Source organism: Cucumis melo, chromosome 3, assembly GCF_025177605.1.
Source record: "Cucumis melo cultivar AY chromosome 3, USDA_Cmelo_AY_1.0, whole genome shotgun sequence".
In the NCBI taxonomy this organism is placed as follows: domain Eukaryota; kingdom Viridiplantae; phylum Streptophyta; class Magnoliopsida; order Cucurbitales; family Cucurbitaceae; genus Cucumis; species Cucumis melo.
In genome coordinates, this window is record NC_066859.1 from 12884169 (window position 1) to 12956257 (window position 72089).

Genomic DNA, 72089 nt, shown 5'->3' on the forward strand with positions numbered 1-72089 from the left:
TACTTAAGATTCGGTCACGTAAATCTCAATACGATTGGGAGATTGGTTAAGAGTAGACTTCTAAGTTATAAGATAACTCTTTACCTTCATGTGAATCTTGTCTTAAAAGGAATAATGACCAAAAAGATCTTTTTACCGAAAAATGTCTTAGAACCAAAATACGATCAAAGCTCGTACATTTGGACCTCTTTGGACCAATGAATGTCAAAGTTCAAAGATGGTATTAATATTTCATCAATTTTGTTGATGATTGGTCAAGTTTACCTATTGCATCACAAGTCTGATTCTCTTGAAAAGTTCAGAGAATATAAGACTGAAGTTGAGAATCAATTAGGTAAAACTATAAAGACACTTCTATCAAATCGAGGTAGAGAGTATGTAGACTTAAGATTCCAAGATTATTTGATAGAGCACAGAATCTAGTCACAACTCTCTGCACCTAATACGCCTAAGCAGAACTGTGTATCAGAAAGAAGAAATTGAACCCTGTTGGATATGGTTTGCTCTAAAATTAACTTTTCTCAACGATCCTCAAGAAAATAAGGAAATTGTATCGACAAATACCACATTCTTAGTAGAAAATCAAATTATGAATTATCAAACCACTTAGTAAATTAGTAATGAATAGGATTTTCAAGACATTACAGATAAACTTAGTTCATCCACTAAAGTAGTTGATAAATCTAAGGAATCAGGTTAGTCACATCCTTTTCAAGAGTTGAGAGTGCCTCGAAGTAATGGGAGGGTTGTTCATCAGCCTGACCATTGCATGGTTTTATCAAAAAACCAAATCGTCATATTTGATGATGGTTTAAAGGATCATTGACTTTTAAATATGCAATGAATGATGTAGATTATCTAACTAATGTTAAGAAATGTTTAGCTACACAATTTCAAATAAAAGATTGAAAAATTCACAATGTGTTCTCATATCCAAATTGTTTAAAACTAGAAAAACATAATACTAGTCAGTCCCAAGCATCTTATATAGGCAATATGTTGTCTAGATATAAAATGCAGAACTCCAAAAGGGATGGATTTTCGTTGAGTATATTCTAAAATAGTTTAAGAAATCAAAAGACTATGTGCTTATGTATAGTGCTAAGGATCTTATTCTTATTGGATACACTAATTTTGTTTCTCAAATATGCTAAAAAGTCTACATTAGAATCAGTATTCACACTATATGAAGGAGTAGTAGTGTAAAGAAGCGTAATGTAAAATTGTACTACCTTATCTGAGTAATTGTGCATCATAGTGACGTTGTAGTAACCTCGATACTTATTGAGCAAATCATGGCTACTTGGTTTACAAAGTCCATCATGGCTAAAGTGTTTGAAGGTCACCAAAGTAGTTTAGGTCTATGAAATTTGTGCACTAGGACAAGTGGGAAAATATTTGGGTGTATGCTCTAGTTTATTGTATTCATATGAGTAATTTTCTCACGGTTAAACTGAACATTGTTTTGTCACACTAGAAAATCTAGTCCAAGTGGGAGTTTGTTGGAATTTATGTTCTAAAACTCGTAGTTTATAGTTAAATTATATTTTATTCAATAAAGCCAAAATGGTCTATAGTGTATGAAAAAGCTAGGTTTGGTGCCTTATTCTGGGGACACTATGGATGCGTCTGCTTTGTAGTTAGTACAAACGATGTGATCCTGAATCATTCATGACTACATGGAAGTAGAGGCATCCTATGTAAAGAGTTTACATAAGACTAGAACCAAGAAATAGTCACTTGTAAGTTATAAGACCATTGACTGTATAAAACTGACTAATTCGACTATTGATGACCTGTGTAACTTAATCTTAATCTTGAGCTAACTATGAACTTTTGTTCACACGGAATTATCCTTAGATTTGCACAGGTAAGGATAGGTCAATGGCGCTAGCCCAACAAGCCTCCCATTTCAGAGGTAAGACTAGGTGGTTAGCTAAGTATATAGGGTGCAAGATAGAATTCGCTCCTACCTGCTTTTAGGGTTAGTAGATAGGTTGTTCTCTTAAGGACTAAATCCAAGTCTTGAACAATGAGGCCTGTCCTCTTATTGGCCCGAGAAGGATTCGGTTTCTAGGTTGGACCTTAAACCAATTGTTCAATAGTGGATGAGTGGGACTTAAGGAACAAGATGTAGTCTTGAGGGTAAAACAGTATTTTGATCCAATAGAAGTTACGAACAACTTGTGAAGGATTAACTTACTGATCGTGGTTATATCAGATGGATAGAAATATATCTATAGTAAGGAAGGGTGCAACTACAGGACTTTAGTGGAATGATCTGCTAGTTAACGAATGTTGATTAGCTTGGTCTAAAAGGGTTTAGCCAATTAATATCGAATCGTTGGAGTCCATGATCTATAGATTCATTAGGTTCCCCTGTTAGCTCCTATGGAATTAACATAGAATAATATGTTGGAATAATTCAAATTGTTCGAAGTAGTTAAAGAGAGAGAAATCAACGAATATATTTGATATATTCATCCATTAATAGTTTGAGATAGAACTTTATGTTTAAATGTGATTTAAATATTAAAAATATGAATACGGATACATATGAAGGAATGGAATTCCTAAAGCGAAAGCGTATGAACGCCGTGCAAGTGAAATTCAATTTATGAAACCAATAAATTCAAAGAAAAATAATAAACATGCTTCTCATGGAAAAGGTGAAAATAAACTAACCTTTGTAGAACCAATTCTTCTTCTAAACTTCGAGACACCACAAAATCTTCTTCGTTATTCTCCAAGTAAAGAATCACAGAGAGTTGTGGGCTTCTGTAATTTTGGTGAGGAAAGAAGCTTTTGGGAGAATTTTGTTTCTTTGGGATACAGAGAGATCGTAAGATTGTGCTGTTCTAAAAAAAAAACTTTCCCTTTTTTTTTAAAAAAAAACAAATCTCAACAATGGAGGGGGAAGTTATCAAAATCAATATAAATTTAATTAATATATATATTATATCTCATATAATATAAAATCAATATAAATTTAATTAATATATATATTATATCTCATATAATATAAAATCAATATAAATTTAATTACAAATATATTATATCTCATATAATATAAACTTTATATTATATCATGTATAATATAACCAATGATTTAGATCTCTCATATAATCTATAGTTCTAATATGAATCGAATTCAATTTTAACCTATAGTTTATTTATGAATCTCATTCATATTATTATTATTATTTGAATCATATTCAAATATTAACTTCTCTCATAAAAAACTTTACATTATAATGTATCAAATACATTATATTAATTGTATCATATACAATTTATTCCCTTTAATCAATTTGAACAATTAAATTAAACCAAAATAAATTTGATTCTCATTTATCCTTATTGAGCTAACAAGGGGACCTTATGCACCTACAGATTGAAGCTCCAATGAAATGAGATTAATTAATTAAACTCTTTAATTAAATTTAATCTCTATTCATTAACTATTAGTCATTCCACTAAAGACTAATAGTTGCACTCTTCTAACTGTAGATATTTTTGTGTCCATTCGATATAACCAATCAACAGTGCAATGACCCTTCACAAATTGCTCGTAAGTACAGCTAGGCCAAAAACTACCGTTTTGCCCCTGTAGTTACATCTAACTCCTTAAGTACCATTGATTCCTCTAATGAACAATAATTATAGTCCTACTATAACTGAACTTCTCTCAGGCCAAGAGAGGGTGTGGCGCCACATTGTTCAAGTCTTGAAATCAACCCTTAAGAGAGCAATTTCTCTACTTACTCTATCTATAAAGAAGGAGTGAATTCCTTCTTGTGTAGCTGTGTTCCCAGCTCCTCAATCAGACGAATCCCCAAAATGGTAGGCATATTGAGTCGACTACATAGGCCACTCTCACCCATATAAATCAAAGGATCGCCTTCATAGGCAGGAGTTCACAACTCACTCAGGATTCAGGTCAAGTCACCTATACTCATCCTGGTGAAATGTAGTCTCAACTAGTAACGGTGTTAATAAGAGAGACTATTCATTTCATGGTCCAGTCTTATACAAACTCTTTGTATAGAATACCCTCGCTCTAATGTCTCGACATGAATGATTAGGATCAAATCATTTGTAGCACTTTAGAACAATTGTAACAACTACAAAGCAGGTCGTATTCGTAGTGTCACCAGGATAAGGTATCCAGCCTTATCCATTTACTACAGACCATTTAGGTTATCACTTAAACATGATCCACTTGTATGTCTCCACATACATGTTTAGGTTATAGAAGATAACCTTGGATGTTAGTTTATTGGTTTTGTGAGTTAATGCAACTAAATTTCAAATAAAATAAAACACTTTATTTTATTAGATAAATAAAAAGTTTGTATAATATATACAATTACAAACTACAAGACCACGAGATTTAGGGCATCAACCCCAACAACATATTCGATAACTCGAAATTGATGGAAAAGGTCAAAGTTGAAAAAAGTCAAAATGTTAACTTTTGACTTGAAAAAGTCAAAGTTTGACTGTGATTTCAAATGTCAAATGACCATATTGCCCTTGAACTAAGCTAATGAGAAAATCCGACATTTTGTTGGATAATCATACTAAAACTTAGCGGGATAGGTGACTACATAAGATGTAAACACCTAGTCTACTAAGTTCCACTAATAGTTAGTGGAATGTTAAGTGTTGAGATTTGGCCAACTAATTACATGCAATTTTCCATGTAATTAGGTTATTTAAAGCCCCATTTTCAAATAATGAAAGACTTTTGCAAATTTAGTATTTTGTATTTTACAAAAAAGGTTATGCCAAATTCTTTTTTCTCTCTCAAGTCTCAACCTAATTTTCTCCTCTAAATTCCATCTCTCATTTCCCTTCACCTAATCAGGTCCTACAAATTCATTCTAAGTCCAAACTTTAGCGGGTCAACACTAGTAGTGGTCTTCGGTTCGAGTTTATGAGGAGATTAACTGAGGATCGAGAAAGTTTCGAAGGTATGATTATGTTAACCATAACTTCGTTTGATTAGGGTAGTTTTATAGCATGTTAGTCTCTAATTCGTTAGATGCATCTAGAGTAAGATTCGATCTTAATTGCGTTGTGAATGTATCATTTTCCATCAGAAGATTTTTAATAGAAGTATTTTTAGAAAGAAAAAAAAAACAACTAAAACTTACCAAATTTCTTAAATATTAAACCTCACTAATAAACATTAAACTCACACGCTCATAAATATCTTCAATATAACTATATAACCTAAAACGTCTGTTGCACGTAAGAACCTTGTTAATATATATTTTTGCTAAAATGAATAAATAATATGTATTGGTAAATTTAAAGAATAACAGTTGACATCTACACTGTACATGGTCCTAAGGCTTACATTTATCAAGACATTGCAACTTTATCCCCTATCAATCCATCATTTCTTTACTGTTCATATGTTGAAGTGTTATAAGTAGTTTAGGCTTGTGATAATTGATAAGAGATCTAACTTATAAGGTTCAACGTGTTTAGTTGAGCTTTACTTCATCGCTTGGCTAGTGCTTGTTGCCAACTGCTCGAGAAGGTAAGTAGCAAAGATGTGGCTAAATGCACACAGGATAGAGTTTGGAAACAAACTTCATCCTAGCAATTAAACCCTCATCATTTTTGTCCTAAAAGGAGAACAAGTATGGTAACATGACATCGAGAGATTGTCACCCATAAAAGAGAGGTAATGTGACCTTTACAAGTGATGAAATCTATATAGTTGTCGCTTAATTAGTCTTTATGTTTTGCATCCCGAGAGGTGAGTAAGTGAGGCATTTAGGAATTAAGAAGTGTTCGTCTTAATTAGAAGATGATTAACCAACCCCTATTACATCAAGCACTATTGCATAAATTAATCGCCTAACAAAGCAGAAACCTTCCTTCACACTTTCCTAATACAAGTTAGTTCACTCTCCATATTTCCACTTCTTGTTATCTTTTTTAGAATCTCTAGTGTAGATAGTAGATTTAACACATACATACTTTTACTTTATACAATATATATTGTATACCACTTCGATGAGAAGTAGACATTACAACTAAGGCTTGACAGAAATTTCTTGTGTTCGACCCTGGCTTACCCAAGAAACCTTTCGCTTCGCTTACACTTGGGCAAGTCAGAGGAAAACTTATACTACATCTTTATCATTCGAAATCAGCAATAGATATAGGAAGGCACCTTTTATCGCAAGTTTCTATTCTAATCACCTACTAAGTCACTCAATTAGAACTTAACATGACACATCCATGAACAAACATTGCATTTCATGACACAAGCAGCCACCCTTAAGCTTAGGCTTGACACATAGCCCACTAATTAATCATAATTAGGAAATTTTCTCGAATTTTCCTAACTCTCCTTGCCTGACTTCTTCTTCTGTTGTACATTAAAGAATGCCTTCTCCTTTCATCACATCGCCTAGCTTCAACACGAATCATCAAAACGCCTATCTCCAAAATGTCTTCTTCTTCAAAAGTCAAAAATTTTCTATTCCAAACTCGGGTCTCACACAAAATGAGAAAGATAGATGATAACTTGTAGAAATACAAGCTATTTAAGCATTTTATTTAGAACATGAAGGAAAATTGAGTTAAGAAAGCTTTGATTTGTAGTAAATTAATAAGAAAAGACTTACTATGCAATCAAAAGGTTACAAGAATACAAAAGGTTGTTATTATGGAGTTTTCATGTTTTTGAAACACATGATTAACAAACAAGAAGTATAACGCGACAAGTGAACTATAGTTGAGAAGTATAAAGAAAGAAGGTTTTCTAAAACTTACATGTGATGAAGGAGAAGAAGAAGGAGGGGAGATGAAAGACGCTTGAGAGTTTTTTTTTTAAAAAAACAATTAATATAATAGTAATAGTAATGATAATAGTAATATATAATAACAATAATAATATAATTATTTTATTTTATTTTATTTTATTTTATTTTATATTATATTATTATTAATATTCTTTTTTTTCTCCTTTTTCTTTTCTCTTTTACAAAAATAACTTTTATCTTCCTCATCAAAATCAAACAAATTCGATTGATTGATACGAGTTGATTTTCTGTTACGATAAATTGATGAAAGAATAGTTGGGCCAATAGTTGCTTCAGCAACTGCAATAGCTATAACAAAAATTGAGAAAATATTCCCTTTTAATTGGCGACTATCAAAAAAATCAGAAAATGTTACGAAATTCATATTAACTGCAAAACATCCAACAAAATATAATCTTAATAACTTAGGATAGTAATGTTGAGAGAATTACCTCAAGATTTTGGGGCATTACAAAAATTGAGATGGGTAGAAGGAATCGGGTAGGGGGTCTGTGGGCTGCCGATCAAATTCAAATGGTAAAAGTGATTTGTAGCAATCAAATCAGCATATTGCTAGTCGATAAAAACTAAAGCGTACTAAAGAAAATGGATCTGTTACAAGATGAGGTAGCACAACAGGATATGAAACTTAATGCTCGGTGTGAGAAAAATTAGAGAATGGTTATGCTTAGAATATTCTCATTCGACTCCTATAAATAGCCCTTCAAGAGCTCATTATTACACATGGACTAGAAAGACTTAATTAAAGGTTGAAACATGAAAACTGAGAGGTTTCTTGTCTTAATTAGAAGTTAAGTACGAAACTTATTGTCGCTTCAAGGATTTGCTAAGTCTTTTAATTCTACGTTCATGTAGTGAAAATTAATTCCTTTATTCATTCTTCATTTTCTCCACTTTGACGATTTTCTAGTTCATCTCGTCCACACTCACCCACTTTCCATGTCACTTATTACACTCCACCCAAACTTTCACATATTAGTTTCAAGTAATAGATTTTAGGTTCATCGCATATTGTGAATACATTTATGTTGTGCAGTTCATCACAAAAGATAAAATTTGGCATCCAATTTAATATATCACTAAGCTCCTTATGTCCGACCTTGACTGGCTTTGAAAACCGTTCTCAATGTTTGCACTTGCACATGGGAAAGGAAAACTTATACACATGACAAATTATTAGAGTTTTAAGACACATAAGTAAGTTATTATTGCTGCACTTTTTCAGCTCATAGTGATAGTTCACCTCCAAAGTTAAGTCGTGCACTTAGAACCTTAATAAAATATCCATGAATTCAAAGCATAAGAAAGATCCTTACCTATCCAATATCATGACACATCTCATAGAAAAATAAAAGGATTCATTACCACCCATCATTTCCATCATGCTCCATGCTTACATGCTTAATTAACAACAACAATAATCTTTACAAAGATGTTGAGATCACTTTCAAAAATTATTGTTTTACAAACAATGACAATGCAATTAAGGTTGCATTGGTGTTATACATTGAAATTGTAATGATGGGAAAGGACAACAAAACACGGTTTGATATGAAGATGTTTGGGATTGTTGATGACATTGAAGTCTTTAAGAGTTATATGACTAGTCTTCTGCATTATTTCATTTTTTATTGAATTGTGTGAAGTTCATTTTATGCGGGAAGAAAGTGTAAACCCATGAACCCAATATATGTCTAAGTTATATAAGGAACTCAAGAGGAGTTTAGGAGTTAAGGTTATCTAAAGAAAGATGATTTAAGATTGGTGCTACAAGATAAATTAAAAAAGAATTTTAATAAGATTGGATGGTTGAGATCAAGTATTAAGAAAGATATGTCGTTGTTTTTAAGATGACAAAAAAAAAAGTATCATCATAGCTAAGGAAGGGTAAGGAATATTTAGAAATTGGCTAAGTATTGGCTAGACATGTTGCATATACTATGCAGCTAAGAAAGCCAAGGAAGCCTCAAAGGTAAATAATTGGGTGGCCAAAGGTTGAGATGTGGTGTGGCCAAGAGATGTCAAGACAACCACTATAAGACAAGGCTAGGTTGCTAAGGGTATGCTAGGCAAAGAATCTAGATGTTTAGGAAATGTCAAGAACCTCTAAAGAGGTTAACATACGACCAAGAAGGAATGCCATGCGACCAAGACATGGGTTATGCAGCCAAAAGGACAATTTGACCAAATGCCAGTCAAGATGGCATGGTTTGTTGAAGGCATTGAGGGATGTTTGAGAGGTTAGGCGAGTAAAAAGGAAGTCTTAGGCGTTCCAGACAGCAAGAATTTACTAAAGGAACCCTCATGGAAAAAGGGATAGGCATCCAAGGATGACCTAAGCTTGATGAGCTAAGAAGGGAGGTGGAGTACAAGTAGACAACATATAAGACGCCTAGGTTTTTTTCAAGCATGAGGTGTAATGTAAGAAGCATGAGGTGGAAAGTGCCAGGTATGGAGGAAAGAGGCGAGAAGAAAGATGTCAATCAAGGAGCATGTAAAGATCATTATATAAGGACAACTTTGGATGAATGATGTTCACAATCCACTCGTGTCAATTAGGTAATTCCACTTGACAAATCTCCTAAATTAAATCTAGTACCAAGGGAAGGGCTACCAAGAAGAAAAGAGACCGAAAAGGGAGGTGTTGAAGTGAAGAAAGACTCAAAGGTCATTTTCAAAGGAAAACTAAGCAATAAAGAGTATTTTGGAGCTATGGAACTCAATATTTTGAATATGTGCTGAAATTTTGAAGTAAACTAGATAAGACATTTCTAAACAGGTTTATAGAAAAAAGTTTCTTGATTTGAGTTCTAGATTTTAAGTTATTGAGCTACAAAGTCAAGTTAAGTTTCTAGTCAAAAATCATGTTTCTAGACAAGCCCAAGGGTGGGCCGAGTGCCAGGATGATAGAGTGAGATGGTCGTGCAAATTTGGCAAAGGAGGTTATTTAGGCCTTAGGTCATACGAGGAGCATGTCCACCACACGACCAGACGGCATGAGGCATGTGCCTAGCCCATCTAAGGTGTCATGCTCACGCAGACAAGGAAATCATGCACAACGCACGATACAACATAGGAAGCACACGACCAATCCTGCGTGTAGACACACAATGCACGACATGCAGAAGACAAACACGGCATGCGTGAGGTGCGCAGAAGGTATGAAGTGTGTGACATGCCAAGGCATGCGAGGTTAGCATGCAGCGCGTGTGCAGCATGCTGCCCATGCCTTGCATACCAGCCAACCTATTTGTTACTTTTGGGCATTTTTTATATATTTTAGCAATTTTTGCTTGGTGTTTAGGTAATTTTTTAATATTAGCGACTAAATAAAGTATAAATACTTTATTTTCAAGAGAAGTTAAGTTTGGTGAATTTTCCTAGCAAGAAGAAAAACTTAAGTTTGTGAGTGATTTGCATTAAAATGTTTTGCTTAGATGCTTAGAATTTCCAAATAGGGTTTCAAGTTGCACAAGCAATAGTTTGTGAGTAAAACTTGTTTTAAAGTGTTTACCAAACCTGATTTCAAGTCTCCCAAGCAATAGATTGTGATTGACTTACATTGAATGATTTCTAAAGAATATTTCCAAGCGTGATTTATTATATATGATTTCAAGGTATACAAGCCACAATTTGTGAATGATTTGCATTAAAAGGTTTACTTAAATGCTTATGATTTCTAAGATGAATGTCAAACTTTGCAAGCAACTTGCATTTGAATGTTTTCATGAAGCTATGTCAGTACTAGACGAATTACCTTTGAATGTGCACATATATATGATTCCCAATTACTGATGTGAAAGCTTTAAAGAGGGGTCCAGGTCAATTACATTAGTGAAGGCCTTAATGCCTATGTGGGGAAGGTCCAGTTCAATCTTACCTATGTTATATTATGAATGTATAGTAGGATACTAGAATAAAATAGCTTAAGGTGTTTCTGAATAATTATGGCATTTATAAAGTATTTCTAAGCTTTACTATGATAAATTTACAATGATCTTGTAGATTTAAAGCTTAGCATTGAGCATAACTATTTGGAAAAAATGTTGTAGAAAACGTTACTCTAAGGGCATTTTTAGCTCATTCTTTTAAATGTTTTCTCACTTTCCAAGTAAGGGTCATGTTTCCTTAAGCTATGGTTATTGTTGTCACGTCAACCAGTCTCATAGGAAAAGGTGTAAAGCGAGGTGTAAAATAAGTATATCGTGGGTAATGAAAACTATCTGTGTAGGTAGTTTAAGTCTAGCCAAGTCAAAACCTTCGTAAGTATTATATTTTACAATTGTAAATAAGATAGGCTGCCCTTAACTTTCTTTATTTAAAAAGATGTATTATATACTTATGCTTAAGTTTTAAGGATTCAGGGTCAATATGTATTGTTAAGGCAGAAGACAGTATCGGTTAACTTCACGTCGTCTCTCGAATTCAGTGTAGGTAACCCAAAAGAGGTGTTACAGAAAGGGTCACACGATATAAAGAAAGCAAAAAATCTTAATCATGCCACATATTATTGTACAAAGGGGTTTGTGTATGAACATTTCAAGTATGTGCTTGGTTTTAAAATTCATTTCAATTATAACCAATATGTGATAATTTCTTAACGTGGGATTATACTTTCCATAATGTAGGTATGAGCTCACAAAATACTATCCACATCTAGCAAGTTCATAGACATCAAAGTGAGCAAGAATGCAATCCCACAAATCTTTAACGGGACGTGTTCTCATGCTTCATCATTTAAATCTTTGGATAGAATGTATTCTAACAAAAAAGGTCAGTAAGATTGCTTATAACGTACTATCAATCGTTTTAAATTTAACAAATGAGCGATCACTTTGTTTTACATCTTTGTTTACTTGATTGAAATTGCTTATATATAGACTATTGTTGCGTTAAGACTTGCACCCACATTAGACGAGTTGAAGTACAAGATGATCGATTAAGAGGACTTGATCCGATGCTGATGGGTCTAGATAAGAGCCACTACTAGAAAACTGTGAATTAATGGTGCAAAGTATGTGTCATGAACAATGTCCATTACACATATTTTGTGTCTTTGAAGTCCTTTTAAAGATAGGACATTTAATGACACATCCAAAAATGTTGTTACTATCGCATAAATGACATTAAATTGACGTCAATGATCACTTTGTCCTGACATTTACCATCTATCACTATTAACGAGACGTAGATATAAAGATATTGTCGCTATTGAGATCAAAATTGGCTAATTATTATAACCTTTTCATTGACGACAATCTTTTTTTTTTTTTTTGTCATTGATCGACTTTTAGTAACATTTTATTATTTTCTACATATACTCTCATAACACTATTGTTCTGTAATTACATAATTTTACATTGTTTTGCTTTAAATAAATTCAATTACGGACTGTCATGAGACACGTTTTTCTATCATTCCTCATACAAATTAAAGAACCGTGTACCAATACATCTGTAAATCGATCTATATATTGGATCATTACCTCATCAAAGCAATATTTGGTCCATGAATTTTGAAAAAAAATCATAAATATAACAAAACACCAAAATATTTACGAGTCATGTAAAAAAATCAAAAAACTCGTTGAGCAAGCTATTTTTTTAATATTTCAAGTTTGCTCTTCCTTTCCATATTTTTTTTCTCTTCTTCAACAATTTTTCTTTTATTTATTTAAACTGTTATTTAATTTAAAATTGTGTATCAAATATAAAAAATCTATTTTTTAAAAAAATCTTTTATTTAAGATCATTACCAAATATAAAAGATCTTGAAAAAAAGTCAGTGAAATATTGGATAGTCAAATCTAAAAGATCATGTATTAAGAATGGCTAAATGTAAATGTAAATGATCGTGTATAAAAAAAATTTGAAAAAATCGTTTATATTTTGATAGCCAAATCTAAACGATAATATAAAAAAAATCTTGAAAAAAACCATTTAAATTTGATTATTCAAATTTAAACGATCATGTACCAAAGAGTCTTGAAGTAAAAAGATCGTTTAGATTTGAATAGTCAAATTTAAACAATCTTGGTACAAGATCGTGTACCAAATATATTACGCGCGCTAAATACCAATTAATTGCATGTAAATGGAAGCATTTTTTATATTTTTTATTGTGGGTCTATGGACTTTTTCTATTTTCGAAATAATTCTATACAATATAAATCTTTTGCCGCTTTGTTATATTTTTTAAAAAGACCCAATCCATTACATAAATTAAAAACTTAAAGCATTACAATGAAATACATGACACATTAAAATTAACCTATCTATTACGACATGTTTCTATGGTTCATGGATTCATCGAAAACCTGCAAAATAAAAAATAAATGTCAAGTAAATGCCAATATTGAAAGATTTCTGGTAGTGTAATTTTTTACCTATACAAAGTACTGTAACATTACCAAAACTAACAAGCACACATGATTTATATAATGTTATAACAAGCACATATGAACAAATAAAACTCAATGTAAATGATAAACACATTAACAACAAAACTATTGGACAATAACGTAGACAAAATTTTAATTTAGAAATTTAAAATTCAAGTTATCAAAGAACATAGACATATTAGAAATGATGTCGTTGATAGAAATCATCAATGATGGTATGATATCGATGATAAAAATCATCACTTGATAGCATAAAAGGAAGGAAACTTAAGGGCAAAATTCACATTTTAAAAACAAATTCCATATGAATAGCAAAAAATTGTCATTTTCGCAAACATTGTTCCCTTATGCTATAGATTATATTTATTTTCTAATTTGTGCTATATGATAGCTATTTTCCTTATAAAAAACTTATTTTCATTTTCCAAATTGGACTAAAAACTCACTTCTATCAAAGATGAAAACTATGGGAAAATATGGAGATAAAATATGCATAACTTTTAAGTATCACAAACAAAATGATTACGAACAGTGCAACTTTTCAATTAAAAATTCAGTGAAAATTTCCACTTTTTAATCAACATTGGAGAGCAATCAGGGAATCGATCCCCAACGCCATCTCGTGGACATGTTTTAAGTCGATGCCACCATGAGCAACCATCACCATCTACTGCCACATAATTCTATAACACCTTACTCTTCTTTGGAAGAATTTCATTGTCATGCCAATAGAATCCAATAAAAGTTATAAAATGCCAGAAAAACAAGTTCTTTTAGTAGAACCATAGTGTTCTTTGGTACAACTTCAGGGTGAGACGTTGAACTTTCTACTTAGGATATGGGTTTTTGTTAATACTACTGAATCAACAAACAAGTTCAATAGCTCAGAATTAGAGCTCACGTGGCTGAGAACTAACAAGGCTTGTGAATCTCAATTTTCTTGTACAGGCTCATTTCGTAAGCCTATTTGTATTCTTTGCCCTAGTACATTTTGGTTTACCATATACATATAGGACTCCTAGAATTAATCAATGACAAAAAGAAATGACAAAAAGAAGTGTAAAAAAGGGGCGTACACCTCGTCTTCCCATGTCCACCACTGATGTTGCATGATTCAACAAAAAAAAAAAACAAAAATCACCAAATCTTCTGTTCTTTCTATTTTGTATCTGCAAAGTTCCCAGAAAAATATGGAGATGCCTCTTCGAATCTCAACCTGGAAGCACAGAAGTTGATTGTTCAAGAATTTATCTCAAATATTCATTTATGAGCCAAGAAAATACATAAAAAAGAGGAGATAGTGGGTGACTTTAAATTGGAGGAAAAATCTAAATTAACCACAAAACACGAATACATGTTTCAATGAACTATTCTCATAAAGAAACTCAATTTCTTAGTGAGGGTACTTAAAACTTTCACTTCGACATACAGTAGCCAAAAGACCCATCTACTTAGGCAGAGAGAATTCTAAAAATTTAAACAAAAATATGTAAATAAATAAAGCGATTGAATGAAAAGAGAGTTCATTAGTAAGAAAAGTGGTTGTTAGGATCCTTCTCCTGAGAATCAGAAAATTTCAAACATGAGTAGAGAAACAGAGACAGTACTAAGCTATTATATATTGAAATTAAATCCAGAAGGTTCACAAGGAAATCAACAACTCAAAGGATAACGCAAGGAACAGCATAAAAGGAAAAGGAAAGCAACAATGTAAAGATAAAGAACAATGCTATACATTGAAATTAAATCCAGAAGGTTCACAAGGAAATCAATAACTCAAGGATAATGCAAGCAACAGCATAAAAGGAAAAGGAAAGCAACAATGTAAAGATAAAGAACAATGCTATATATTGAAATTAAATCCAGAAGGTTCACAAGGAAATCAATAACTCAAGGATAATGCAAGCAACAGCATAAAAGGAAAAGGAAAGCAACAATGTAAAGATAAAGAACAATGCTATATATTGAAATTAAATCCAGAAGGTTCACAAGGAAATCAATAACTCAAGGATAATGCAAGCAACAGCATAAAAGGAAAAGGAAAGCAACAATGTAAAGATAAAGAACAATGCTATATATTGAAATTAAATCCAGATGGTTCACAAGGAAATCAATAACTCAAGGATAATGCAAGCAACAGCATAAAAGGAAAAGGAAAGCAACAATGTAAAGATAAAGAACAATGCCCCAACTCCTTCGAGAAGGCCGATATCTTCTCACTAAAGCTCTCAGCAGCTTTTCACTCAATTATAACCTATTTTGGTAATCCCCAAAACACTCCTTTTATACTCCTCAAAGGTGGATCCCTCCTATAGCCTCCCCACAAACTATCTTCTGCGTAACATCCATCATACCGCTCCCAGCTTTACTTTTACATTTATATGCGTAAATGATTGGAGGCCTAACACTACCGCCCGGCTCGAATTGCACCTTGTCCTTAAGGTGGAGCACGGGAAATTGCTTATTCATCAGATGAACTAATTCCCAAGTCGTTTCATAGTTCGGACGTCCTTTCCATTTAACCAACCACTCATTTGCCCCCAATTAACTATTCCACTGAACTCCCAACACCATCTTCAGAAGCACTTGCAGTTCAAGGTCTTCAGTCAATGTCGGTGGTATGCGAAGCACCAGTTGGGTCTATCCTAATTTAAGCTTCAGTTGAGATATACAGAATACATTGTGAATGGCCGCCTCCAATGGTAAATCTAATCTATACGCCACTTCTCCAATGGACTCGATCACTCTGTAAGGTCCACAAAATTCAGGGGCCAACTTTTCACTTCTTTTCGGCATTAACAATCAATGCTGGTAAGGTCTCAACTTCAAGTAAACTTCATCCCCAACATTGAACTTCAACTCTCTCGGTGCAAATCAGCATGTTTCTTCATTCAGTTTTGTGCTATCACGGAGTTTTCTTTCAAAGATTGATAACCAAGTCTCCATCAATCAACAATTGTTCCACGCTATTATTGGTAGATTTTTTGTTTCCATATGACAACAATGGAGGTAGTGGTCTACCAAAAATAATCTGGAATGGCATAGTCTTTGATGACGCATGAAATGTCGTGTTGTACCAAAGTTTCACCCACGGTATGCATTTAGTCAATTTGGTCAGTTGTTCTTTGCAATAACAGTGGACATACGTTTCTAGACAATGGTTGACCCTCTTAGTTTGGTCTTTGGTCTATGGATGGAATGCAGTGCTCCTCTTAAGGACAGTCCCCATGACTGATAATAGTTCCTTCCAAAAATTACTCAAGAACATTTTGCCACGATCTGTGATTAGGGATTTAGGAACTCCAAATTTGCTCACTACTCTCTCAATGAAGATTTTTGCTACTTGCTTAGCTGTAAACGGGCGTCAGAGAATGATAAAATGTGCAAACTTGCTATGCCTATCCACAAGGACCATGACAGAGTCGAAACCCCCTGCCTTCAGTAGACCCTCAATAAAATCCATGGTCCAGTCCTCAAGGATTAGCTCTGGCAATGGCAATGGCTGTAGGAGGCTGGCAGGTGTCGTCGAATCAATCTTACTCCTCTAACAAATCTCATACCACTCTCCATACTTCTCTTCTTGACATCATTTTTCATTCCTATCCAATGCATTCCCCATTCCTTCTTTTATAGGTATGGAGAAAACCCAAATGACCTCCCAACACCGAATCATGAAATATGTGCAACAGGGACGATATTAAAGATGATGTCTATAAGAGCATTAATCCTCCCTTGTAATTTATCCACCGATAATTAGGTTTTCCCTCTTGATACCTCATCTTTCTCAACTTCGTTTAGGACAATCTCAACATCCACTATTTCTGGGGTTGATAACATGGCCAATTCCACATAATGAGACACCTTTGATAGCGCATCTGAAACTTTATTTTGAAGTCCCAATGGGTATAACATCTTGAAATCATGACCTACCAATTTCGTCAACCACCTAAGGAATTGCAATTGCACTTCCCTTTGGTCAATGTGGAATTTTGGAGCTTTTTGGTCAGAAATGACCGTAAATTTCCTTTCTAATAAGTAATGTCACCATTTCTGCATTGTCCTTACCACTGCCATTACTTCTCTCTTGTATATAGATTTTGCTTGCGCTCTAGATGATAATTTCTTACTATAGTACGCAATGGGCTTAGCATTTGTTAGGCCCCCAGCTACAAATCAATATCATAGGAAAGGTAAAGGCAAGAAAGAGAGAAATGGGTAAAGGTGGGGACCACTACAAGGGAGGTTATAAATAGAAAGTTTGAGAGAAGGAAGGGTAGATAGTGACTCAGTAGAATCTTCTTGAGAGTGAGAGGTTGAGAGGAAAGACAATCGATTGTGATTGTGCTTTGAGCGAATGTACTTAGGGTTATCAAACCATTTTTGTTAATAAGATCAGTATCGTCTATTCGCGATACCTTTCATCTTGGTATTAGAGCCAAAAACTTGGAAAGATATCAAAGATGGCACAGAAGCACTTGGAAGAGAAGATGGAGGCAAACGATGCAGAGATTGCGACAATTAGAGTAGAGAATTAGAAGATGCCGAAAATGGAAGAAGCAATGAAGTCGTTAGTGAAGAGTGGAGCAATTGAATATTCAAGGGGAAATTCAACAAAGGAATTCAGAGGAAATGAAGCAGTTACTCTCAAGTGTCCCAACGGAGATCACACACTCAAAATCTACTCAAACCGAAACCACAGGAGGGGAAGAACCGAGTGGAAGAAGGAGAGGGAAAGAACGAATGGAGAACCCAACGACAACCGTGAATGAAACGTCACAACCAATGGAAGTCGAAACAGAAAGAAACAAGTTCAAGAAAGTAGAAATGTCGAGATATTCAACATAATAGATTTGAACTCGTGGTTGTTCAAGGTAGATCGATACTTCCAAATTCACAAGTTGACTGAAGCAGAGAAATTGATAGTAGCGGTCATCAGATTTGAATCGGTAGCATTAGATTGGTATCGTGCAAATGAAGAACGGGAACCGTTTGATGACTGGAAGACACTGAACACGAAACTCTTGTAACGATTTCGATCTCCTTGGAAAGACACGGTATGTAGCCAATATCTTGCGATTAAACAAGAGTCAATGGTAGAAGAATATATAAATATTTTTGACAAACTCTTAAACCACCAATAGTTTTACAATATAGTAGAAAAGGGAAGAGAAAGGCAGCACGTGTAAAGGGGGGCCACAGTGAGAGTTAAAGTATTAAGTCAGTTAATATAAATAGAAGTATGGAAAAGGAGGGAAAGTTAGTTAGGTTTTGATAAGTATTGTCTATTTAATCTTTGGAAGAGAAGATAACATAAAGGAGAGAGATTTTCCTCGAATTGCTAGTCATTTCTTGTAATACTTTCGTTTGATTCAGTAATAAAGTCAACCTATTGATTGAATTTAATTGCTTGAGCCGAATTCCATCATAAACTATTGGCTCCTTTACCACACTTAGCTGATGAAATCTTAGAAAATACGTTTATGAGTGGGCTTATGCCTCGGATTAGAGCCGAAGTAGAGTGTTGGGAACTGATTAGGCTTGTTAAAATGATGAAGATGGCCCAACAAGTCAAAAATAAGGAGTTAATCTGGTCTAAAACGGTCAATCATAAAGTAGAAAAAAGTTTAGATAGGAACAAGATCAACGGAACAGCGATTAACCCTAAACATATGTTCCCAGTTGTTACGAAGGAGATCATGAAGGCAATCGATCCAATTCTGATGAAAACTTTAACATTAAGAGGAGTAAGTGACCAAATCACCGAGAGAAGGAATGTTCAGGAGATTATCGAATGCGGAATTCAAATCTAAACGAGAAAGGGGCTTATGCTTTCGTTGTGATGAAAATTATACTGTCGGCCATCAATGTAAAGTCTGAAATAAACGTGAGTTACGACGAGTGCAGTTGGTGCAAAACGATACAAACGAATTGGAAGTATTCGAAGATGCTGGCCAAGAGTTCAAAGCAGTGGAGTTGCAAGCAACTAAGGTAAATGAAATTGTGAAGTTATCAATGAACTCAGTGTTGGTTTGTCGAATCTTAGTACGATGAATTAGAAGGGAAGCTGGGGAAATAAAGATGTGGTAGTGTTAGATCGATTGTGGGGCAACTCACAATTTCATTGCGCAACATTTGGTTGAGGAAGAGAAAGTGAGAGTAGAGAGCACTGCCAACTATGAATGTAATAATGGGAACTGGCACAGCAGTTAAAGGGAAGGGGCTACGCAAAGGAGTTTACCTACAATTAGCGGAATTATCGATCGTGGAAGAATTTTTGCCCTTGGAGTTGGGAGGGGTAGACATGATTCTGGGAATGTAATGGCTGCACACATTGGGCATGACTGAAGTGGATTGGAGAACCCTAATAATGAAGTTCATTCGGAAAGGAAAGACCATTGTGCTGAGGGGAGATCCAAGTTTAAAGAAGGTACAAGTCTTAAACGATTGATGAAAACTTGAAGGATGGTGATTAGGGGTTCCTCGTTGGGTGTAGATCGATGCAAGGAATGAAACCTAGGAAGAGTTTTATGGGATTGAGCCAATTTTCAATCCTACTGAAGCACTAACCAAGGCCATATTGAAGTATGATGTTGTATTCAACTAGCCTGAGGAGCTACCTCCGAGTAGAAGGGTTGACCATCATATCCACCTAAAAGAAATGAAAGGTCCAGTGAACATAAGACCCTATAGATATGCGTACAGCCAAAAGACAAAATGGAAAAAGGGATGTCAAAATGCTGTTTTCTGGAATCATTAAACCAAGCTCCTACCCCAACTCAAGTATGGTATTGTCGGTCAAAAAGAAAGATGGAGGGTGGATTCTGCGTTGATCATAGAGCTCTGATAATGTCACCATTCTTGATAAATTTCCAATCCTAGTCAATGATTGAGGAATTGTTTAACAAGTTGAATGGAGCAGTGTGGTTTTCAAAGATTGATCTTAAATCTAGTTACCATCAAATCAAAATGAATTAGGCAGATGTGGAGAAGACCGCATTTCGTACTCATGAAGGTCACTATGAATTCTTGGTTATACCATTTAGGCTAACCAATGCTCCCTCAACATTTCAAGCGTTGATGAATAAGGTCTTCAAGCCATATCTACGAAAGACTCAGAGGAGCATATTCAACATTTGGAAGTAGTATTTGGAGTTTTACGGGAAGCAAAGTTGTATGCTACTAGACTTAAATGTCAGTTCCTACGAAGACGACTGGAGTACTTAGCTGTAAACGGGCATCAGAGAATGATAAAATGTGCAATTCCTAGTAAGATTCCAGCAATTATTGATTTGCGTCCACCAACTTGTAAAAGAGAAGTAAGGAGCTTCCTAGCCCTAACTAGTTATTACAAATGATTTGTCCAAAATAAAATTGTCGAAGCATTGCAGCCCCATTAACTCAGCTTCCGAAGAAGGGGGCATATTAGTGGTCAAAGGAAGCCAGTAGAGCATTTGACCAATTGAAGTCAGCAATGGTAACCCTGCCTTTGTTAACCCTACCAGACTTTAACCAAGTTTTTTAGTTAAAAACAGATGCTTCAGACTATGGTTTAAGGGCAGTGTTAATGCAGAACAAACGGCCAATTGCCTTTTTCAGTCACTCTTTCGAGTACAAATAAAAGAAAACCAGTCTATGAAAGAGAACTAATGGCAGTGGTGATGGCAGTGCAACGATGGCGTCCTTGCTTGTTGGGGCATAAATTCATTGTAAAGACAAACTAGAAAGTTCTCAAATTTTTACTTGAACGGAGAGTGATTCAACCCCAACATCAACGGTGGCTATCCAAACTGTTAGGATATGACTTTGAAGTGGTCTATCATCCGAGGGTGGAAAACAAGATTGCTGACGCAATGTCTAGAAAACCTGAAGGGATCGAGTTGGCAAACTTTGGTGGTAACCACCTTGCTAGATGTAGTTGTCATCAAGGAGGAGGTCTATAACGATAGTAAATTGAAGTGGATCATTGAGAAGCTATTGGAGGATGAAGATAGTGTATCTAATTACTCACTCGAGCACGGAGCGCTGAAACTCAAAGGTCGTTTGGTAATCTCTAAGAACTCCACGTTACTTCCCTCTATAATACTACATACCACGACTCTGTGTTTGGAGGACATCGAATCTCTTACGCACTTACAAAAGATTACCGAAGGAGTTATATTGGGAAGGTATGAAGGGTGTTATTAAGAAATGTGTGGAAGAATGTTGAGTTTGTCAGAGAAATAAATTGTTGACAACATCATTGACTGGACTATTGTTGCCCTGAGCATTCGGGAAAACATTTCGATGGACTTCATCAAGGGACTACCAAAATCGCAAGGTCATATTCGTGGTGGTGGATCGTCTGACGAAATATAGTCATTTCATAGGCTTGAACACCTGTTTACAACAAAAGGGGTAGCTGATGTTTTTGTGAATGAGATAGTAAAGCTTCATAGATACCCTTATTGAAAGCAATTAACACCAACACGAGGCTTACGTGGAAATCCGAGAACCGGTAGAAAAACCCCGATATTTTAGTTTTATTATTTTTCTTATGAATGAATACAATAGGTACAAAAGGAGAGAATAAATAGAATACAATAGGAGTAAGAAAGGAAAAGATTTAGAAAATAAAATCTTCCATATAATTCTTTCTAAAAATACTCTAAGGGTCAAACCCTACTAATTCTAACACTCCCCCTCAAGTTGGGACGTAAATATCAATGAGTCCCAACTTGCTAACACAAAGGTCGAAGTTTGTTATGAGAATCCTCTTGGTGAGAACATCAGCAACCTGTTGGCTCGAAGGAATGCGTGAAAAGCATATCCTTTCACTGTCAAATCTTTCTTTGATGAAATGCCGATCAATCTCAATATGTTTAGTTCTATCATGTTGAACTGGGTTATTAGCAATACTAATAGCGACTTTATTATCACAAAAAAGCTTCAACGGTGTCTCACATTCTTGATGAAGATTTGACAAGACTTTCTAGAGCCAAATTTCCTCACATATTCCTAAACTCATAGCTGTGTATTCGACCTTAGCACTACTCCTGGCCGCAACACTTTGCTTCTTACTCCTTCAAGTTACAAGATTGCCCCAAACAAAGGTACAATAACCGGAGGTAGACTTTCTGTCAACAACAAATCTTGCCCAACCCGAGTCAGTATATGCCTCAACGGTTTTTTTATCTGTTTTTCTAAATATCAATCCTATACCAGGTGTATTTTTCAAGTTTCCCATAATTCTGTTGACAACTTCCATGTGTTTTTCACAGGGAGCATGCATAAACTGGTTGACAACTCCCACAACAAAGGAAATATCAAGACGAGTATGGGATAAGTAAATTAATTTACCTACAAGGCATTAATATTATTCTTTATCAACTAGAACTTGATCATTAGAGTTTCCTAGTTTACAATTAAATTCAATAGGAGTGTCAGCAAGACGACATCCCAACATACCTGTATCGGTTAGCAAATCAAGGGTGTATTTTTTCTAAGACACTGAGATACCTTCTTTAGATCTAGGCACCTCCATTTCAAGGAAATATTTCAGATTTTCCAAATCCTTGATTTCAAATCCTAGGGACTTGACAAAGGTAGTGAATCTGTCAAACCACACTCGAGGAGACTGTTTCAAGCCATATAGGGATTTCTGGAGTTTACACATCTATTGACCAAATTGGGCATCAAATCCAAGCGAGGGGCTCATGTAGACTTCCTCCATAAGGTCTCCTTTCAAATAGGCATTCTTAACATCCAGCTGGTATAAAGGCCAATCTTTGTTCACAGCAACAGATAGCAAGATTCTAACAATATTCAACTTAGCAACTGGAGAAAAAGTTTTTGAATAGTCAATACACCATAGGTCTGAGTAAATCCCTTTACAACTAACCTTGCCTTGTGTCTATCAAGAGTACCATCTGCTTTGTATTTGAGAGAGAACACTCATTTTCATCCTACAATTTTGTGTCTCTTGGGTAGAGCATAGATCTCCCAAGTTCTATTCTTTTCAAGAGCTTCATCTCTTCCATAACAGCATTCTTCCATTCAGGACACTCTAGAATAGTGTAGATATTTTTCGATATTATGGTAGAGTCAAAGCTTGCTGTAAAAGCTCTAAACTATGGAGAGAGATTATCATAGGAAACATAGTTGCGAATGCAATGTTTAGTACAGGACCTGATACCTTTTCTAAGAGAAATAGGAATATCAAGAGAGGGATCATACTCATCAAGTTTCCCTGTATGACCCTGTTCAGCTTCATTGTTACTAGTTTCTGTTCTGACCTCAATCTCATCACCATGGTTCTTTTCTTCCACATTTTCAAGAACAGCAACATCAGACCTGTCATTCTCATTCATTGTATTATTAATACAAGGTCCAATAGGATTTTTCATACCTTGATCTCGAGGAGGTTTGAAGTCTTGGACTGGAGCCAGCGACTGACTAGTAGGGGACCCGACTTCCTTTTTTAGATTCCTCATGTAATACGTTTTTCAGGGAACTTGGTTTGTGGGTAGGATTATGGGATGAGGATCAACATCAAACACGGTACTAGGAGTAAGTTCGATCAATTCAGAGGTGTTGTTAGACTCTTCACTCACACTCTCCCCCTGAAGATGGCTAATGGGAAAGTAGGGTTGGTTCTCACAGAAAGTAACATCCGTAGTGACAAAGTATTTCCTGGACGACGAGTGAAAACATTTATAATCACATTGGTGAAAAGGATACCCAAACAAACACACAAGCCTGAGCCTGAGGGGTAAATTTGGTCTGATTAGGACCAAATTTATGGAGATAAGTGGTACACCCAAACACACGAAAAGGAACCTCAAAAACAAGACAAATAGAGGGGTAAGACTCCTTAAGACAATCTAAAGGAGTCTGAAAGGGGAGGATACGAAAAGACATTCTATTGATTAAATGAGCTGCTGTAAGAATAGCATCTCCCTACAGGTATGAAGGAATGGAAGTGGAAAGCATAAGGGAATGCGCTACTTCCAGAATGTGACGGTTTTTTCCCTCAGCCACTCCATTTTGTTGAGGAGTGTAGGTGCACGAGGTTTGGTGAACAATCCCCTTGGAAGCTAGAAATTCATCAAGATTATGGTTTTGGAATTCCCGACCATTGTCACTCCAAAGAATTACAATTTTTGTATGAAATTGTGTTTCAATGCTATGATAGAAGTTTTGGAAAATGGACGAACCTCAAATTTATCAATGATAAGGTAGACACATGTAAGACAGGTATGGTCATCGATGAAAGTTGCAAACTACCGCTTCTCCGATGAGGTAGTGACCTTGGAAGGACCCCAAACATCACTATGGATGAGGGTAAACGGTTGTGTAGGTTTATATGGTTGTGTAGATTTATATGGTTGTGAGGAAAAAGAGATCTGATGTTGTTTAGCCCGAATACACACATCACAAAATAGAAAAGAGAAATCAAGTTTAGAAAAAAGATGGGGAAATAAATATTGCATATATGTAAAGTTTGGGTGGCCCAGCCGAAAATGCTACAAAATACAATCATGTTCATAAGTGCTAAAGTAGGAAGACAATAAACTAGACCTAGAGAAACTACTACAGGAGGTATCATCATCAAGAATGTAAAGTCCCCTACTATGCCAGGCAGTGCCAATCGTCCTCCTCATGCTGAAAATAAACAGATTCAGGTAAGAAGATAGCTTTACAATGCAACTCACGAGTGATCTTGCTTATAGATAACAAATTGTAAGATAGTTTAGGGACATGCAAAACATTCTGGAGAGCAAAACCGTCAAAGGAAACTATTTGTCCTTTGCCAGCGATCGAGGCTAGAGAGTCGTCGGCTATCCAAATTTTTTCATTACCTACGAACGGGGCATAAGAGATAAAGTGCTCCAAAGAACATGTCAAGTAATCTGTAGCCCTGAGTCTAAAATCCAGGGATTCTTCCCATCAACGCTAATAAGCACAAGGGATTGAGGCATACTCCTAAGCAATGGCACCCAAAGTAGGAGTCTTGATCTAGCTTGCAGTAGGACCAATTGATTGAGAAGTGCTGGTCGGGGTAGTCTCACTAATGTAGGCACGTCCTGAGTTTTGTTTTTCGTTGCAGAACCGTTTCTTACCTCTTGGGGGACGATCGTGAAGTTTCCAACACTAATCCTTGGTGTGCCATTGTTTCTTGTAGTGTTCACATACAAGGATTGGTTTTCCATTATTCTTGTCACTATCATGATTTGAGAACCAAGCGCTAAAAGCAGCAAAGTCAATGGTAGCGGTAATCAATACACTCAAGGCATTAACGTGATCCTCTTCAAGTCGAGCTTCAAAATAAATTTCCATTAGGGAGGGAATAGGTTTTTGTCCGAGTGTACGACCACAAATAGTATCAAATTTGGGATTAAGTCAAGGAAGTCATAAATACGGTCAGCCTCTTCAAGTTTAGCATATTATGTACCATCATTTGGTGTGTCCCAAACTCTCTCTGCACAAATCCATCTCTTGTCAGAGAAGAGAGAGCTTGTTAAAATAGGTAGTCGCATCCAGGGTCCCTTGTTTGTAATCATGGACCTATTTTCGCAGTGTATAAAACCGAGAGGCATTCTGTCGTTTCAAGTAAAGGGTCTAAGTTGTATCCCACAAATCTTTGTTGTGGCTGCATACAGTAGAGGCTTGTCGATCTGAGGTTCCATACTATTAATCAGCATTGACCGAATAAGTGAGTCCTCCCCTTTCCAGAGTCGTTCCAAGGCATCACCCGATGGAGGACGTACAGTGTCACCAGTTAAGAAGCCGAACTGGTGGCGACGTTCGAGGAATATCTTTACTGATTGGGACCAAGAGAAATAATTTTGCCATTTAAGTTTTCACTTGAAAAGTTCCCTGTAGACGAACCCAAAGAGCCAGTTATATAATTTAATGGTAAATTAGGGAACGAAGTTACCGAGTTCTTGGAATACATAGGCAACTCGGTTGGTTTGGCATGCGTCGAAGACTCGCCCGCTTCAATGTCTGATCTATTCTGGGGTTGGTCAATCTTGTTACCAGAAAACAACAATTGCTGTAAAGGGTCAACATACAGTGGATTCTTGTTGTACAGATTTGATAGATTTATAATTAAGGGTTGCTATCCGGAGGGCATAGGTGGCACGTGGGAATGCAAAATGGTCGAAAGGGTATGACAGTTGGACATCTGACAGCACATAGAGTGGAATGGGCTAGACTGTGAGATGAAACGGCGTCGGCGTGTGAGACATTTTTTGGTCAGATGGTGGCATGTGGCTGCGAGACTACTCCTGTTGGGTAGATCGACAGTTTATGTAGGTTCTGGAGTAATTTCTCCATGGCGAAAGCGACGACGGCGTCCACGGCAGCAGTGACGGGTTCATTTTCGATCTGGGTTTCTCCTAGGTTAGTTTCTAGGGTTTCGTTATTGCTTTGCTCTAATACCATATTGAAAGCAATTAACACCAACACGAGGCTTATGTGGAAACTCGAGAACCGAGAGAAAAACTACGATATTTTAGTTTTATTATTTTTCTTATGAATGAATACAATAGGTACAAAGGGAGAGAATAAATAGAATACAATAGGAGTAAGAAAGGAAAAGATTTAGGAAATAAAATCTTCCATATTATTCTTTCCAAAAAATACTCTAAGGACAAGCCCTACTAATTCTAACAACCCCAAAATCTATTGCTTTTTATAGAGATAAGGTGTTTCTAAGCTATTTTTGGCAAGAATTATTCGGACTAGCAGGGACTCAATTGAATAGAAGCATAGCTTTTCATCCACAATCAGAGGGTCAAACAGAGGTGGTAAATAAAAGTCTCGAAGACTACCTGCGTTGCTTTTGCGAGGAAAGACCTTCACAGTGGTATGCCCGATTGCACTGGACAGAATATTGGCATAACACCACCTATAATGCTTCCACTGATATCACTCCATTTCAAGCTCTGTATGCCAAGTACCACCAGCTCTAATTGCCTATGAAGAGCAAACAACCACCAATTCCGCCCTTGATCAACAGTTGCGAGAGAGATGTAGCCTTGAGAGTTTAGAAGGAGAATTTGAGAATGGCTTAATAACATATGAAGAAATTTGCTGATCAAAAAAGAAGAGAACTGGAGTTCGAAGTAGGAGATTATGTATATTTGAAGCTACGACCTTATAGACAAACCTCGATGATGGCAAGACGTAATGAGAAGCTATCACCTAAGTACTTAGGGCCCTATTGGATTAAAGAAAGAGTGAGTAAGGTAGCATATCGCTTGGCCTTACCAAAAGAAGCTTTGATCCACCTAGTTTTTCACGTCTCACAGCCAAAGAAAGCACTAGGATCAAATAAGACAATGGAACCAGCACTACCTCCTCTATTGAAGAAATTCAAATGGGTGACCGAACCTGAAGAAGTCTATGGCTACTGCAAAAATCCAAACACAGGAGTATGAGAGGTATTAATTGCTTGGAAGGCCCCATTACTCTATGTATAACCCTATTGTACATTGAGCTTTTATCTCTCTATTTTTCAATATTAATGATAGTGAGACTCGTTTCCTTTTAAGAAAATTTGCTTGGAAGGGACTCAAAATGATGCTACTTAGGAAATAATTGAAGATTTTAGCCAGCAATTCCCTATGTTTCACCTAGAGGACAAGGTGAATTTAGAAGGTGGGAATAATGTTAGGCCCCCAGTTATACATCAATATCATAGGAGAGGTAAGGGCAAGAAAGTGAGAAACGAGTAAGGGCGGGGACCACTATGAGGGAGGTTATAAATAGAAAGTCGAGAGAGGGAAGGGTAGTTAGTTACTTAGTAGAATCTTCTCAAGAGTGAGGTTGAGGTTAGAGAATCGATTGTGATTGTGCTCTAAGTGAGTGTACTTAGGGTTATCAACCCATTCTTGTTAATCACATCAGTATCGTCTATTCGCATGCCTTTCAGCATTCTAGCCTACATTGCCCCTAACCCAACTCCCGAAGCATTGGTCTCTATTATGAAAAGCGATGAAAAATCCAAGAAAGCCGATACAGGGGCCAATATCATGGCTTGTTTCAGTTGTTCGAAAGCCTCGATCACTTCCTCATTCCATCTAAACGCATTTTTCTATAGGAGTTTGGTAAAAGGTGCCACGACATCTCCAAAACCCTTTACAAAACATCTATAATACTTGGTTAAACCCAAAACTCCACAAAACTATGTCAAATCTTTTGGTTAAGGTCAATTAACCATTGCTTTAACCTTTTCCCCATCCGCCTCCACACCTTTGCTCAAGATCCAATGGCCTAGGTATTAAATCCTTGGATGCCCAAAAACACATTTCATTCCATTAGCAAAAGAGGTTTTCTTTGAGGATGTTAAAAACCACCCCAAGGTGTTTCTCATGCTTTGTTATGTTCGTACTATAGACTAGGATGTCTTCAAAGAATGCCAGCACAAAGCATCTTAAGAATGGTCGAAAAACTTGATTCATTAACAATTGGAACGTGGCTGGTGCATGGGTCCATCCGAATGGCATTACCAGAAACTCATAGTGGCCCTCATGTGTACGAAAAGTTGTTTTCTCAATATCGCTCTCCATTTGAATTTGATGGTGCCCTGAGTGAAGGTCTAATTTCAAAAATAGTGTGGCCCCATATAGTTCACCAATTAATATTACAAATACTGGAAATTTGTCCGTTGTTGTCACTTGGTTCAGTTTAATAGTCAATGCAGAACCTCTATCCCCCATCCTTCTTCTTTAATAAGAGCACTGGACCTAAGTATGAACTACAACTCAACCTAATAATTCCAGCTTACAACATCTCCGTTACCAATCTCTCGATTTATTCCTTCTGTATGTACCCATATTTGTATGGCTTGACATTAATCGGCTGTTCTCCCTCTAAAGTCAGAATGCGATGGTCTGTAGTACGTTTAGAAGGTAAGCCCTTCAATAGTTCAAAAATCGCCTCATATAGCTTTAACAAGAATTGTATCATCGGCAAATCGTCTTTCTCTCTCTTCTTATCTACTTCTCTTTCTGTCTCAATTTCAATATTTTGAAATTCAATTAAAAATCCTTGATCTTCCTCTTTCTAAGTCTTGGAAAGCATCTTGAGTGAGCATTCGACTTTGATTAAGAACAGATCCCCTTGAGGATCACTTAAGTGTTCCCCGCCATAAACGCCATGGTCATAGATAGCCAATGCACCCTCATAAATTTGGTGGTGAGCAACCACTACATCCCCAGAATAACATTAATTTTACCCAATTTAATTGCTAGGAAATCCCCCATAATGGTTAACTCAGTTCGCCTTACTTCCACTCTCTTACAGATTCCTCTTCCTTCCTAAGTTGTTCCATCCCCAATCGTAACTCCAAACTTTGTCTCCTTGTAATTGATAGGTTCAGTTCGTCCACTAATCTTTGATGGATAAAATTATGGGTGGGTCGTTGTTGATGAATACTATCACGTTCTGACCCTTCACTGAACCCTGGAGCTTCGTTGTTTCTTTTGCAGCAAACCCTAATATTGAACACAACGCCACCCCTGTAATCCCCCAACACCTCTAGGCAATTTAATTCAACAAATTGTATTTCCCCGTCAATGGCCGCGGTTTCCTCTCTCAACTTAGCCAACGTTTCATTTTCTTCTTCCTCGTTCATTATTAACGGCATTAGCTCCCTATTCTCTCTTACCTTATAGCGATGACCATGGGAATACTTCTCATTATATCGGAAACAAAGGCCCTTGTCAAGTCGTGCACTAAACTCACTATCAGAGAGTCTCTTTACCGGTGGTTCCCTTTTGACATAGTTCCCCTAATAAGTATAGTAATTTGACATATCTGGGCTCCCCACCCTTTTGTCTGGGCCTTTCTATGCTAGTAATTGTGGACTTTCTCGATTGGGCTTCCTTCTTACTTGGCCCATGGGCTCCATTCGCTCAAGGCCAACTTTAGGGCTACATTAGGGTCATTCACTAATTGGGCTTCCTTCATGCATTCCATTCTTCCAATGGCTTTGGGTGACAGCTAACAACCTCCGCCTATAGTTTCGATTCCTCCCCGTCATAAATGCATCCATCAACACACTTTCTTCCATCTCCACCAATAGTGTGGAGTAGTTCAGAAACTTCTTCAAATATTCAGCATATGTCCCATCCTGTTTGATTCTTATCAACCTAGCTCCTAAGCTCCCTTCTTCAATGTGTTGAAAATGTTCAAACATCTGATTTTTTAGATCCTCCCACAACGTTACCTTCTTCTGGTTATTGCTCCACCTGAACCAATTAACTTCATCTTGTGCAAACTCCTAAAGAGACCTAGACCTTCTCAGTTTTGGCTAAATCATTAATTTTGAAATAATATTCTCCCCTGCAAAAATCGACATCTCTAATTTCTTGTATTTACTCTTGTTTGTTGTCCCTTGTCCCTAGGCTATCGTAACCTCAAGATGGTTCAAACACGGATTGAAGAAAGGTTGGAGCTAATCGATCAAGAAATCGTCGGAATGAAGAAAGAGTTGAGCAAAATACCGGTGATCAAATCGAGCTTAAGCGATATCGCAAAGAACCTTGATCTGATGCGATTGCAATCAGAGAAACAACAGCAATTGCTTTTGATGTTGATGGAAACGACGGCAAAGGAACGATCGCATATGAGCGATCAAACATCTGAATCGGCTGCGCGCAATGCGAAGGAACGATCGCACATGAGCGATCGAACGAAAGAAAGAGAAGCGACGACGAGCAAGACAGCCGAATCGGACTGAAATTTCGGAGAAGTCCAAAACGATAAGAAGAATGAAAGTGATGAGAACTCCAATGACCGAAATAAATTCAAGAAGGTTGAAATGCCGGTATTCGTTGGAGAAGACCCTGACTCCTGGTTATTTCGTGCCGAAAGGTATTTTCAAATACACAAATTAACTGAGTCGGAAAAGATGTTAGTATCCACTGTTAGTTTCGATGGTCCTGCATTAAATTGGTATAGATCACAAGAAGAGAGAGATAAATTTACTAGTTGGATGAATTTGAAGGAGAGATTGTTAGTACGATTTAGATCAAGCAAAGATGGAACGATCTGTGGAAAATTCTTAAGAATTAAACAAGAGTCTACAGCACAAGAGTATAGGAATTTGTTTGATAAAATGGTAGCACCACTACCTGATTTGCAAGAAAGAGTGGTAGAAGACACTTTCATGAATGGCTTGTTGCCATGGATTAGACCAGAAGTCGCATTTTGTAGATCGAAAGGGCTGGCTGAGATGATGGAGGTAGCGCAATTAGTAGAAAACAAAGAAATCCTTAGAAACGAGGCCAATTTAAACAGATTTTCTGGCGAAAAAAATTCCGTTCAAGCCACTAGGAATAGCAAGACCGTTTCTAGTTATACGACGGGTGGTACTAAAGGAAATACCACATTTCCTATTAGAACCATCATCTTGAGGAGTTTTGGTCCTAATGAAAATCAAAGAGAAGGGACATATAAGGGCTTGCCAGATGCAGAGTTTCAAACTAGGAAAGAAAAAGGCCTGTGTTTCCAATGCAATGAGAAGTATCCTGCAGAACATAAATGTAAAATGAAGGAGCATCGTGAATTGAGAATGTTCATGGTGGTAAATGACACAGAAGAGTTCGAAATTGTTGAAGAAGAGAAGGAGGTGAAAAAGGAACCGAACAGAATAGAGGTCAAGGAAGATATTACTACTTATGTTGAATTATCAATCAACTCATTAGTAGGATTAAATGACCCCAGTACTATGTGAGAGGCAAGCTTTACGATGAGGATGTAATCATTCTAATTGATTGTGGGGCAACTCATAATTTCGTCTCGGAAAAGTTAGTTAAGAAGTTGCTTATACCAATAAAAGAGACGTCACACTATGGTGTAATCTTGGGTTCAGGAGCTGTTGTACAAGGCAAAGGAATTTGTGAAAAGCTAGAAGTGCAGCTGACGAACTGGTCTATCAAAGAGGACTTTTTACTGTTAGAGATTGGAGGTGTTGATGTTATATTGGGTATGCAGTGGCTCTACTCCTTAGGGGTAACTACAGTAGACTGGAAAATTTTGTCACTGACCTTTTCTTTCGAGGGAAAATCTATAAGTATCAATGGAGATCCTAGTTTGACTAAAGCAAGAGTCAGTCTAAAAAATATGATCAAATGTTGGGTGAAAAGGATGAAGGATTTCTCGTTGAATGCCGAGCAATAGAAGTTGAAGCTCTGAAGAACATGGAGACTGAGAAAAGCAGTCCCATTAGCACAATTATAAAACAATATGAGGATGTATTTGAACGGCCAGAAAAACTACCTCCAAGAAGAAAAATAGAGCATCAGATACATTTGAAGGAGGGAACTAATCCCATTAATGTGCGGCCTTATCATTATGGTTTTCATCAAAAAGAGGAGATGGAAAAATTGGTGAAAGAAATGCTTGATTCGGGAGTAATAAGACCCAACACTAGTCCCTTTTCTATTCCTGTTTTATTGGTTAAGAAAAAAGATGGTAGTTGGCGTTTTTGTGTTGATTACAGGGTTGTGAATAATGCAACTATCCCAGATAAATTTCCAATTCCAGTAGTTGAAGAATTATTTGATGAACTTTGTGGTGCGTCGTTGTTCTCAAAGATTGATTTGAAGTCCGAGTATCATCAAATCAGAATGGCTGATGAGGATATCAAAAAAACTGCTTTTAGGACTCATGAAGGTCATTATGAGTTCTTAGCTATGCCTTTCGAGCTAACTAATGCACCAGTTACTTTTCAAGCATTGATGAATGCAATTTTCAAGCCATTCTTAAGAAAATTTGTGCTAGTATTCTTTGATGACATACTAATATATAGTAAGAATGAGGCTGATCATGTGATCCATATGGGAAAGGTGTTGTCAATACTGAGGAAGCATGAACTGTATGCAAATCAGAAGAAATGCAGTTTTGCTCATAAAAAAAGTAGAGTATTCGGGCCATGTTATATCAGGCGAAGGTGTAGCAATTGATCTTGAGAAGATTAAAGCTATAGCTGAATGGCCGAAACCCACAAATATTAAAGAAGTCAGAGGATTTTTGGGGTTGACTGGGTATTATAGACATTTTGTGCGCAATTATGGAGCTATTGCTGCCCCTTTAACCCATTTGTTGAAGAAGGGAGGATATAAGTGGAATGATGATGCAGCCACAGCCTTTGATCAGCTAAAGAATGCTACGATGTCTCTTCCGGTATTAGCACTCCCAGATTTTAATCAACCATTTGAAATTGAAACTGATGCTTCAGGCTACGGGGTTGGTGCAGTGTTAATACAAGACAAGAGGCCGATCGCTTATTATAGCCAACCCCGTAGCTAATACAAGACAAGAGGCCGATCGCTTATTATAGCCATATGTTGGCCTTGAAAGATAGAGTTCGACAAGTGTATGAAAGAGAACTGATGGCTGTTGTGTTGGCTGTTCAACGATGGCGACCTTATCTGTTGGTAGGCAAATTTAAAGTGAAAACTGATCAAAAGGCACTGAAATTTTTGTTGGATCAGAGGGTTATTCAACCCCAATATCAAAAGTGGATAGCAAAACTGTTGGGGTATTCGTTTGAAGTTGTTTACAAACCAGGAGTAGAAAACAGAGCAGCAGATGCACTCTCAAGAAAGCCGGCTAAAATACAGTTGTTTGGGTTATCTATTACGGTAACAGTGGACTTGGAGGTAATTAAGAAAGAGGTTAACCAAGACCCAAAGTTCCGAAAAATAATAGATGAAATAAAGTAGCTTGATGATCCGGCCGAAAGTAACTACTCCTTACAGAACGAGATGTTGAAGTATAAGGAGCGGTTAGTAATTACTAAGAATTCTTCTTTAATTCCAGCTATTCTGAATACTTTTCATAATTCTGTTGTTGGAGGACATACCGGGTTTTTAAGAACCTACAGAGGGTATCCAGTGAATTGTATTGAGATGGAATGAAAGCTGATATTAAAAAACACTGTGAGGAGTGTTTAATTTGCCAGAGAAATAAGTCATTGGCCTCGTCTCCAGCTGGGTTGTTAGTGCCGTTGGAAATTCCTCAATCCATATGGAGTGACATTTCCATGGAATTTGTGGAAGGTCTTCCAAAATCTGGTGGTTTTGAAGTTATTTTAGTGGTGGATCGGTTGAGTAAGTACGGTCATTTTCTTCCTCTCAAACACCCTTTTACAGCTAAGCTAGGGGCGGAATTATTTGTGAAGGAAATGGTGAGACTGCATGGATTTCCCTTGTCAATTGTATCAGATAGGGATAAGATTTTTCTTAGTCATTTATGGACAGAACATTTTCGACTATCTGGCACTAAACTAAATAAGAGCACTGCTTACCATCCTCAATTTGACGACCACACAGAGGTTGTGAATAGGGGAGTTGAAACTTACCTACGGTGTTTTTGTGATGAAAACCCAAAGGAGTGGGTGAAGTGGCTTCCTTGGACTGAATACTAGTATAACACTACATTCCAAAGGGCTCTTGGGATGTCTCTGTTTCAGGTCGTTTATGGACAACAACCCCCAGCGATAGTATCTTATGGAGGTGTACCATCTAAGAACTCAACCGTGGAAGAGATGTTATGGGAGAGGGATAATATTTTGACTGCTTTGCGTGACCATTTACGCTTGGCACAAGAGTAGATGAAAACGTATGCTGATCGTAAGAGGAGACATGTAGAATATTGTATGGGTGATTATGTGTTTCTGAGGATTCGTCCTTATCGGAAAATCACTTTGCGAAGAAAACAAAACGAGAAACTTTCTCCCAGATTTTTTGGTCCTTATAAAATTTTGGAGAAAGTTGGATCTGTCGCTTACCGACTTGAGCTGCCAGCTAACACTACAATTCATCCTGTATTCCATGTGTCGCAACTGAGGAAATTAGTTGGTCAGCACGAGAATCTACAGCCTACTATTCAGTTTGTTAATGAGAATTATGAGCGGAAATCTGTTCCTGAAGAAGCTATTGATTATCGAAAGACTGTGGCTGGACAATGGGAAGGATTGCCAAAGCATGAAGCTACTTGGGAGTCCTATGAAGAAATGCATTTATCATACCCAGCTCTTCACCTTGAGAACAAGGTGAATTTGGAAGGGGGAGTAATGTTAGACCCCCTATTACACATGTGTACAGTAGGAGGAAGAAATAGATTCATTACACATTTTACACATGTGAAATAAGTAAGTCGGTTAAGGGAATAGTATAAATAGCTTTCTGTTTAGGCGGAAAAGGCATGAAAATTCTGTTAGATTTGGTTAGGCCTTTGTAACTTCTTCAGAGAGTACATTGAAGAGTTGTGTGAAGAATTGAGATTTCCTCAATTCTTCTATATTGTAATAGATTCATCATTCAATAAAGAGAGAAATTCTGAAAAAGAGATCAGTTTTCCATCACATTTATCAAAAAAAAAAATTGCTCGGGGGGGGGGGGGGGAAGAAACAATATAAAATTGACCTGTCCACCATGGGGCCGTGAAGGGACCAACTGCGGAAAATCAGTTCAACAGCTCTAATGCGCACAAACTCATCCTGTTGGCAGTTGACCTGCAGATTCCTTTGAATATTCTGTATAGCGATCAAAGTAAAATAAGAATAAAACTTACAATACAAAACAAGTATTCAGACCAAAGAAAATGGATGGTGTAATGTAAGCGACACGGTCCTTTCCGGTCTCCCCATCCATACAAGAAAATTCAATCAGAAGTTATGTGACCTTACTCCTTCTCCCAAGTCAAGACACCGGATGATGCAAAGGTAATAATTTTTGTCCAAATTATCTTCTGATTGACAGGTAAAATACCAAAGGGAATCAAATCTATCCTTGGCTGCAAGTTGCTCATGGGTGCATGGAATGGGTCACACTGTCTTCAAAGGTTTTCTTGAGTGCATGATCAAACCCTCCAAAACGGTTACCACGGTTGAATTACTGAGCACACTCTGGGAGGCATTCGCATAAACCGTGGGCAGACAACAACAAAGACAATTGGTCCAGAAATCTCTTCAAGGTTTGTCTTCTTGTCGCAACCAATTGATATCCTGCTCGATGAAATATTTCTAAGTTAAACATATGTTTGGAGGATTTGAACCTTTAACTTCTAGGTCAAAACTTTAAACATTACAAATATGCCAATACGAGTTAAAATTAAGGGAATATGGTGACTATGTTAAATCAGGACAGCAGAGAAACTGAAGCCTCCAAATTACAAAAATGATCTATGCATAACCTCACATAAACAACCATAAAATATTCTCAAATTCACTTTCTAAATTATATTTTGAAAAAAATCCAAAATATTTATTTTCTCCAATAAATTTCTAATATAATTGTCAGAGGTGTGCTCTACTAATGTATTGCCCAATGCCTAACTTGTATACTAACATCGAGTACTTTAGCTGCACATTGCAAATTACATGCTTTGAACTTTTGTTCCATTTTCATTATTTCAATGAATCATTCTCTTTGGTTCAAAGTAATAACAACTAACAACTTAATAATAACAAGGGTAAACATAAACCTGAATCTTGTACAAGTTGTACTTTGTCTAAAGAATTTCCTTGAACTTTCAAAAGATCCATTAATACCCTTTAACTTTAAAAAAGTTAAAGAAAACACCCTTATTATTAGTTTAAACATAAATAGTTAGTACAATATTTCAAAAATACCTCTAAGCTTTCAAAAGTTTCATTAACACCTGTCACCTTCAAACTTTCAAAAAGAAAAGTCCAAAAGTACTCTAACTATTAGTATATGGACGGAGACCATTAGTTCTTTGTTTCAACAATAATGTTGAAAGTTAAAAGTTCCATAAAAAGAAAAGGCTAAAACATGCCATTACCATTAATATATTGACAGTAGACTAAAGCAAGAGAGGGTAATGGAGAGGCCAGAGGGAGGTGAAATGGGGTGTGGATAAATGCTTTTCGTCGTTATACTAATGGTAACTGATAAGACCTTTTTTCAACTTCTTTTTTAATGTCAAGGGTATTAATTGATAATTTTATATAATATATTGATAAAATCAAGTTGTACATAATAACCTATAAAATTGGTGAATAAATAATAGGGACCAAGATACTAATAAAGAAAAGTTACAAATATGGAAAATATTAAATAGGAATAAACCCAATAAACCCTCCCTCAAACTTAAGGTGGTAGAATCACAAATAACTTGAGTTCACTAAGAAAACGTCTTAATCAAATCAGTAGATCTGGGATAGAATCAAAAACCCGTAAAGAAGCAAACACATAAAGAACTTCTAGACTACAAACAAACCCATGAAGAACGAGACCAAAAAACTGATGGGTTAGAAACATATATCCTCATATAGAGATTTATAACAAAGCCTATAAAGAACGAAACAAGAATTTATGGGTAATAACAAAGATCCTCATAGAGAGATCTATAACAAAACCCACAAAATCTTATTTGAAAACGAAACAGATACCCAAAGGATGAAACTTGAAAAGAATCAATTAAGCATTAACCAAACTGGTCTGATTATATCGAACTGAGCTGGATTGATCAAACCAACCAAACCAGTTTAGGTTGACTGAACCAATCGGAAAACTGGACCAAATGAGCTAAACCAAACAGCTTAAACAAGTTTAATTGAACTGGATCTGAAACTTCACTGAAAATACCCTAAAAGTTAAATCTTAAACCCAAATGGATGGTACCATGATCACTAAGTGTGAATGGAACGAGACGCCGACAAAAAAGCACCGGAGCGACGCAAATCAAGGAGGCAATGTGTGGCGGGTATGACGGTGGCCCATGATTGCGGTTGTTGACGGGGCGAGACAGCAAGTGATGAAGGATCTGAACAAAGTGGATCTAGGGTGGTCTAGGCACACGAATTGGACAGAGGCTAATGAGGGGTCGAATCTACAAGTGGGTCTGCCTCCGTTGATGACTAGTCAAATCGATAAAGAAAAAGGTTGAACAAACTTGTGGCGGCTAGGGTTCAATAAGAGCAAGCACCAACGGATTTAGCATAGGCCCAGGGGGGCTCAAACCCCCCCTCAACTTTATAGTCTTTATATAATATATATAAAGAAAACTACTTAATTATTAATATTTATCATTAGCTTATTGGTTATTCTGACTGTCAGTCCCCCTTCCCACCCAGGTTCAAATCCTACCTATGTAGTTTATTTTTCATATTTTTCTTTTAGCCCCCCGTCACTATATTTTCTAGATCCGCCACTGAGAGCAAGATTGTGCCTGCTAGGTTTGAACAAAACCTAGACATCTGTTACCATGATAATTTTATACAATATATTGAATAAACCAAATTGTACATAATAACCTATTATATTGGTGAATAAATAGGGACCAAAATACTAATACTAATGAAGCAAAAGTACAAAAATGGAAAATATTAAATAAGAATAAACCCAATAAATCCTAATTTCCTTTAACATTAATGAATTTTTTAAAAAAAGTTATGTGGTATTTTTTAACAGTTTCCATCCATTCATTAAGAGTTAAGAGTATCTTTGAACTTTCCTTTTGAAGTATAAGGGTAAAACTTTTGAAAGTCTAATGGTAATGTTAAACAAAGTACAAAGTTGAGTATTTTCCATAATTTAGCTTAACAATAGCACTTTGGTTCCATATATTTGAGTTTTGATTGAAAACTTGATGACCAAAATAATCAGATGTTGGTGAATTACACAATTGACTGGACAATTAGAAATCAGAGGGCTCAAGACACATACCATTTGACATATGCTATCCGACAGCTGAAGTGCTTCTTCCCACCTTCTAACTCTGATAAGCCCCATAAGAAGGTGGACAAACGTACCAAGATCTGGTATAACACCATCTCTTATCATATCATGAAATAACTCAAACGCGTGACCAATCTTACTTGCATGAGAAAAGCTGTAAATCAAACTTGTATACATATTTTTCTTTGCAGCCATAGACATTGAAGCCGATATAACCTCTTTGTGGAGCTCCAGTGCCACTTCCAGTCTTCCTGCCTTAACAAAGTTATCAATCAGAACCTTATATAGAAGAATAATTGGAGCAGAACCATTCTTCTCAACTTCCTCTAAAAGCCCAAGCGAGAGAATGAACTCCCGTTTATAGCCTTCAATGACTTTACAGTAGCTCGATACATGTTTTGGCCAGTATGTCTGTTTCATTTCTTCCAACAGTGCATAAGCCTCATCTAAATGGCCAGTAGCACAACAATGGTTGATCAACACTGTGTAGGTGACAAAATTTGGAGCACAACCTTTTGAGCCCATTTCCCTGAAAAGCTCAAGGCATTTGTCAACTTTACCAGCTTTTCCAAAGCCATCAATCATTGCAGTGTAGGTCACAACATTTGGTTTACATCCCTTCTCTTCCATCATCAACATAAGCTTATATGCTTCATCTGTCTTTGCTACTTTAGAAAGGCCATCAATCATCTCTGTGTAGATAACAACGTTTGGAGCACAAGAATTCTCTAACATTTTGGACAACACCTTCAAAACAAGATCTAAACGTTTATCCTTGAATAGTCTATCAATAAGAGAGCTATAAGTATAGACATTAGGATTATACCCACGCTCTACCATCTTATGAAACACCTCTTGTGCTTCGTCCAACTTTGCAGCCTTACAAAATCCATCAATTAGTGCATCATATACAATGGTGTTTGGTTCACAACCATCCACAAACATGGTCTCCAACAAGTCACGGGCATCTTTGACTTTATGGGCCTTGCATAAACCATCCACCAAAGCTCCATACGTAACAACATTTGGCTTTTCAGCCACATTATTTTTTATTTTAAAATACATATCTACATCAGGAATGTCTGCATCACCTCTCATTCTTGCATAAATCTGGCAAGCTTTTTCTATATTCCCTGATTTACAATAGCCATCAATTAAAGCTGTATATGTAATGACATTAGGAAAACAACCCTTGGCTATCATTAACTCAAAAAGTTCATTAGCAACAGAAACTTTCTTAGCCTTAAGATATGCATGGATAAGGGTTGTATAAGTCACCACAGTAGGTTCACAGCCATCTCTTACCATTTCATCTAGCCAATTGTGAGCTTGTTTAATGAGGCCAGCTTTAGAAAAACAATCAATTAAAATTGTGTATGTATAAACATCAGGAATCACACCAGTCCCTTTCATTTCTTTAAAAAGAAAAAAGGCATTTTCTACCCTGGATGCATTACATAGAAAACCTATCACTTCAGAATATGTAGAAGTATCAGGGACGAAACCATTACCCATCATTTCATGAATTACTTTATAAGCTTTCTCAAATTTCCCAAAGCCACAAAGGCATCGAGCAAAGCTTACAACGTTGACCTTATTTAAAACGGTTCTAGCAGAAAGCATCTCATTGTAAGCTTTCTCAGCCAACTCAAATGTAACTGGCCCGGGTAATTCTCCACCACTACAAATACTGCCAATTAAGATGTTGTAAACCACATAGCCAGGCTTGCATTCACATGTTTCCATTTTCTTAAGCAACTTATAAGCATATAAAAAATCATCTGATTTGCAATAAGCATGAACAAGAGAATTAAATATCGTATAACTCGGATAACAGCCTTCGGCAATCATCATGCTTAGAATTCTTTTACATCGACCCAACTGTTTTTTATTTAAACAACCACAAAGCAGTATCTTATAAGTCTGAACATTAGGGATGCAAGAACTAGACCGCATCCTGTTCAAAAAATCCATTGCTTCTTCAAAAAACGAAGCTTCACACAGTCCAGATATCATCTTATTATAAAGAATCGTATTAGGGACAAAATCTTCTTTTTCAATTAATGAGAGAGCCTCTCTCCATTTGCCCACTTTGCAGAGAGCTTGAGCAAAAAAACCAAGAGTAAACTCATCCATACTCAATCCTAATTCTGACATCTCTCTATGAACCAATTGAGCAGTGTCCAACTTATCCGCCCTGAGAAAGACTTGAACTAAAGCATTATAAGTCATTCGGGTAGGCTTGTACCCAAAGTCCTTAAGCCTCCCGAGCTCTTCCAATGCTACATTCCACAACCCATTTCGGCAACACTTCCTAATCAACACATTAAGCAACTTTCCAAGCACCTCTTGATCATCACCCTTAATTTCTCTAAGAAACTCCTCGGGTACTCGATCATAACTACCACACTCAAAAACATCTAACAACGCAATGTACACAGCCGGAGTATGACTATAACCAATTTGTCGACCAGCCCACAAAAAGAACTTGACACACAGTTCAGGACTTCTCAAAAAACTCAAAATCTCAACCACTAAATCAGGATTCAACTTCTGCCTGAACTGTCTAAGTACAATATGGGTTTTTTCCCCGAACCCATCATCACAATTGCGAATTGCATCTAGTATCAAAAATGCCTCGTTTGACATCTTAACAGCCTGAAGCGTCCGGTCTGAAAAACAAGAGTCAGCATGAGAATTCAACAAGGAATCACGCAGAAGCGAGACTTCTTGGGGCGAAAAGCACTGGACACGGGAAGTGTCAGACGAAAGCGACTGGTCGAAATCAACCAAACCTTGGAGATCGTCCGGAGAAGAAGAGGAGAAGTGGGCAAAGGCGGAGGAATGAGAGTAAATGGTAAATGGGTTTGAAGCGAAGAGGGCGTTGGATCGAATTGGAGAAGAAATGAAGGAGAATGAGAGAAAATGGAGAGATTTCAGCCCCCTTCTGCTCATTACTCGCAATAGGCAACAACTTGGAAATGGGAACGTATGATTGGGTTTTTGAAGGGTTTACTTGGACAAAGCAAACCCTCGTGTAGAAACCTTGTTTGGCCCATGCTTTGGAATCAAGGGGATTAAAACCATTTGGTTTGGGCACTTAAAAAAATTCAGTTTGGTATAAATATATTTTTTTTTTTCTCTTTTTTTATAAACAGTTTTTAGAAAAAAAATTCACTTCAACCTCTTATCAATAACTATAGATGGCCGTTGACCAACTTCACAATCAACCCTTGAAGACCGATCAATAGTCACAACAACCGATTGTCTTGACCGTCAACTTCGGATCATCTTGATTATCGACTTTGGATCATCTTGACAGTTGATTATCAATTGTCTTGACTGTCGATTATCGATTGTTTTGATCACTAGTGATCTACAACTTTGGACGTCACTGTCATTGAGTGAACATTTTGATCATCGGCTACCAATCGTTATTGTTAATGATTGATCGTAGTGCTTATTAACAAATGATCGTAGTGTTGGAATTATTGTCCTAAAACTCGTAGTTTGTGATCATATTTTTTTCAATAAAGTCGTTATTGAGAAATTGAATACTATATTCTTAAATCCAATAAACATAGATCCCAAGACTATTTTTGAGTAAACTTGAACTTTATGTAGAGACAACATGGATTAAGTTCGAGTAAATAGTCTAAATAGTCTATAGTATATGATTGAAGGTTGGGCGTTTTATTTAGAGATACTATGGATGTGGTCCACTTTGTAAATAATACAAACGATGTAATCCTGAATCGTTCATGTAGATACATGAAAGAGTAGGCATCCTATGTAAAAGGTTTACATAAGATAGAACCATGAAATAGTCACTTTTACGTAATAACGCCGTTTACTATTTAAAACCGACTATCTCAATTATTGATGACTTAGGTAACTTAATCTTAATCCTGAGCTAACTGTGAACTCTTGTTCACACGAGATTATCCTTAGATCTGCATAGGTGAAGGCAACTCATTAGCGTTGGCCCAATAAGCCTCCCATTTCAGGGACAAGATCGGGTGAATAGTTGGGAACATAGGGTGCAAGACGGAATTAGTCATTTTTTAAATATTCCAAGTTTGTCCTTCCGTCTTTCTTCTTTTCCTCGCTGCGATTTTTTTCATCGTCTTCCTCCTTGCTGCGATTTCTTTCATCGTCTTTCTTTTTTTCTATTGCGATTTCTTTCCATTATCTTTCTTCTTTATGCTGGGATTTATTTTCATCGTCTTTCTTGTTTTTCGATTCTTTTTTACGTCGTTTAATCTTTCCATCGTCTTTCTTCTGTTTTTTTTGCTATGATTTCTTTCCATCGTTTTTCTTTTTTTCCTCTTCTTTTTTTACGTTGTTTAAATTTGGGTAACCAAATCTAAACGACATGTACAAAAAAATAGCAAAATATAAAAGATTGTGTATAAAGAATCTTGAAAAAAGATCATTTAGATTGAAGTAGCTAAATGTAAACGATCGTGTAAAAATAAGTAAACAATCATGTAAAAAAAATAAACCATCGTGTAGATAAATCTAAACGATCGCGTACTAAAAGAATTAAAAAAACCGTTTATCCAAATCTAAACGATCGTGTATTAAAAAATCTTGAAAAAATAAATGATCGTGTAAACAAATCTAAACGATCGTGTACAAAAAGAATTAAAAAAATCGTTTAGCCAAATCTAAACGATCGTGTACCAAAAAAATCTTGAAAAAATTCGTTCAGTCAAATCTAAACAATCATGTACCAAAAGAATTAAAAAATTGTTTAATCAGAACTAAAGGATCGTGTACTAAAGAATCTTGAAAAAATAAATGATCGTGTAAACAAATTTAAACGATCGTGTAAAAAAATAAACGATTGTGTACCAAAAGAATAAAAAAAATCGTTTAGTCAAATCTAAACGATCGTGTATCAAATGAAAAACGATTTACCTACCTAAATCTAAACGATCATGTAATCAAATTAAATGATAGAATTAAAAAAAATAATAGCTAAATTAAATGACCAAATCTAAACGATCGTGTACCAAACAATAGCCAAATCTAAACGATTATATACCAAATGTATTACGCGCGTTGTTGTACTAAATATATTACGCGCACGTTGTTGACGGGACATTTTTGGTATTTTACACAGTGGGCCTATGGACTTTTTCCATTTTCGGAATTGTTTTATACAGTGTAAATATTTTGCCGTTTTGTTTTATTTTTGAAAAGACCCCTTTTTAAAATACATTTTCTCATTCTTTTTTTTTTAGAGTTTTTTAATAATAATTATTCTTCTATTTTTTTTCTTTTGGAATTTTTTAATAATAATTATTATTAGATAATCTCTTTTTAATTATCTTTTTTCTCTTCTTTGTTTAAAATTAATTTTTTCGTCTTTTTAGATTATTTTTATTTTGTTATATTTTCCTTAGTGAAAATTGATGACCTATCTATTGCGATGTCGAGTATAAATCAAATATCAATATAGTGAAAATTGCAAATGTAATCGTAACAACTAAAAAATGTAAGTCTATTAAAAAATTGATAAATGAATTTAGGATGTATAATTTAAAAAAAAAAAAACCTAAACAGACAAGCTAAACCCATGAATTCAAAATCAGCACCCCAAACACAGGCATCAAAAACTCAAATTTCTAAATCCTACACCCCAAACACATGCATTTGTAATGCCCAGGCATCAAAACCTCATCGGATAAGCCCTCAGACATTTAATTCCCAGACATTCGATTTCGAACTTGCACGCCAAATGTCCCCTGTAATTTGTTTTGGTTTTGTTTTTCCCCTCGCAACTCCTAATACTTCAAAAGGGCCTTTGGTTAACAATAAAAACGAATTGGCTATTTAGGCCCTGAATTAACAAGGAATAGAGTGGCTTGTAATAAGGAGAATCCGTGGAAATGACAAATATAAGAATATAAAATAGAAAAATAGCAAAATGTTATTTTTTTTATTTATAGCAAAACTAACTGCCTGAAATAGTTTTCTACTTTTTTGGTCCTAAATTGCCCCTTAATGGATGAGAACTTCCTAGATTCAAATACAGTATATTTAATGAGATCGAAAAATCAAATAAAATATCACATGTCCGATTATAGTGTATTTGTAAACACACCCACTTATGATAATTAATAACTAAATCAAAAAATTATTATATTCTTTTCGAGATCCCTAAACATATTCAATTGGTTTCAACATCCCCTAATTATTTCGATTTTTACCTTCAAATTAATGAACCATAACCCCAATTATTTAATTTTTTAATGCAATAATTATGTATTCGAACTAATATAGATCCAAAACTAAATAATGCAATAATAGTTTATTATCATAAAAAAAAGAAACTAACGAAAAAAATGATTCAAATCTTCATTGTCGAAATTTTGGAATGTATCATTCGAAATTGAATACGTCCTAAAATAATGGCAAAGATAATGCAATAATTAACTACTAGGAAAAACATTAAAAAAGTAAACGAAAATCATTTAAAGGATTCAAATTTCAAATACCAACCATTCCCTAAAATTATGGCAAATATAATGCAAATAGTTAAGTTTAGATTCAAATCTCAACCTTCCATAAAATCATGCCTAATACAATCTGGTCTATCTTTAATTTTGCCAATCAATCGGAATTAAGGAAAACGAAAATAAAGGATTCACCGGAAGACAATCAAACGAAAATTTTAACATCTTTATTGTCTAAATTACTTTAGAAAAATAACTAATCTTGCCTTCCTAACATTAGATTCATAAAATTATGCCATATACATTTTATTTCTTCGCGCTAGTCTACCATATTTCCGTAATACCTGACCAATACATCAAATTATAGATTCAAACTATTATAATTTCAAAACTATATAATGCAGTAATTATTTATTATCATAAAAAAATAATTTGGAATTATACATTCGAAAGTGAATACGTCCTAAATAGCCTTGGGACCTTATTTTATTGGATTTAAAATTATAGTATTCAGTTTCACTACCAATTTCTCAATAACGATTTTATTGAATATAATAAGATTACAAACTACTAGTTTTAGAACATAAATTCCGACAAACCTTCTCTCGAAAAGTCTATTGCATATTTAAGATAAATGGTATGTTGTAGGAGTTGCAGTTATGTCTCACAATAGTAGAAAGTGTAGGTAGGACATGGAAAGGGCACGTGATCCTACCACTAGAACGGAAGAGGAACAATTACTTGAGGTAGAGTCAAGTGCCCCTCAGCGGTAAGCAGGAATGGAAGAGAGGTTATCAGCAGATGATTCAAAAGTTAGTAGAATCTTTAGGACCAGTTCAAGTGAAGTTTAGGAAAAACCATAACATAGAAAGATTAAAGTCTTTGGGTGTTACAGTGTTTGAAGGATCCACAAATCCTGCTAACGCTGAGGCATGGTTGAATATGTTAGAGAAAAGTTATGAGGTCATGGATTGTCTAAAAGAGCTAATGGTTAGGTTAGCAACTTTTATGCTTCAAAAAGAGGCAGAAGGATGGTGGAAGTCAATCAAGGCACTTCGAGGAGATATGGATATCGTGGATTGGGAAACTTTTAGTGGTATCTTTGAAGGTAAGTACTATCATTGTACCTATTGTGAAGTTAAGAGAGAGGAGTTTCTAAAGTTGATATAGGGTAAATGGACGATGGCTAAATATGAAAGAAAATATATTGAAGTTTCTCAATACGCTGAAGCAATAGTTGGATCAATGGAAGTTAGATGCAGACGATTTGAAAGAGGATCACAGAAAGAGATTTCTACACTGTAACAACCATAGCTAAGTGGTTCGATTTCTCACAGTGTGTAGAATTGTAAAACCTTCAACTTTAAAGAACCTTAGGACTTATAAGAGCTAAGTAAAGGAAAGGGAAATGTTAATGAGGAGATTGAAATATTGAGAAGGGAAGATAGAATGGAGTTGAGTAAAGAAATCTCGAGTAGTTTTGGCATCGGTTCAGTCTGAATTTAGGTCGGTTCAAGCATTTTTGAGTCGGTTTAGTGCTGTTTTAACTGGTTCAAGTTTTTTGGGCTTGGTTTGAAGCTTTTTGAAGGTTTTGAAACTAGTTTTGGAGCTTTAGAAGCACTTTGAGGATAAATTTAAAGCTTTATTATTGTAATTTTTGCTTTATTTATCCTAGGGGCCAATTTTACAGGTTCAATTGTTATTTAAATGCTTTATGGATGTCATTTAGATAAATTCCACCTTAGATTAAGAATGTTCATGCTTTTTATATATTATAAATGTTATAATGTATGGTATTAATGCATGATTGTGAATTTCATGAGTAATTTAAAATATGTTGATATTTTAAATATATATGAAATTAGATAAGCATGATGCATGATATTACTTAGTTAAATATAATTTGTTATATTTATATTGATTGATTTTCATGATTTTTTAATATGTGTTATATTAATTAAGACGAAAATTAATTTGCTTTAAGCATATTATATCCATAGTTTAATATAATTGTTATATTAATATATTGTTTTGCATGTAATATGGTTTTATTTAATTATAATTTGATTTTGATTAATTAAACAATAGTATGCATGATTATATGGTTAATTAACCAATTTTATAATAGTTATAAAATTTGATAATTAAAAACCATCAATTTGTAATAAAGAGTTGCATGCAAACACAGGATCTTAGGATTAATTTGATTTAATTTTAAATTGTTTAAAATTAAATAGACCTAAGATCACATTAATTCTAATAGGATAAGAATTAAGTCTTATTTAGTTTAATGAAACTAAGTAGGACAAATAGGATTTAAAGTTATAAGGGAACTCCACTGATAAAGTTCTGTTTAAGGCTGGGGGTACTTAAGTTGACGGTTTACGAAACACCTCTTACCTGGGAACTGTCCTGGAACCGATATTGAATTAACCTTATTCCTATTAGCATAAGATGTCACTAGGTAAATTAAATGGTTTAATACACCTAGAAACTTTAGAGTAAAGTTTTATTATAAGAGTTATAATAAGAATATACTTGGTTAGATTCATTTAGCCGGAATTTAGCTAAGTACAACCAAACCCTAAATTAATAGAACATTTTAGTGGGAGAAAAATGGTATATATGATATATCAATTTTTAGCTCTCCGCCCCTAAGAGTTCACATGTGAGATCCATACTGGGTTTGTGTCGTCCTAGGCGCGGCCTCCCTTCGGAAAGTGTTTGTATGGGTCAATAACAAGGTGAATAGGGAAAATATTCGTAGTAAGTGGGAGAAGGACGGGTGTCAACATATCCTATGGTCTCCTCCATTCACCACAAGAAATTCACCTTTTGCCGAAGAAAATATTTGTCGGCATATCTTTAAAAAACTGTCGGCTTTTCTTTTGGCAACGATATTCAGCCGTTGGGGTAGGTTCGTTGGAAGAACCTATGTTGATGAAAAAAAAAGACTGTCGGCAAATACTGGAATTACTGACGGAATGGAACCAACAGAACTATACCGACATTAGAAATTAACCGTCGGTGAAAGGGGTATTCATGACGGTAAAAATATTTTGTCGGCATTTATTACGTCGATGGTGTAAGAATGTCATCGATATATCCTCGTATTATCGATGACATTTATAGCCGATGGTGTAGATCTATTACACTGACGGTTATAATTTTCATCGGTAAATCCATGAAATGCCGATATTTTAAAATAATGTCGTGGGCAGAAACCTATTTTTTTAAATATATATTCTACATTTGTATTTTTTGTAACGACCCAACTTTTCGAACTAAGCTGAGGTCACTACGTAGTACTAATATTTGACAGTAAAATACACAAGCTAATAAAAGACCGGTTACAATTCATTAAAAACGTTTAAAATATCACAAAAACAATTTCGGGCCCTATTTTAAATATAGTTCTCAAATCATCAAAACACAAAACCACTAATCAAATGTTCTAACCATGACTCGATCTGACAAATGAAAAATAACAAGTAACAAAATACATCAGCGGAAGCATAAAGAAAACCAGACACGTCCATATGACCTTCACGCATCCTTCTTGCCCCTCGCCGGTCTGCCCCTCGCCATACCCTTACTTGAAAAGTTAAAGAGAAAAAGGGTGAGTATAAAATATACCCAATAAGGGACCCACTACTGGGCCCGTTAAGGTAATAACAGTTAGCTTCCTATTAAGGGGTACCCTACGTAAACAGTTTAGTAGTTCAGTAGGACGCACACATCAATTAGTCTAGTGATCCCGTCGGATGCACATGTAACGACCCAACTTTCCGGACTAAGCTGAGGTCACTACCAAATACCAAAACTCGACCATTCAACATAAAATTTAAAACGGACCAGTTACGATTCATAAAAGCATTAGAAACATTACAAAAGACAGTTTCGGGTCCTATTTTAAATTAAATCATAAAAAAAGTCTCAAACAAAAACTCAAGTCATCAGTTCCAAAAGCACAAGTCAAATATTCTGACAAAATACATAGCGGAAGCGATAAGAAAACAGACACGTCCATATGGCCTTCACGCGTCCTTCCTGCCTCTCGTCGGTCTGCCCCTCGCTGTGCCCTTACCTGAAAAGTTTAAAAAGAGAAAAGGGTGAGTATAAACATACCCAGTAAGGGACCCACTACTGGGCCCGTTAGGGGACAACAGTTAACTTCCTATTCGGGGGTGCCCTACATAACAGTCTAGTGGTTCCGTAGAACGCACATATCAGTCCAGTGCTCCCGAAGGATGCACATATCATTCTAGTGCTCCCGGAGGATGCACCTATCAGTCTAGTGCTCCCGAAGGATGCACATATCAGTCTAGTGCTCCCGAAGGATGCACACATCAGTCTAGTGCTCCCGAAGGATGCACCTATCAGTCTAGTGCTCCCGAAGGATGCACATATCAGTCTAGTGCTCCCGAAGGATACACATATCAGTCTAGTGCTCTCGAAGGATGCACATATCCGTAAGGCACACTACCCCATAGATGAAGCTAACCGTTACCCCTCGGTCTATACTAAATCGTCTACCACAGTCATATCACAATCATCAATCATTTTACAATTTCTCTAAAGGCTTTACTGGCCAGGTAGTATAAGCTTAAATCGTTACACCCCCTGTTGCTATACGCGCCAACTATTCGTATACCATTATGGAAGAGCCCCAAGACTCAAACAGCTAAATAACCAACTGAACTCACTGTCCTTCCCCGTCTAATCCCATGATCATCGTCCATCAATCTAAAATTTCATTCTACAATTAGCGGTTGCAGTTCAGTCACATCAGACAGAAACATAATAACAGTGCTTAACAGTCAACCCAGATACACTTATTCAGTATAGTCACTAACGTATAATCCCCTGTGGATAACTAATTTTCCGGCCTTGACCCGAGGTCCAGTAGTAGGAAAACCCTTACCTGATACTCGGTTATGCCCCTCGATCGAATCCACGCTCAACAGCTCAACCTAAAACGAAAACACGAAGGTTTTAGTTGATGACTTTAGTAGAAATCGTTTTAGAAGGTCCGAAGCACATCCGTTGACTTACCCGAGGAAAGAAGGAAGCTATCTCCAACCAAGCCTACCGCGAGACCCGAGAACTCAAGCGTCAACTCTGTACTACCTTCAAGGGAGAAAAGTAGGGCCATATCTTATTCCAATATTCAAACTCTAATCGGATGTAGCAACATTAAGGAATTCATCGAAAACAATCCTTACCGAAGACTCACCGTGACCCGGAGCGGAGGAAGGAAGGCTTAGGTGGCTTGGTGAAACAAGGAGCTCGGCTCGGCTTGAAGGCGTTCGGCTCGGCTCGGCTCGGCTCGGCTCGGCTTGGCCTTGGCTCGGCTCGGCTTGGCCTCGGCTCGGCTCGGCTTGGCCTCGGCTCGGCTCGGCTTGGCCTCTGCTCGGCTCGGCTCGGCTCAACTCGGCTCGCGGCTCGGCTCACTCGGCTCGCGGCTCGGCTCACTCGGCTCGCGGCTCGGCTCACTCGGCTCGCGGCTCGGCTCACTCGGCTCGCGGCTCGGCTCACTCGGCTCGCGGCTCGGCTCACTCGGCTCGCGGCTCGGCTCACTCGGCTCACTCGGCTTGCGGCTCGGCTCGCGGCTCGGTTCACTCGGCTTGCGGCTCGGATCGTGGCTCGGCTCACTCGGCTCAGCTTACTCAGCTCGGCTCACCCGGATTCGTGTGTGGCTCGGACTGGAAACGGATCTCGGGTTAAATGTGGGTCCTCGGGTCGGGTTGGATGAAAACGGCAGCCACGACGATCGATTTTCCCCCGGCGAGCGATGGCGGCGGCGATTCGCGGACGACGCACGAGGAGGAGGTGTTGCTTGTGGTGGAGACAGAGACGGCCGGCAGATCCGTAGTTGCTTAAGGCCGAAGGGAGATCGGAGATGGAGGCGGCCGCGACGTGCGGATGGTGGCTGCGGCGAACGACCGGTGAAGCTACGAACGCCGACGGAGATGGAGATAGGGACAGAGGACGGAGACTAAGAGGATGGGGACGCGCGCGAACGGAAAGAAAGAAAAAAAAGAAAAGGGAACAGCGGCGGCGTGAAGGCTGGGAACGGAGAAGAAGAAGAAGAAGAAGAAGAAGAAGCCGAGGGGGGGTAGGCGCGCGGCGTTAGGGTTTCCTTCTCCTTTTTTTTTTAAAATATATATATATATATATTAAATTAAGAATTTAATAATAATAATAACTTTTTTAAAATAATAATAATAATAATTAAAATATTATTAAATGTATATATATATATTAACTTTTAATAATCCTAATTAATAATAATAATAAATAAAATAATATATATATATATATATATGTATTAACTTTTACCTAATTAATTAATAATAATAATAAGATTAATAAAATAAACAAAAGATAATATTAATATTAATTTATATATATAAAGATTATAATAACAATAATAATAATAATATAGTTACTATTATATTATTATCATATAATTTACAACTAATAACTTCCAGAATTTCAGAAATTAATCCCAAAATTTAAAATCCCCTAAAAATTAAATAAGGCGGTAAGAGTTTACCTCGAAAATTTTGGGGCGTTACAGCACATATCAGTCTAGTGATCACGAAGGATGCACATATCAGTCTAGTGATCCCGAAGGATGCACATATCAGTCTCGTGATCCCGAAGGATATACATAGCAGTCTAGTGATCCCGAAGGATGCACATATCAGTCTAGTGATCCCGAAGGATGCACATATCAGTCTAGTGATCCCGAAGGATGCACATATCAGTCTAGTGATCCCGAAGGATGCACATATCAGTCTCGTGATCCCGAAGGATACACATATCAGTCTCGTGATCCCAAAGGATACCGTGCCTATAAGGTACGCTACCCCATAGATAAAGCTAACTGTTACCCCTCAGTCCATACTAAACCGTCTACAATAATCACATCACAATAACATTCAAGTTAACGTTTCAGTTTATAAGCTTAACCCGTCCGACAGTTTAAGTTTAATCAACAGTCTCCTCGGTCCCTATATGTATGTCCAACCCACACTTCATCGTGACATTCCTTAAATTCAGTCTAATAGTCAAATCACCACTTTGTAAATCCCCCTGACGGTACTTCGTCTCAATTCAAACCCTAGCACATCTACAAGTAATCTATTTTATGCATAACGTCCATATTAGGCATAACAGTCGTATTCAATTTACAGCACCGCTCAACCGCGTATACACAATCTATCCAAGAGATTTCCAAACCCTTGGTACCTCCATGACATAATTCATAACCAGTATCTTGATAACAGACTTCAACTTTATATAACATTAAGATTTTCATAATCCATCGGCATTACTATTCCAATTGACAGCACAACCCATCAACATAACAACAATACACAGAACATCAGGCCACCAGTACCCATCAACAGAACAACTCATTACATATATAATAGTACATAGGCTGCAACTAACGATCACGTTACTTTTAATCGGTCAAGAGCATATAAGTGATATGTACTAGTCAAACATGCGTCAATCAATTCAATACAGTTACTATTGTATAATTCCCATGTGGGTTACTACGTTTCCAGTCTCGGTCCGAGGTCCAGTAGTAAGAAATCCCTTACCTGAAATTTGGCTATACTCCTTGATCGAGTCCACGTCCAACGAATCTACCTAAACGAAATCATAAGGATTCAAACGATGACACTAGTAAAAGTCGCCTTTAAATCATTCTAAACAACATCCACCGACTTACCCGAGTAAAGGAGAGTTGGCTCCTACTGCGCTTGTCGTAAAATTCCTGAACTCGACCGTCACCTATCTAAAACCTTCAAGGGAAGAGAGGTAGTTCCATGTTTTATTCCAATATCTAAGCTCGAATCGGCTATAGAAAAACTAGGAAACTCACTAAATAATCCTTACCGAAGACTCACCGTGACCCGATGTGGAGGAAAAAATGCTTAGGTGGCTCGGTGAACAGGGAGTTCGACTTGGCTTGAAGGCGGCTCGGCTCGACTCGGCCCGCGGCTTGGCTTGGTTAGTTCGTGGGTCAGCTCGGCTTGGAACAACTTGCGGCTCGGCTTGGTTCGCAGCTCGGCTCGACTTGGACCGTAACTCGGCTTGTGGCTCCGCTCAATCCTCGGCTCGCGACTCGACTCAATCCTCGGCTCGCGGCTCGACTCAATCCTCGGCTCGCGGCTCGACTCAATCCTCGGCTCGCGGCTCGACTCAATCCTCGGCTTGCGACTCTGTTTGCGGGTCGAATTGAAAGAGAGGGTGGCTCAGGTCGGGTGTGCAGCACGAAATGGGTTGAAGGTGGAAGAAGAAGAACTGGCGATGGCGACGACTGGGCGTACGCGACCGGACGATGGTCGGGGCAGAGGAGTCGACGGCTTGCTCGGATACACAAGATGAAGAGAGAGAGCATCGGAGATGGCGGTTTGTGAATGGTTGGACGATCGATTTGGAGGACCCATCGACAGTTGGCCGTGCACGGACGAAGAATAGGGACGCGGCTGCGGACGTCGACGTTGCAAGGCAGACGACGACAGAGACGGAGACAGCTGTGCTGGCGCTGTCGAAAAAGAAGGAGAAGATTGAAGAAGGCAGACGGTGGCGTCGGGTGAAAGAACTGAAGAAGAAGAAGAAACACGGGGGGGGGGGGGACGGGAGGCGGTGGCTTAGGGTTTTGTTTAAAAAAAATTATATATATAATAATAAAATAATAATAATAATAATATAATTAATAATAATAATAATATAATTTATATTATATTATCATTATATTAATTTAATTTAATTTATATTATATAAAAAAAATTCATACCCTTCAATTTCTTTTTCTTTCCTCTTCTAAACCAACCAAAAATTAACACCGAAAAAATTTTAAATTCCCAAAAATTAACATAAAATGTTAGAACTTACCTCGAAATTTGGGGCGTTACATTTTTTTTTCCATAATTCTTTTGGTCTGTACCTAAACACAATTCAAACTACAGAAATAGAAAATAGTAAATTTCATTTAATGTTTCAATAGAAGTTACAATTGTTTCTTACACAATTAATATAAGCCAGAATAGTAAATTCGTCCAAAGTAACAAAAATTACAACAATACATAAATACTACATAAACTTCTAATTTGCTTGAAGTGATCTGCATTGAAAGTTGAACTTGAAAAACAAATAAAAAGAAAATTGGTCTTTTAAAAAATATAACAAAACGTCAAAATATTTACACCGTATAGAACAATTTTGAACACGGAAAAAGCCCACAAGCCCACCTTGAAAAATACCAAAAATGTCCCGTCAACCACGCCGTCAACAACGCGTGCGTAATATATTTGGTACACGATCATTTAGATTTAGCAAGCACACGATCGTTTAGATTTGGTCGTTTAGATTTGACTACAATTTATTTCAATTATATCGTTTAATTTTGTTACATGATCGTTTAATTTGGTTATATTTAAATTTGGTTACACGATAGCTAGATTTGATCGTTTAGATTTGGACTCAAATATAAACAATTTTTTTTAAATTTGGTGATTTTTTTAATTGTTTTGGTACACGATCATTTATTTTTTTTATACGATCGTTTATTTTTTAAGATTCTTTAGTACACGATAATTTAGATTTGTCTACACAATGATTTATTTATTTACACGATCGTTTACATTTTTTACCTGATCATTTACATTTGGCTACTCCACGATCTTTTAGATATTTTGCTATTTTTTGTACATGGTCGTTTAGATTTGGTTACCCAAAATTAAATGACGTGAAAAAAGAAGAGGAATAGAAGAAAAAGGATGGAAAGAAATCGCAGCAAAAAAAAAAAAGAAAAAAAAGGAAAAGAAGAAAGACAACGAAAATAAATTGCAGCAAAAAAAGAAGAGGAAAAGAGAATGATGATGGAAAGATTAAACGAACGTAAAAAAAGAATATGAAAAAAAGAAAGACGATAGAAAAAATCGTAGCAAAAAAAAAAATGAAAAAAAGAAATACAATGAAAGAAATTGCAGCGAGGAGAAAGACGATGAAAGAAATCGCAGCGAGGAGGAAAAGAAAGACGGAATGATAAACATGAAATATTCAAAAAAATGGCTAACTTCATGGGTTTTGTTACACGGGCCGTAAATAGTTTGGTGTTTTGTTACATTTATGAAAATTAACCAAAAGAAAATAATAAAAACATTTTTAATAAACTAAGTATAATTTACACTTTATATATATAAACTCTACATACTTTAATTTCTTGAAAAATAAACTTAGAATAACAAGTTACATACTTTTTCTTTATAACTAAAACAATACAACTACATACTAAATAATCAAACTTTACATAACCAAAATAATAACAAAAACAACAATAACTTACAAAAAAAAAAACTATATTTCATCCCACATCCAAGAAAACAAATCTAAACTTAAAATCTAAACCTATGTTCATGAACTTTTCTCTACAAACAAAACATAACAGCTTCATACTAAATAATCAGACCTTACATAACCAAAACAATAATAACTTACAAAAACAATGACAACCATCTTACATTTTCTCATCCACTAAACTTGAAATCTAAACCTATGTTCATAAACCTTTCTATACATACCAAAACATAACAACTTACATCTACTAAACTCCTTAATCCAACTTTACATAACCAAAACCATAACAAAAACAACAACTTACAAAAAAAAAAAAAAACTATATTTCATCCCACATCTAAGAAAATAAATCTAAGCTTCAAATCTAAACCTATGTTCATGAACCTTTCACTACAACCAAAACATAACAACTTCATACTAAATAATCAAACTTTACATAACCAAAACAATAACAAAAACAACCATCTTACATTTTCTCATCCCACATTTAAGAAAACAAATCTGCATTTACATTTCACTGCATTTTAGGCAAAATTGCATAATAAATGAGAACACCTCTTCAAAAACATCTCAAATTGCTACCATAACTGCATGATAGCAACAAATTCAAACAATGGTAAATCTAAGCAATCCCTAAAATGTTAATGTATTACAGTTGTTACCATAACTGCATGATAGCAACAAATGTTCAGACAAAGGTCATATGAATAAAATGATAGTGCATAGCTATTTTGAAGTTCCTTCTTTTGACGCCATAAATTGCTTGATTAATTCTTTCATACTGTCATTTAATTTGCAATGAGTAGATGTGCACCAGATGTGAATTTCAGCCAGCTTACATTTGCAATGAATAAATGTTCACCAAATATTTTGTTATTCTTTGAAAAGAACAAATTGAAGGGCATTGAGAAAAAGATTTAAAAGTTATAGCTTCAAATGTATGAAAAAATATGTCAAAACTCAATTACAAAAAGTTTAAAATGTAGCCAATAAGTATCAAACGCGACTAAAAGAATATTTGTACTCTTTATGAAAGCTACAGATCTCAGTAATAATAATAATAATAATAAATGTAAGGTGGTTAGAATCATTTTATGTATCAATCTATAATGTATAATAAATTAATCTATCAACTTAGAATTTAGCTTAATTAGCGATTAATTGTTTTTAATCATCGTTATAAATAAATACAACATTTAGATTGTATATTATATTATTGTAGATGTGAGTGTAAATGTCGTTGCAAGATCAGTGCTAATTTAAAAATAGTTTTAGAAATATATTTGAGGTAAAATGATATCAAAATCGAAGTTTTAGATGGTAAAAGAAAGAAAAGAAACTCAAAACAATTTAATTTTGAAATTAAACAATGAGAAAATTTATTAAAAGATTTTTGTATTAGAGATTAAGTTCTCTTTTGTAGTCTTTTTAAATTCAATTGCTTTAAAAATAAAAGTTTCTAATTTAAAATAACGTTAAAATTTTGAGAAAAAGTAGTAGAACATAGTTTCACTGGAAATTAATGATCACAATAATATGTGAAACAAATACAATTATGTGTGGATGATAAAACCAAAAACTTGAATTGAGCTAACGTATCTAATTCTAAAAATAGGAGAAAAATGTCAAAATTTCTCAAATTTTCCATGAAAATTTCTCAAGATCTTAAATACCGATGCAATTTTATTACAAAAAATTTACTTTATACCCCACATGCTTATTTTATCTAAGCAAAAAAGTAACTAAAACATGATGATCATCAACTAGATTCAACAGTACCCAACCTTCTACACAATATATTTAAGAGTAAGATTCATTAAATTTGTATGTCGATTATGAGTAGTAATTATGTGAACTTAGTCGTTAAATAAAATCATAATTCATTGGTTCTAAAATGTTTGCCCTAAAAATTGAAACAAAAATTTATAAGTTCCATTTACACTCATCAATCCACCGCTTTTCCAACAAAACCCTAAGAAGTAAAGAAAGGTATGTATGCATTCTTAAATGAAATTAAGAACAATGAACACAATGCAAACAATACCCTGAGAAGTTGAAATTGAAATAAGAACAAACATAGGAATTACAGAAGAATGAAAAAAGATGATAAATTGACAAGAAAGTAAGAATCAAAAGAAGGGAATTTGAACTGATGAAGAAGAATCAGAGAAAGAAGAAAAAAAGAGGAATAAAGGCACTCCGATGATGATGGCTGATGGAGATTTGTGGGGGTTGGCGGTCGATCAAGTCGGAGTTGGGAAGAATAGAAGCACGACGGTGGCCGATGGAGACTTACGGGGGTTGGTGGCGGAAAAATCATGTATATAGAAGTTCTTTGATGGCGGCGACATATATTGGGAGAAAGATATAGAATTGGGAAGAAAAGAAACCCTACTTTTGTTTTAAAAGAACCATCGACGGTAATTTTAATTCCATCGCTGTTTGTCCACCTAAGCTGACGGTCATAATACACTGTTGGCATATGTCTACATATGCTGATGGTACAAAAATATGTCGGTAAAAACCTATCTACGCCAACGCTATAATTTTTGCTGTCAGCGATTCCACTTATTGTCGATGCTAACACAATCCATTGGCGTATACCACTTCTACCGACGAACTTTAGGGGCGTCGGCATGTTTTTCGTTGGTAAAGGCAAAATTTCTTATAGTGATTAGGTTGCACCGTGAGATTTTTATGATCTGCCTACATGTCGTCCTGGAGTGACCATCTCTTTGAAGGCCTAATCATTTAACTCAGAACATCACAAACTCCAGAAATGGATAGAGTTTCTTAGGTTAATCTTCAATAGTTGTCTTTCCTAATGGTAGCCTGTTAAAGCGTACCTCAAGGATATGAAATTGGCAGGGTCACACTTACGGGATGAATTAAGTTAGTTAATGAATCATTGACAGAACAACGATAGCTAAGAACTATAGGAATAAGAGTTATTCTGATATTAGTAATTAGCTGAGATTGTCTCAATTCATGAGAGGAGTAGTAGATCACCCTTCGGCGACTGTTGCTCTACACTGCTAAAGTATTGTTGCAAAAACTAAATCATTTTTTTATTTGGGTTTTTTGATTGTTTGTTTTTACAGAATTGATTGGATTATTTTGTGTAATGGGTTAAGACAAAGATAACTAATATGGTCAATTGTTTGTTATTTCAGCATGTCTTCCTCAATTATCACACTACTTAAAAAAGAACAGTTAACCGGTGAAAATTATGCGACATAGAAATCAAAAATGAATATGATTCTAGTTATCGTTGATCTGCGCTTCGTCTTAATGGAGGAATGTTCTCATTTCCCTACTAAAAAATCCCAGAGTGTCAGGGATGCCGCTGGACAAAGGCCAATGACAAGGCCTGTGTCTACATCTTGGCTAGTATGTCTGACATACTAATCAAGAAACATGAGATCATGGTCATTGCACGTCAGATCGTGGACTCACTCCATGATTTACTTGTTAATAAGAAAAAAAAGGATGGTAAATATGATTTACTTGTCTTAGAAACATGTTTAGTGGAAAATGACCAAAATGCCTGGATACTTGATTTAGGAGCCACTAACCATGTTTGTTCTTTTTTACAAGAAACTAGTTCCTTCAAGCAAATTGAGAAGGGTGAGATGATGCTCAAGGTTGGAACGTGAGACGTCATTTCAGCTCGTGTAGTTGGAGATGTCAAGTTGTTTTTCAGAAATATATTCTTGTTTTTGAAAAACTTGTACATAGTTCCTAAAATTAAGAGGAACTTAATTTCTATTTCTTCACGTATCGAACAATTGTATTTAGTTACTTTTTCTTTGAATGAAGTGTTCATTTCTAAGAACGGTGTATATATTTGTTCGACTGAGCTTGAAAATAACTTGTATGTATTAAGACCTAATGAAGCAAAAACAGTTTTAAATCATGAGATTTTTAAAATTGCCAACACTCAAAATAAAAGGCAAATTTTTTTTTCCAAATAACAATACCTATCTTTGGCATTTAACATTAGGTCACATTAATCTCGATCGGATCAAAAGATTGTTAAAGAATGGACTTCTAAACCTCTATGTGAATCTTGTCTTGAAGGAAAAATGACTAAAAGACCTTTTACTGGAAAAGGTTATAGAGCCAAAGAGCAATAAGATCTTATACATTTAGACCTCTGTGGTCTGATGAATGTAAAAGCTAGAGGAGGTTTTGAATCTTCATCTTTTTTATAGATGATTATTCAAGGTATGATTATTTATACTTAATGGAGCATAAGTTTGAAGCTCTTGAAATGTTCAAGGAGTATAAAGCTAAAGTTGAAAATCTATTAAGTAAAAAGATTAAAATACTTTGATCTGATCGAGGTGGAGAGTACATGGATTTGAGATTCCAAGATGATAGAACATGGAATCCAATCCCAACTCTCAGCACCTGGTACAGTTCAACAAAATGGTGTATCAGAAAGGAGAGATAGAACGTTTTGAGGGTATGCAGTAGAGACTGTAGTTCACATTTTGAACAATGTTCCCTCGAAGAGTGTTTCTGAAATACCTTTTGAGTTATGAAGAGGACATAAACCTAGTTTAAGTCACTTCGCACATGTGTTAGTGACAAATCCCAAGAAGTTGGAACCTCGTTCAAGGATATGTCAATTTGTTGGTTACCCTAAAGAAACGAGAGGTGGTTTATTTTTTGATCCACAAGAAAACAGAGTGTTTGTAGAAAAATGCTACTTTTTTGGAAGAAGACCACATGAGAGATCATAAACCACAAAGTACATCAGTATTAACTGAAGCTACTGATGAATCAACAAGGGTTGTTGATGAAGTTGGTCCCTCATCAAGAGTTGATGAAACCAACACATCAGGTCAGTCTCATCCTTCTCAATCATTGAGAACGTCTCGATGCAGTGGGAGGATTGTATCACAACTTAATCGTTACTTGAGTTTAACTAAAACTTAGGCTGTTATACCAGATGATGGTGTTGAGGATCCATTGTCCTATAAAGGCAACGAATGATGTAGACAAGGACCATTGGGTCAAAGCCCCAACTTTGAAATAGAGTTTATGTACTTCAATTCAGTGTAGGAGCTTGTAGATCTACCTGAAGGGGTAAAACCTATAGGGTGCAAATGGATCTATAATAGAAAGAGAGATTTAGCTGGGAAGCTACAGACCTCTAAAGCTAGACTTGTAGCAAAAGGGTATACCTAAAGGGAAGGGGTTGACTAAGAGGAAACTTTTTACCATGTTGCTATGTTAAAGTCTATAAGGATTCTCTTGTCCATAGCCACATTTTATGATTATGAAATATGGAAAATGGATGTCAAGACTACTTTTCCGAATGACAATTTTGAAGAGAGTATCTTTATGTCTCAGTTCGAGCGGTTCATAACCCAAGAGCAGGAGCAAAAAGTTTGCAAGTTGAATCGATCTATTTATGGGTTGAAACAAGCATCTAGATCTTGGAACATTAGGTTTGATACTACGATCAATTCTTACGGTTTTGACCAAAACGTTGAGGAACCTTGTGTATACAAGAAAATCAACAAAGGTAAAGTAGCTTTCTTAATACTTTATGTGGACAATATGCTCCTCATTGGGAATGATGTGGGATACCTAACTAACATTAAAACTTGGCTGGTAGCCCAATTACAAATGAAAGATTTGGAAGAAGCACAATATGTTCTTGGGATCCAAATCATAAGGGATCGTAAGAACAAAATGCTAACACTGTCTCAGGCAACCTATATAAAAAAATGTTGGTTTGATATTCGATGCAGAACTCTAAGAAGGGCTTATTACCTTTCAGGCATGGGGTCCACTTGTCTAAGGAACAACTTAATATATGCTATGCTCTACACTAGGCCAGACATTTGTTATGTAGTGGGAATAGTCAGTAGGTATTAGTCCAACCCAGGTTAGACCACTGGACGACGGTTAAAATTATTCTTAAGTATCTAGGAGAACGAGAGACTACATGCTTGTGTATGGAGTTAAGGATTTGACCTTTAAAGGATACATTGACTCTGATTTCCAAATCGATAAGGATTCTAGGAAATTCACGTTGGGATTAATGTTTACCTTGAACGAGGGAGCTGTGGTATGATGAAGCATCAAGCAAGAATGCATTGCAGACTCTACTATGGAGGCTGAGTACGTCGCTACTTGTGAAGCAACAAAAGAAGATGTTTGGCTTAGGAAGTTCCAACATGATTTGGAAGTTATTCCAAACATGAACTTGCTCATCACTCTATATTATTATAATAGTGGGACAATAGCCAATTCTAAACAACCTTGCAGCCACAAACGTCGAAAACACATAGAGAGGAGGTATCACCTGATATGGGAGATTGTGCAACGAGGGGATGTGATCGTCACTAAGATCGCTTCAGAGCATAACATTGCTGATCTGTTCATGATACTCTCATGGCTAAAGTGCTCGTGGGTCATCTAGAAAGTCTAGATCTATGAGATATGTACATTAGGTAATCTAGGACAAGTAGGAGATATGTAATGGGTATGAGGATGCCCTAATTTATTGTATTTGTATATATATATACGTTTGATGTAATATACTTGAACATTTTACCATTTTCAATGTTATAGGATTACTTTATTATGTACATCCCATAGTGACTAGAATTTTAGTCCAAGTGAGAGTTTGTTGGGTTTTTGTCCTAAAACTCGTAGATAGTAAATATAATCCATTGACCATTATTATTAAAGTGTTATTATAATTTCAATAAGTGTTGATTATATTATTAGTTTTTTTAATAACCTAAATCCAATAAACTAACATCCTAAGCTGTTTGATGAATCTTGAATTGTATGTAGAGACATACAGGGATCAATGTTCAAGATCAACTTAAAGGGTCTATAGTATATAGTATAGAAATACATTTAAGGATTTAAACATATTGGAAATCCTTTTATTTTGTAGAACATTTTTAGAAAAAACCATTTACAATCGATTATCTTCTTCGCCTACTATTTTCTTAAGAACTTTCTCACTCTTTCTTGTAATTCCTTGTCGAATTCAAGCACATGATGAATATATGGAAACCTTGAAATTATCTCAATTCTTTCTTAAGTGAACTCAAGGTAAAAGTAGCTTAAAAAAATATCCAGACTTGATCTATTTATAAACCTCTTCAGTGACACTTTTCATGTAGAAATGATGACTTCTGTCTAGCGATGAGAATCAGCCAACGGCAAGTGCCATGTGTCACTGCCATTTCCTCATCCTAAATTTGGATTGGGCCAAATAAATCTAAAATTTTCTTGCATAAGGATGACACCATTACTTTTAGGTGAAGAGAGCTCACCTTGCCTTCTAGTTCATCCCATAGTTACTTCTCATTGTGTGGTAAAACACAAAACACAAATTACATTGAAATCTTTCAATCACCATCTTACATCGTATAACAGTCTCCTCGTGTAGTCAGTTTCTTTGTTGCTTGTAATATCATCGCATAGGACAAAACACGATCAGAGCCTCATAAGAGAGTCCATCTCATCATTTATAGCTTTTTGCCATAAGTTTGCAACAATAGAAGACATGGCTTTTTTCAAGTATTTTGAGTCTTCCTCTACATTAAAGGTTTGAAGGTCATTCTCAAAGTCCTGTACAATTCTAGTTCTTTTGCTTCTTCTAAGTTTTGGTCAACTTTTTCATTTGAGATAGGATAATTTAGATTTAGGCTACTAGACCCTAAACCCCAACTATTCCTTGATTTAAAGGGAAATCTATTCTCAAAGAAGTCTGTGTCATTTGGTTGAATGACTACTTGGTTTACTAGGTCACCTATAGGCTTTACTATTTAAGGCATAATCTATAAGGACATAACACACGGTAAGAATAATTTCCCCGCAACAATAAGATGCAGCTCCTGAGTTGAGTAAAATGGTAACTACTAGTTTGGCTAGAGTCCTATTTTTCTCTTGGCTTTACCGTTTATCACAGGAGAGTAAGGTGTAGTCTTTTCGTGTATTATTCCATGTGAGTTATAAGAAGCATTCAAATTGTCCGAGTCATACTCAATTCCTCTATCACTATGAAGTTATTAACCTTCATATCATCTTGATTTACTTGAAAGCATTTAAAGGATCACTCTTATTTTTCAGTAAGCAAATAAAAGCAGAACAAGCATCTATGAAAGTAATAAAATATCTTTTATTACTACCACTAGTTATGATGCCATCAATTTTACATAGATGAGAATGAATTAAGTCTAAAGGCTTAGATTCCTTAAGTACAGATTTATGCGAAATTTTAGTTAATTTAGCCTGACTACTAAATTCATATTTCTCAAATTCTTTCATGGATAATTTAGGGATCATTTCTAATTTACTCATGTTACTTATTAGTTGTTTATTAACATGACAGACACTGAAAGAATTTTCACTTTTACCGATGAAAAAAAATGTCAGCCAAAATTCAAAAAACGTCACTATAAGTTATACCAACACATTTTTTTGTGTTGGCAAGATCGTCGTCGTATCCATGTCAAGAGAAGTTCTTACCGATGAAATTTAGTTTTGTCGGCATAAATACCTTTTTCCCGACGTATGTTGTTGCGTTGGCGTACAAGTTTTTACCGACGAATTGCAGCTTCATTGGCACACAAGTTTTTTTGACGAAACTCAATTACGTCTGCGTATAAGTTTCCCTGACGAAATTCAATTTCATCAGCATACAAGTTCTCGTGACAAAATTGTATTTTGTCACGATACAAGTTTGGCACACGAAACACAATTTCGTCAGCATACTACATTTTTACCGATGAAAATGTTGCATTACCATATAATTTGTCCCAAAAAAATACATGTTTTGTAGGCATAACCATTCTTCAAAATGCAGTCTAAAACATATGTTTGCTGATGTCGTTTTTGTTGGCATAAGTGATTTATAGTTTTATACCTAAATTTTAATTGTTAAATAAGTAGTTTTTTTCAATAATACCTATACCCTGAGACCAGATTCTTCCTTATTTATGAGGTGTGTAGGACTTCCTTCAGAGTGAGGATCTTTCTAAAGGTAAAATTTAGCTCTACATCTTTGATGTTAGCAACCTTCGTCGAGTGATGATCTCCGAACATAATATTTTTATCCTTAATCTCATTATAAGTTTTAAATAGACAAAGGTCGTGAGAGACATGACGCATATCTCCAGTGTGTATCCACCATCCCTCAGAGCCACCGATCACATTTATTTATGTGATAATGGCTACTGATAACTCTACTAACAAGTTCACCTAACTAGCAGGATGATTCTTGTTTCTACAATGCTTAGCCACGTGCCTAGGTTTACGATCATCAAAAAGTTGTTCTTTAAGCACTGGTTCTTTGTTGATGCTAGACTTAAACAACAAATAAAAAAATTTAGCCAAAATATAATTATGTAGTTTAGTTTCTATACAAAAAAACTTTAAAGAAGAATAACTAATCATAAATGATGAATCTATTATTGCAAAATGAGACATCCCAAGATGCTTTCTTGCTAATATCTTATTCTGCACGTGATACAATAACGTATCCATGGTCTACAAAAATACAAACGATCGTTTAGAGAATACAAGTGGTGATCTCTTAGCACATACAATCGATCACTCATCAAAATTGAAGCGATCACTTAGCAAATACAATTGATCGTGTACAATATTCTTTTTAAAACTAATCGATCTTGTACAACATTCTTTTTGATCGCTTAGTAAATTAAGCTATCGTGTATTATATACAAATGAGCATTTAGTTAAATAAAAAATGTTGTACATAATTGTGTAATGGTATATATAAAATGAAATTTGGAAAGAATACCTACATCTCCTATTATCCTTGTGTTTTCCTCAATGGTTTTGAATAATACATTTTTTTTCTAAATGAGAAGATTACAATCCTCTCTTCATTATTTTTTTTCCTAAATCTCTTCCATGTTGAGTATGCTTTCCACAATTTTGGATCCATTGGCCATATGAGATCATATCTATCTACGTCTCTCAATTCGACATGTAGGACAAGTACTATAGGCTTTAATACGACTTTAGTAGGTGGTCTATGTGGGGATTAACTTGTGGAACATAGACTTCATCTTTTTTTAGACTCAGCTGTTTTCTTAGGATCTACATGTTTTTTTTTCAACTTTATTTGGTTTGTGAGTCGATTCTATTTTTTCAAGAGCTACACCTTTTTTTTTACTTTATTTGGTTGTGAGTTGCTTTTTCATCTTCATCTGCTTTACTCAGTTTCCTTGTCACACCCCCTCCCGGACTACCTGCTACCTTAGACCGAAAGATGTCGTGAAGCCGACGAACAACGCTTTTCTGTACCTGTATCTGTCGACTCTGCTTAAAACTTTCATGTGATGAACTTGCCAATCTAGTATATAAACTATTGTACATGCCACAAAACACAGCGGATCCTAGGCTAGTCAAACACAGCTAGTCAAACACATACATGAAGTGTACCTCAAAATTTACCGATTTCACGAGTAAACCTAAAGACACCTTAATCAAAATATAACCAACAAAATTTACACAACTACAGCTCCTAAAGCTTATACAAACTGTGGAGTATCTATAACATACAAGGGTGTATATACACCACAACACAACAGACTCTATGCCTAACTCAAAACACGTACTGGCAATCGATAATGAAGCTTCCGCAGACTAAGGTAGTCTATCAGGCACCGGGAAGTCGATCTCTACTTGGAAAATGGGTAAAACATTTTGGAAAGGGTGAGCTATGAAGCTCAGTGAGTGACTCAGTTTAAAAGATAAGAGCACGTGAAAACTTTACACATATAAATCTGTTTATACAAGTCGTAAATGTAAATGTGTAATAGTAAGAATAGCTTCCTTAAATACTCAGCATGTTCATCATTGAAATCTAGCAAGGCATATCAAGTATATCGAAGCATTTTAACTAACATGACGAATCTACGTTGTGTAGGGTACACCTAGTACAACAACGTTTACAAGCACTACGATGTAGTGGGGCCCGCCCAGCACTCCCATCGTCTTTGTCGTAGTGGGGCCCGCCCAGCACTCACGACAGCATCGTTGTTACGGAGTACACTCAACGTCAACAACGAAATCTAACCAGTGTGCACACGGTAATCTCTAGCCTCAGGCTCAAGATCTCAGTCATGTAGTTAATGAAAATTTCATAAATCATCATAAAATATTAAAACATGCCTGCTTATAAATTTTACACAAAGCTCGAACTTTACTCAGCTCTTTCGTGGAAAATTGTAGTTCTTAAAACAAAACTTCATACTAATTCATGCTTTTCTTAAAATATTGTGGTTTAAATACTTTCCAAACATTTAATATCTACGTGCTAGCATAAATTTCTTTAAGAAATCTAGTCTCCAAATGTATACTTGAAAATAGTCATGAAATTCAAATACCTTTCATAGCTTTCTAAGTAAACATTTATCGCATTCAATCATAATAACAGTTATGGATTATATTTCAAAGTTGTTTTGTCACTCACAGTCTTGGGCTAGATCCTTGGTCTATAAGCTCGGTTTAATTCTTCTCGGCCTGCCAACAACCCAACCGAGTATTAAAACCCTAAACATTCTCGTTTCCTAAAGATATACATAACATGTCGCACCAAAGATGACGCTCACGAAAACAAAGCTTAAGAAATAAAATCCTATTTCAACAACTCTCTGAAATTTCCAGATTTCTAACATAAACTTCAAATGACTATAACTTTCTCAATACTTAACCAAAATGAGTATTCTTTATATCAAAATCTTCATTTTGAGATCCTCTAAACTTACCTGAAGATATATAAATCTGATTCCCCGTGCATAAACTCAGATAACCCTCAAAACAGAACCACTTCCAGAATCACGCGCACACGACCTCTTTAACTTGTCCCTACAATTTAACTAATTTTTAGTCATTTTGGGTTCACGATTTCTTCATGAAAGTTGTAGTAAATTAAATAAGATTTTTAACCATATGAAATAGAGATTCTAACTCTACCGGTACACTCTGAAATACAAGAAAAACCAGAGACCTTCTGATTTCGAGTGAAAACCAACTGCCCTGTTTTCTTCATCAAAAAACACCAAATGAATATCCAAATTTGCTCCAACGTTCTTCATAAAGTTTGTCTAAAAATGAGTTAACTTTTAGTAAATGTAAATCTCACCTCTTAATTCCTTTTGAAGAGTTCAAACCGAATTAAAAACCAATGATGTGCAGAATGAACTAAAATTCAGCCATTGATACACTTTGCTTGAGTTCTCCTCCTCTTCTTCAACCTAAAAATTCTAGTAAAATTTCTCTTCTTCTTCCAAACTCTCTCTTAGAAGTTCTCTGCAAATTAAAGAAGGAAAAAGAAAAAAAATAAAGGGAACTTGGATGTCTTCAAAATCTTGGCGGTGAAGGGAAGAGAAGAAGAAGAAGAAAAGAGAAAATGAAATTTTCTTCTCCTTTTCTTCTTTTTGTCCTTTCTTTTCTTTCTTTTCTTTAATTAATTTAATAAAACTATTTAATATATAAATATATATATATTTATATTTACACTTAATTTCCATTTTATTTTTCTTTTTTTTCACATTTAAAGAAATTAAACCAAGAAAATATCGGGTTTACATTCCTTCTCTTTATGGGTTTATGTTGTTTGTGTATTTCCTAGAGTGCATAAAGTTAAATAAGCAAAAAAAAAAAAAAAAAAAAAAAAAAACAGAAAAAAGAAACAATTGATGCAAAGGACTACATAATTCTTATATATACATATCGATTGAGATTCTTTATTTTCAATCGAAATAAATGCATGCACATTGTCGATCGTTAAAGTTTGTCTCTCAGTCAGTGGTTCATCTTCTTTTTGAATTTCAATCGATTTATCAGTTACTACTTGACTTTTATTTTGATCTTCAAATGGTTTCTTAGTAATTGCTTCATCAGAAGCTTTATCTGGTATCATTTCCTTAAGTTTTGACAATTTAACTAGCTTCTTTTTGGCGTTTGTTGTTTAGGTATTTTCTACAATACATAATGTAGAAACAAAAAATTAATGCAAAGGACTATACAGTTGTCATGTATACACACTGGTTAAGGTTATTGATTTACAATTGAAATAGATAGTTACACACCGAGAACCAAGCCACGAGCTGAGCCGAGCTGCGAGCCAAGGACTGAGCCGAGCCGTGAGTCGAGGACTGAGCCGAGTCGTGAGCCGAGCCATGAGTCGGGCCAAGTCGAGCCGCGAGTCGCGAGCCGAGAGCCGAGCCGTTTTTCTAAGCCAATCTCCCGGTTCACCGAGCCGCGTAAGCCATTCTATCCGTGTCGAGTCCCGGTGAGTTTTGGTAAGGATAATGTGAGGAATTTCTCACTTTTTCATTAGTCAACGTGAGTTTAAATGTCGAATTAAAATGTTGAACTGATTGGTTGGGTTAACTGTTGAACCCTTGAAGGTGTAAGCGAGGTGACGCTCAGGTTCTGGGGTGTTACGGCAAGTGTAGTTGGAAGCAACACTCCTCTATTTGGGTAAGCCGGTAGAAGTTGCTTTGGAACGTTTTGTAATGTGGATTTTTGGTGATGTCATTGTTAAAACCTTATGTTTGTGTTTAGGTGGATTTGTTTGGACGTCGAATTGAACAAGGATTTTAGCTACACTTCAGGTAAGGGATTTCTTACTACTGGACCTCAGACCGAGACTGGAAACGTAGTAACCCACATGGGAATTATACGATAGTAACTGTATTGAATTGATTGACGCATGTTTGACTAGTACATATCACTTACATGCTCTTGACTGATTAAAGGTAATGTGATCATTAGTTGTATCCTATGTGTTTATATATGTTAATGAGTTGTTTCTGCAGATAGGCACTGATGCCCAGATGTTCTGTGTATTGTAGTTATGTTGTTGGGCTATGTTGGGAACTGGAATAGTATGTCGATGGACTATGAAATCTTAATGTTATGTAAAGTTGAAGTCTGTTGTCGGAACACTGGTTATGAAGTTATGTCGTGGAGGGACTAAGAGTTTGAAAACCTTTTGTGTAAGTTGTGTACACGCCGTTGATCTGTGTTATGGCTTGGAATGCGACTGTTATGCATAATATGGATGTTATGCATAACATAGATTACCTGTAGATGCGCTAGGGTTTGAACTGAGACGAAGTATCGTCAGGTGATTTTACAAAGTGATGATTTGACTAGTTGACTGGATTTAAAGAAATGTCACGATGATGTGTGAATTAGATATTCATAGAGCAACTGAGGAGACAGTTGTTTAAACCTAAATTGTCTGAATGACTAAGCTTATGACTGAACCGTTAACTTGAACGTTATTGTGATGTGACTGTTGTAGATGGTTTAGTATAGACTGTGGGGTAACGGTTAGCTTTACGGGATTCCTCGACTGATATGTGTATCCTTCGGGATTCCTAGACTGATATGTGCATCCTTCGGGATCACTAGACTGATATGTGCATCCTTCGGGATCACGAGACTAATGTGTGCGTTCTATGGAACCACTAGACTGTCTATGTAGGGTACCACTTAATAGGAAGCTAAATGTTATTACCCTAGCGGGCCCAATAGTGGGTCCTTTACTGGGTATATTCTTATACTCACCCTTTTCTCTTTAACTTTTCAGGTAAGGGTATGGCGAGGGGCAGACTGGTGAGGGGCAAGAAGGATGCGTGAAGGCCATATGGACGCGTCTAGTTTCTTTATGCTTCCACTGACGTATTTGTTAATTTCTATTTCTTTTGAGAATTTAATGAAGTTATGGTTAGAACATTTGATTGGTGGTTTTGTTTTGATGATTTTGAGAACTATATTTTGGAACTCTTGGGAACGTGATTTAAAATAGGGTCCGAAATTGCTTTTGTGATATTTTAAATGTTTTTAATGAATCGTAACTGGTCTTTTATGAGCTTGGGTGTTTTACTGTCGAGTCTTAGTACTACGTAGTGACCTTAGCTTAGTCCGGAAAGTTGGGTCGTTACAGGTGGGGAATGATAAGAAAATACAGTTTGATATGAATGTTTTTGGAAGAATTGATGATGATGAAGTTTTTAAGAACTTTGATTGGTCAACTTTCTTCTATACTCGTTTGCTCAACATTTTGAAGACAATTCTATAAGGAAAAAAAAAGCACACGAGTGAAAGAGGGCACAAAGTTCCAAAGCAGTCGCATACTACAACATTAAAGACTATGTGCTTGCTTTTCAAGTGATTTTTATTTATTATATTTTTTAGTTAAAGTACAAACTAAACATCAAACATTAACATATTTGTTTAAGTGCTATAGGTGTCGACTTATGAATCATTCTCAATTGCAAGTGAATATCTGACCATAAAAAACAGCAAGGGATCAATCCGTAGAATATTGAGGTGGAGTTGTACATAAGCTCCATCCTACAAAATGTTGGAGAAAAATATATTTGAGAACAAAAATTGAAGTATAAATTCTCAGGATCATTTAGAAAAATTGCACGATCATTTACATTCAGAAAGTGAGCTTGTATCTTTTGATAGATGATCGTTTACCTTGGGTACTCAATTGTGTATTTTATGCTAACGATTGTTTACCTTAATTTAAGACTAGCTTTGATAAACAATATATTAATAATTGTTTGATTATAACATTGCAGACTATTGTTAGACTATTGTTTGACCTAAACTGAAGTTATCATCTCAAGAGAAAGCTTTTAAGGAGAGTCAAACTCGAGGAGATGATAACGTGGATATTAAAAAGAATGAATAAATGCCAGATTGTAACAGCAGTGATACCAAAACTCTTGCTGATGGTATGAACAATCAGTCATCGGATCTCGATGACTTGAATAATTTGCGATCATTCTGATCTTCACTGAATCAGTCCAATGTAAATGTTGGTGGGGTTACTTTTGTTGTGCAACCATTACCACAAGGAAAAGAAAAACAAACTGTGGTTGACCAACCTAAAACCAATCCAAACACCAACAGTAAACATTTCAAGATCCAATGATAAATCAGAACGAAGTTATTCAAAATCTTACAAAAAACTAAACGATGAGATCAAGGAAGTTCATAAAGATTTATCAACATTAACTTCCATAGTCTGTATGATGGATGATGCAATTAGAAAGTAGACATTGGAGGTGTCTGAAATGAACTAAATGCTCGAAAGTTCGATCTAGGTGAAGTTTGATTTTAGAAAGTATTTCGTTTCTCAATTGTTTAAATAAAGGATCGTTTAAGTCAAATATCCGATTGTTTAAATTTCCTTACATTTGAACAATCACTTGTCCCATTTACATGATCGTTTAGATATGATACACGATCGATCGCT

The 72089-nt window shown here is 35.8% G+C and overlaps 2 protein-coding genes and 1 long non-coding RNA gene across 6 annotated transcripts; 1 reads left to right on the forward strand and 2 right to left on the reverse strand.

The window, feature by feature from the left end:
* Positions 1 to 14001: 14001 nt before the first annotated feature.
* LOC103488647 (pentatricopeptide repeat-containing protein At1g06710, mitochondrial) lies at positions 14002 to 41986 on the reverse strand. 4 transcript variants are annotated; one of them, XM_017044643.2, is made up of 5 exons: positions 38937 to 41986; positions 35933 to 36250; positions 35670 to 35779; positions 27063 to 27268; positions 14002 to 14464 (listed from the first exon to the last, which is right to left on the reverse strand). In XM_017044643.2, exons 1-2 carry the CDS (start codon positions 41901 to 41903, stop codon positions 36215 to 36217), a joined length of 3003 nt encoding a protein of 1000 aa, XP_016900132.2. In that variant the 5' UTR covers positions 41904 to 41986; the 3' UTR covers positions 14002 to 14464; positions 27063 to 27268; positions 35670 to 35779; positions 35933 to 36214. The 4 variants fall into 4 exon arrangements, with proteins under 4 accessions (XP_016900132.2, XP_050938716.1, XP_008445686.2 ...); XM_051082759.1 differs by having other exon boundaries at positions 35928 to 36250; XM_008447464.3 differs by lacking the exon at positions 27063 to 27268.
* Positions 33633 to 34855, forward strand: LOC127148667 (uncharacterized). The gene is made up of 3 exons (XM_051082863.1): positions 33633 to 33902; positions 34205 to 34429; positions 34715 to 34855. Exons 1-3 carry the CDS (start codon positions 33633 to 33635, stop codon positions 34853 to 34855), a joined length of 636 nt encoding a protein of 211 aa, XP_050938820.1.
* Positions 41987 to 66139: 24153 nt separating the features above from the next.
* On the reverse strand, positions 66140 to 68327 carry LOC127148551 (uncharacterized). Its single transcript, XR_007819621.1, has 4 exons — positions 67947 to 68327; positions 67778 to 67840; positions 67570 to 67669; positions 66140 to 67324 (listed from the first exon to the last, which is right to left on the reverse strand). It is a non-coding gene; the product is annotated as an uncharacterized LOC127148551 (long non-coding RNA).
* Between the last annotated feature and the right edge of the window lie 3762 nt (positions 68328 to 72089).

What these genes read in the sequence shown, in the direction of transcription:
- LOC127148667 (XM_051082863.1), top strand. Translation starts at nt 33,633, where the DNA reads ATGGCTGTTGTGTTGGCTGTTCAACGATGGCGACCTTATCTGTTGGTA. An exon ending in CGGTAACAGTGGACTTGGAG is followed by an intron (nt 33,903 to 34,204) that starts GTAATTAAGAAA and finishes TTAATTTGCCAG; the next exon opens with AGAAATAAGTCATTGGCCTC. An exon ending in AATTATTTGTGAAGGAAATG is followed by an intron (nt 34,430 to 34,714) that starts GTGAGACTGCAT and finishes TCTCTGTTTCAG; the next exon opens with GTCGTTTATGGACAACAACC.
- LOC103488647 (XM_008447464.3), bottom strand. Translation starts at nt 41,903, where the DNA reads ATGAGCAGAAGGGGGCTGAAATCTCTCCATTTTCTCTCATTCTCCTTC. An exon ending in CGGATAGCATATGTCAAATG is followed by an intron (nt 36,251 to 38,936) that starts GTATGTGTCTTG and finishes TTCATCGAGCAG; the next exon opens with GATATCAATTGGTTGCGACA.